The sequence below is a fragment of the Pelecanus crispus genome, chromosome 1, assembly GCF_030463565.1.
Source record: "Pelecanus crispus isolate bPelCri1 chromosome 1, bPelCri1.pri, whole genome shotgun sequence".
Taxonomy (NCBI): Eukaryota; Metazoa; Chordata; class Aves; order Pelecaniformes; family Pelecanidae; genus Pelecanus; species Pelecanus crispus.
Genome location: NC_134643.1, coordinates 200762204 through 200834292, shown reverse-complemented (window position 1 = coordinate 200834292; position 72089 = coordinate 200762204).

Genomic DNA, 72089 nt, shown 5'->3' with positions numbered 1-72089 from the left:
AGGCTTCATCAAGAAGAGTATTGAGAAGAAAACAAAAGACATCTCACTGCTATGGTACAGCCACGTCTTGAGAAGGATATGAAAGTATGTATATTTCTAGTGTTCAACTCAAGAAAAATACGATAGAAGCAACTAAAAGATCAAGAGGATAGAGCAGCTGCCTTATAAGAAGAGACCAAGAAAGCCAGGACTTACAAGAAGAGACTAAAAAGGCCAGGAAAAATTCTTTGTCTCTTTTTAGTCTTTGGAGAGGAGAAAGCTGGATAGGATATAACTAAGGTTTGTAAAGCCATGAAAACAGTGGATAAGATAATGTAGAACTGTTATTCACCAAACTGTGCAATCTTTGAATTACAGACAGGTTTTTAAACCAGTGGGAGCTTCATTTAAAACATTTAAAAGAAAGTACCTCTCTCCAGTGGGTAGTGAAGTTCTGCAATTTACAGTCATAAGAGTTTGTGGATGCAGATCATATCAGCAGGTTCAAAAAAGTTTTAGACGACTCATGCATAATAGGTCCATAAAGAAATACTAAAGGAAAAAGACAGACATGTACTTTCTAACATCACTGACACACCTGCTGGGGTTGTGGGGAGTACAAGGAGAAGGGATGGCAGAAAATGGCGGGGCTTGTATGCCCTGCTGAAACAGCATCTCCTGTTGTCAATGGAGAGACAGAACAGTGAGCTGGATGGACCCCTGGTCTGGCCCAGACAGGCACTTATTCTGTTCTTACATTTTTATCTTCACTCTGCCGTGAAAACAGCTATGTGCTGGGCATTTCATATTCTGTTGACTTCAACTACTTCATAACAAATGATCAAAAAAAGGAAAAAAGAGTCTTGCCTAACAATGATCACATGGAGTGGGAATCTGAATTCTCTTCCAATTCATGAACTAGAGCTTGAATAAAAATGTAGTTCATCAAAAAGTGAAGAAAAAAGGAAAACAGGAAAAGTATTCTGCTATATTAACATGTTTAATTCTTTATGCAAGCTTTTGTTAGTCAAGCCCACACAACTGCTGCAGTGAAAGGATACAGTTGTTTCTGACATGATATAGAGACTAAAGGTGGAAAATGACCAGGTAGGAATATGATTATCTAGTATTCAATTTGTGTGTGACATTCAGAAAGCGGCAGGAAGCGAATAAGGATAATTCCATCATTATCGCATAGTGCTCACACTTTAATGCTTTTTTAATGTATAGTAGCCTTTCTGGGCCTTTCCACAGTAATTGCTGGGTCGACTCAGAGCACCATCAATATTCTGCAACTGCTTTATACTGCATAACGCTAACGGTATTAAAGAATGATAGCAGGCAAATAATTACAACGTGAAGGAAAGGAAGAACAGGGAAGGGACAGAAGCATTTGGTAGACTGTATGGCATGACTCTTGATGAGGTGGGAAGGGTGGTGGAGATACTTTGCATAGCTGATATTCCCATCTGTAGGGTTGTCGCTGATGGGTATGAAAAGCTATTCCATCCAGTCTGTCACTGCCAGAAGACTCGATTCAGTGTGTATGTAAATATATGCCTCTCCTGAGCAAGTGAATAAGCCCACTGAAGGCCAGGTTACTATTCACTTCTTCAACAAGAAGCCAGATGGTTTTGTGGATTTCTAGATCATGGCCTTTGACAGTGATATTTCCAGAAAATGAAAAAAAATATGTGTTCTCAGGTTTCAGATACAAGCCTAAACTGTCTTGATTCAACAAGGACTACATAGCATTTCATGATATGAACAACTAGTAGTACATACTTCATTTGGATGTTTCTTTTCTGTAGGATATTGACTGCAACCTGGACACAAGGTGATACATGCAGGGAAAAAATAAAATTCTCACTCATAGCTGGGCATATTAACTGAAACTTGAAAAAGACATCATACCTAAAATGAAATGTTCCCTTCACCCAGCAGTGGGGAGGAAGAAGCAGGGAATGTCTGGACTCTTGTTTAATCCCTTTTCCTTTCAGTTAAAAAAAATTATTGCAGCTAAAACATATCTTAGGCCCTCTGCAAACAAAGCATGAACTATAAATGTAAAATATTTAAACTGGTTTTGTGGAAAGTTGATTTTTGTGCACTTATTATTTTGCTCTCAACTAAGAGTAGAATGAATTGAAAGATTATTATCACGAAAGGTGTGTCAAAGTCCTCTGAAGACTTTTTGTCTTTAAAGATTTATTTTGAGCTACCAAAGATATAAATGTTTAACTATGGACCATAGCTATATATTCCTGTATTTCACAGAATCACAGAAGTTGGCAGAGACCTCTGGAGATCATCTGGTCCTACCCTACTGCTCAGAGCAGGGTCAACTACAGCAGGTTGACCAGGACCATGGCAGTCGGCTTTTGAGTATCTCCATGGATGGAGACTCCACAACCTGTCTGGACAACCTCTTCTAGTGTTCAATCACTCCCACAGTGACTTGTTTTTCCTTATGTTTAATCTGAATTTCCTATATATCAATTTGTGCACATTGCCTCTTGTCCCCTTACTGGCACCACTGGGTAGTGTCTGGCTGCATCTTCTCAATTCCCTCCTTTCAGGCATTTACACACATTGGTGAAATCCCCTTTTACCTTCTTTTCTCCAGGCTGAACTGTGTCAGCACTCTCAGCCTCTCCTTGTATGTCAGATATTCCAGTCCCCTAATCATCTTAGTGGCCCTTCACTGATCTCCCTCCAGTAACATTCTGAAATCTTTTCTGGTCTTTTTTGAATCAAGAGTTTTGGGTTGTCTGTATGAATCTGAGGATAATATTTGTTTCCAGTTTACTTCCAGAGAAATAAAGTCTCAGTAGCATAACTTACGTTACAGACTTCTAGCCACACTGTATTGGAGAAGGAAAAATAAATTAATAACAAATATTTAGTAACCTAAAATTACTTGTTAATTAGTAACTTAAATAATTAGTAAGCTAATAACTAATTTTAATGTACAGGTGCTCATATACATATCTAAGTAGAATACTTAGATACTCGTAAGTATCCTACTTATACTACAGTAAGTAGTATATCAAACTTTTTATATATAATCAACAGAATTTGGTACATAGTGTTTTTATCTGAATCTCAAGGTGATGTGATGGGACCTATGTTTTCTCTTTTCCCATCTGTTTTAATCTACTTTATTTCTTTTTACAGTACATTAGGAAAGAAAAGTTTGAAGAGCTGAAATTCTTTCAGATTTCAGACTTGAAGCAAGGTTATGTGGCCAAAATCCTGTGTGTAGTTTTTTTTCCAGGGATGTCTATTGGTCTTATATCAGCTGTTTCCTTTCTCTACAAACTTTCTCACTTTAGTTTGATTCTGTCATTGCAGAATACCATCATTGCAAAAAGAGTTAAGCAATTTTCTCTGCAGGAGTTAGTTGGAGGAAATATTAAAGAATTATTCTGAATATATGGAAATAAAGTAATTTATGAGTCTGTCAGAAATACTGTTCTGAGGCTGCTTTCTTTTCCTAAAATTCTGCTAAACTTCAGAATTCCTGAAACTGTTGTGTATAGCGCCATACACAGCTGGAACTATATATAGGTACACCACTAACAGAAGTGATACTGTGCAGCAGAAAAGCCATAGCGATGTACTTGTTAAGAACAAAGAGTCTGCTTTTGTGCTGAATATTCTTGCTTCATGTGTTCTATGAATATACTTTAAACCACTGTGTTGTCAGGCAATTTTTAACACCCCTTTTTAGTACTTCATAGTGATTGTACTGTGTTTTTTTATTAACTTTTTTTCCTCCTCCAAGATTTTTGTGAACTATAGGATTCTAAAATTATTCCTAAAAGGAATAACTTGAAGTAAGGAGAGAACTTGACACTTTTGTAGAATAATAGGCCTTTCTGTTCCCTAAAACAAGTCATGCTCTGAGTCTGCATTTCTGCTAACAGTGGTCTCCAGTGGCAGTATGCTTGCTGGCTGTCCTCTGCTTGCAAAAGTTATGGTTACATGCAGCAGTCTCACTCTGAAAGAGAAACAGAACATCTAAGTCATGCTGCTGTTAGCAACCCACCTGATTTTATGGCAGAAAATTACTTGAGAGTTTGGTTCTCAATAGAAAATACTAGTCCCCAATATGCTCCTTAAAAAATAGCTGAGATGAATAGTTATAATAATGGTTTTAGTTAAATTGTGCTTCTTACACTGCTACAGGAGGATTACCAAGAAATCCCTGGATCTCATAGCACAATTCCTCCCTTGCCCTGAATGTGTGAGAAAGCCTTGAAAGGGTTAGTCCACATACAGCCTGCTTATGCATTTGTTCCTAGGGAGGAGTGATAAACTTTTGAGTTTTGATCTGTGTTGGATGTGGAACTCTAAACTGAACAGCCTGTGCTGGAGGGGAAAAGTGGGAGATTTTGTTTTCTCTTCCCTGCAGCGGACCTGTGCTCTTGTTGCTCAAAGATGAGTAAAATGAAACATCGGTTATAACATGACAGTCCTGGCTGATAGCGGAACCTGTTGCAGTGTTCCAGATAATGACTTGGCTTGCTATCTCAGAAAAAGGAGCGAGAAAACATTTATCAGTTTCTTATACTTTCTGTATTTGGAATATCGAGCATTTTGTGCATTTTAGAGAGGCAGTTGAACTCTGATGGGTTCTCTAAGATGTTTTTTGTGGGTAGCCCTTTATACTTAAATGAAATCTGTAAATTCAGTTGAATTTCCAACAGGTCTACAAACCAATTCACAGGGATGCACTGACAACATTGCAAAAGCTCTGGTGAGGTCTCATCTAGTATAGACTGTACAGAAATATTTCTCCACAAGAAGAACATGGAGCCACATTTGTGTTGAGCCTGGAAAAAAATTGAATTATAAGTGGAAATATAAAATAGCAATCATTTTGAGGTAAGAACTGATTAAAGTGAATTATGAGTTCCTACTGTTTTCCTAAGTCTTTTTTAGTAAAAAGTTCAAATATTTTGTGAAAGGCTGGTGCCATCGTTGTGAAAGGGGTGTATGCATGCAATGACTCCATTTGACTGGAGGATGGGAATTTAAAACCAAAACAGAATCATAGGATGTTAGAAGGAAAATTTAAAGATCTTCTAGTCCAAGCCCTGCCATGGGCAGGAATATCTTTCACTAGATCATGTTGCTCAAAGCCCTGTCCAACCTGACCTTGAATACTTCCAGGCATGGGGCATCCACAACTTCTCTGTTCCCGTGTCTCACCACCCTCATCATGAAGTATTTCTTTCTTATGTTCAATCTAAATTGACCCTCCTTCCATTTAAAACCATTACCCCTTGTCCTATCAAGATGGTGTCTGTATTATTCTCCATTGCCTCAGCTGGAGAACTGGCATTGCAGCCTAGGCTGAGCCAAGCTAGATTTGCAGGATCACAACTCAGCAGACTAGAGAGCTTTCCACCACAGTCCACACTCACCTACCTGGTCTGAACACTTAAAGATGGTCCCTGAGAGAGAGAGAGACGGACAAAGGTGTCAATAGTGAGGACAATACAGAATAAAAGCAGTTTGGGAGCTTTCTCTTTTCCATCAAACCCTCAGCAACATCTGAAGTTAAATGTCACTGCTTTTTGTTGCTAGGACATCTGGACAAAGAAGCGGGGGGAGGCACTGACTCCTCTGCAGTCTGGTAAAAAATCCCAAAGAGATGATGATTTCTAGTTCCTGGGGACACCAACCAATTATGTGGGTCAAAATTCATCTTGCATGTGGGGTTTTTTTGTTTTGTTTTGTTTTGTTTTGTTTTGTTTTGTTTTGTTTTGTTTTGTTTTGTTTTGTTTTTATAATGCACATATGGGAAAAGTGTCTTTAAGACCTTCCTGAAAGTAAATCTTAACCCATCATTAAATCAGTCAGTAGACTATTCTGATTTTTTTTTAAGACCTATTTTTTCTTACTGTGTATAATTTAGCATTATGTCAGTCTTCAATTTGTGCTAAAGGAGGGTGGAATTAAACACAGTTGTTGATAGCATGCAAGAGCAGTGAGATATACAGCAGGACTATTAAAGCAATGCTTCTGCATATGTGAGACAGCAAAGTTCCTTCTGATAAACCAGGAGACTTCCCCACCAGTGCTGAGTATCTTCCTTTGTAGGGTCTTTATGGCCAAAGACTTATGTTGGATGGGTTTCACTTCACGCAGTTTCTGACTGCTGAAATGAAGATGTCTGTGTTAGACTCCTGCAGTTAACAAAGATAGACACTTTTGTCATCTGTTGAAGATGAAGTGTGCCACAAAAGTGTCCTTTTTTCTCTGGTGCCAATCAAAACAATCCAGATGACTGGCAAAGGTGTAAAGTTGTATGATGCCTACAGTTAGCAATGTTCTTCACCAACAGGTCATTGCTTCAAAGCCTTCAGTCAGTGGTCTGGGATTTTAAAGTGAAAGCAAGCTTGTTCCACAAATTCTTTCAGAGCAAGATTAACACAAATGATTATTAAACTGGGAAGGAGGCAGCAAAAAGTGTGCTTTTTTGGAGTACATGTAGGCATCTAAATCTTATACTATAGATAAAATATCATGTTTTTCCCTTTTTGACACTTCCTCTTGGTACGTTTATATATCCCACTATTCCTTGTGCTCATCCTTAGGCATTCAACCTTTCCCATCCAGCACAAAAAGAGTTTTGATGCCAAATTCAACACTGTAAATTCCATTCCTGGAATAAAGTACCTGAAACTCCCCGATTTCCTTTGTATATCTGACCCTTGAAATCCTCATAGACAGGTTCAAGAAGGAAGAGTTCAGCCTGAAGCAGGTGCAGAGCTATTATGGTGATCAGAGGAGTAGAGAGTATATTTTGTGTGAAAATTTAATGCTCAGATAGTTTAACAAAACAAAGGTGACAGAGGGGTGACACAATTGATTTTTATAAATACACCAGAGAGAAAGTAGAGTTATTTAATCTGAAGGAAATACTCTTACAAGCACAAAAAGACATAGACTGCCTAAGGAATAAATTAGAATTGGATATTGGAAAAAAAACCTCTGTTTGCTGTCGGAGTGAAGCCCTGGAAGAGCCTTCCAGCAAGGCTAATGGGGAAGAATGGGAAGCATATAACTTCAAATGGCTCCCAACCACCCAAAGGATGGAGTCATCTGGTGTACCTGAATTACTTGTGACAACAGAGGGCTGGAGTCAGTGGCCCAGGAATATGCTCACAGTCTTGTTTTCCTCATATTCTAAACTGCAGACATTGAGTTTTAGTTCATCTCTTGATGGAGTCAACCTGTAGCTTTAGCAACTTATTTCAGGTGGGGAAGGAGGCTAGAGATACTATTTTGTTGGCACAGATAATATCAGATGTCGATGGCACTGTCGTGGTTTAGCCCCAGCCAGCAACTAAGCACCACGCAGCCGCTCGCTCACTCCCCCTACCCCGATGGGATGGGGGAGAGAATCGGAGGAGTAAGAGTGAGAAACACTCCTGGGTTGAGATAAGAACAGTTTAATAATTGAAATAAAGTAAAATAGTAATGCTAATAGTAACAGTATAATAATGATAATAATAATAATGATACACGAAGCAAGTGATGCACAATGCAATTGCTCACCACCCGCCGACCGATACCCAGACAGTTCCCGAGCAGCGATCGCTGCTCCCTGGCCACCCCCCCCCAGTTTATATACTGAGCATGACGTCATATGGTATGGAATAGCCCTTTGGTCAGTTTGGATCAACTATTCTGGCTGTGCCCCCTCCCAGTTTCTTGTGCGCCTGGCAGAGCATGGGAAGCTGAAAAAGTCCTTGACTAGCATAAGCAGTACTCAGCAACAACTAAAAAAATCAGCATGTTATCAACATTCTTCTCCTACTAAATCCAAAACACAGCACTATGCCTGCTGCTGGGAAGAAAATTAACTCTATCCCAGCCGAAACCAGGACAGCACCCTTCTGCTATTCTCCCTTAATCCCTATCTACTCTATGCCTGTACCATGACATATCCCAGCTCAGGTCACCCAGCTACAAGGCAGAGCCGCAGTTCCAGCTGCATCACTAAACTAAGGCAGAGATTGGAAAGGGTTGAAACCTATCCCAGAGCATGCCTTACCAAACAAATACATTTGATATGGCAAATACTCAGGTACTCTCTGAGCAAGGAGCAACTCTGACCCAGGAGTCAGTTTTACAAAGCAGAGCTGCTGAAGAGCAAATTAAGTGCTATGAAATGCCCTCTTTGGTTCTGGTTCAGGCAGGCTGGGGTGTGCCATCAGATCCAAGCCTGTCCTGAAGGAGCAAGAGCAGAACTTTGCTCTCCCTTCTTTTCATCCCAGCTTCCCAGAGTGAGGAAGAAAGGAGAGGCCCCTACTATAGCCCCAGAACTACCCTGATAATGAAAAATATAACTGAGTGTTCCTTACTTCTCCTTACTTTCTGTGTGGTCCAATTATGCTTTCTACCTATTATTCTGTGAATTTCTAGTACCTAATTGTAGCTAATATGCCCTTAATAGTTATTCCTGTATCAGAGATGCTCTAATCTAATCAATATGAAATACAATCTTAAGCCTTAAAGACTGCTCTTTTCTGTAGTTCCAAGATGTAAATGAAAAAAATAATAACTGCAAGGCATGTATGAGAGCATTTTGTTGTTTTTGTTGGGAGTATTTGGCATCACTGTTTCCTGACTGCTAGGGAAAATGAGATTTGCATGGTCAGAACAGTCTTCAAAGCACCGTTCCTCCATTTGAAGGCAGGACTCCTAGAGGAAGTCCCCTTCCAATTCCTGTGTTTGAACCATCCCAGGAGCCCAGAGCAATGCTTTTTAATCCTGCGTCTGCTCCCAGTTGTGTTATCTCAAGAAAGGATGAAGTGCAAACCTCTGCCTATAGTTCTGGCCCGACAGAAGCTGGCCAGTTTCACCAGTAACCTCAAGAGAGTCAAGATTTAAAATCTCCACTAGATCTGAATTCCACTCCTGTGCCCTGGACTCATTTCTAATACATAAACCACAGTAGTTCTCATAATTAGCATCCTGCAGCACTTAAACCTGGTGCTTTTCATGTGGTGATAGCCATGCACAATATGACACTGCAAATATACTAGGCAAACCAGGGCAAACTAGCTAAGCTAAATGCAAAAGTCTGTCTCCCAAAAGAACCCAGATCGATTTCAGTAGAACAAAAGCTTTTGGTTAGATTGCTCTCACACAAAAGGATTGGTGGTACATTGTTCATTTTACTGATGTTAAATGTGCCTTTTATGTTCAAGATCATAAGCAACATACATTTAACAGCCTGACATATTTAGAGGAAAACAAATTTCCTTTCTGTACACCAGATGGAAATTATAGATGTGAGAGCTGGGCACAAAGGAACAATATCTATAAATCTAGTATTTTATCAACCTATTTCAGGCTTACAATTAGAGAAGTTATCAGTTACATCACAACTCATGATACATACTTGCTGAAGTGTCCCCTTTGGGAAGATCAATATGGCTAGCTCATTGTGAAAGTAAAAGATGTACATCATTTAAATTACACTGCACTCCCAGGTGATGAGCCGGGTTATCTGGAAGCAATTGCACTGCACATGGAACTGACGTCAGACCCCAGGGAGTGCTAGCATTTACGCTGTAGATTCTCTGAATGCACTAAAAAGGAGATCACTGTGATCATTTTCATGAGGTTGATTATTCTCATGATCCATAACCAATAGTGAAGATTTTTTTCTGAAGTGGGAAAAAGTGGACTATGGATACATAAGGATTAGGATACGTCAAGCAGTCAGTAGAAAATGCCAGGCAAAGTGTATATTGGTAGCTCTTTCTCCTCCATTGCCTGTGACACCTATCTCAGGGGAGCAGAACCAATGCCTCTGTGACACCAGGTTGGATTTATCCTATCTTAGCCTACACCCGAGTTTGTCATCCTCCTGCTTTTTACAACAAGAAGAGAAAACCTGAAAATTTCAGGCACAATTCACTTGATTTCCTTTAGACATCTACCTTTAAGAAAAGTCATGCCTTAATGCCTGTTTCCCTCATCACTTTAAAAAAGCAGCTAAATAGAGAAACTCAGGTGTAGGCATCTGTGTTTCACCAGATGAATTCCACCCTGGGATTTACAGTTTCAAAATCCCTCCTAACCTCAACTTTTCTTTTTCGTGAATCAGAGTGGGAATACATCGTCATTTCATGCATGAACAGGAACAGATTTGGCACAAGGGTCCCTGGGCTTTCGCCTTCTCACTGTCTTTCAACAACGTGAGCATGATCCCATGCCACCTGAAGCAGTGTGGGCTACATAAGCCTTGTCTCATTCCTACCTTATTCAGATTTCCCCTATGTTAGAGCTTAGTGAGTAATAAACTTGCTCAAGAAATGAGACATACGACTCCTGTACCTGTTTCATTTGGAGGAGGCAACACTAAATCCAGAGTTGCTTTCTCCTGGGAGAAAAATGTAACTAATACTTTAGGAACTCTCCTTCTTCATGCTTAAGTTGGGCATAAAGCCAGGAGTATAAGAACATGTAAGTCTGTAAGCAGAAAAAATAAAGTGGAGAGCTTAAGTCCAGTCTTGGTCTTCAAGTACTCATCTGGGTAAAACCACAGATTAGAAAAGAGCTGATTATGCTAACACAATGATTTGCGTCAAGTTCATGACTATCTCCAACACGAGGTGAGGTTTTGTTTTTTTAATTCATTACCTTAGTCTGCTTTTCTCAAAATTAATCCATATCTATTAACATGGGTAAAATTAAGCAAGAAACTCTATTTCCTAAAAGATAATACCACAAAGGAAGTATTGCTGCAGGGAACGATGCTGCTAGCATTCCAGCTAACAGGGTTTGGCACTATAGAAACGTGGCATAATCAGTGCTTTCAAGAGCTATAGTTCCAATTATAATGCAAAACGTATGACAGTTCCCTTGCCTTTTAACTAGTGCTGCAGGTAGAAAAATAAAACTGCCTTGGCCAATGTGCTTTTCCTCTGTCCCTGTGTAGTTAGTACAGTCTTATTTTTCTAAATGTGCTTCAATCATCAATTTTAATTATTTTTTTTTAATAACTAAAAATGAATGAATGACAGATTGCAATATTAAAAGAAATGTAAAGTTTAATGGTGCTAGGAGGGCTAAACAAGCTCAGCCTAGGATCTGTCCTAGTCTCCAGTCTCCAGGAGTGAGCTATAGCAGATGCTGATGCACATGGACAGGGCAAGCATGTCATGATACTGATCAAATACTCTAAAGCCTGTAGCTGACAGGTTTCTTGAGCCAAAGATGTTATGTTTGCTTATGACAGAGAAGGCAATGGAAGAGTTAAGAAGAATCAGGCCTCTACTCATCTGCAATGGTGAGTTTATTTCTGAAAATCTATGTTCTAAAGAAAAAGGGAAGGGAAAAATCTAACTTGTTATGGTCTTAGAATTCTTAAGGACTTTGTAAAAACATATTGCTTCTCTTCCTTCTCCCATCCCCTGGTCCTGGCCCTGCTCTAGGATCTGGCTTCATAAACATAAGAATTCCCAAATTTACAAATCCAGCAGCCAGCACCACACAACTTTCACTCACGAGTGAGCAAATACAACTTTCACCGGGGGCAACATCCCCTTGTATTTGTGGAGTGACAGCTAGCAGTATGTCTTATGTTTGTGTGGCAAGGTTTTGGTAGCAGGGGGGCTAAACTGGTGGCTTCTGTGAGAGGCTGCTAGAAGCTTCCCCTATGTCTGATAGAGCCAATGCCAGATGGCTCCAAGATGGACCCACTGCTGGCCAAGGCTGAGCCCACCAGTGACAGTGGTAGCACCTCTGGGATAACATATTTAAGAAGGGAAAAAAAAAGAACCACCATGAGGACACAAACTGTAGCTGGAGTGAGGAGTGAGAATATGTGAGAGGAATGACTGCAGACACCAAGGTCAGTGAAGAAGGAGGGGGAGGAGGTTGCTCCAGGCACCAGAGCAGAGATTCCCCTGCAGCCTGTGGTGAAGACCATGGTGAGGCACGCTGCCCCCCTGCAGCCCAGGGAGGTCTGCAGTAGAGCAGATATCCACCTGCAGCCCATGGAGGACCCCACACCAGAACAGGTGGATGTGCCTGAAGGAAGCTATGACCCTGTGGGAAGCCCATGTCTGAGTAGGCTCCTGGCAGGACCTGTGGATCTATGGAGAGAGAGGAGCCCACGCTGGAGCAGGTTTGCTAGCAAGACTTGTGACCCCATGGGGGACCCACGCTGGAGAGTTCTGCTCCTGAAGGACTGCACCCTGTGGAAGGGACCCAGGCTGGAGCAGTTCATGAAGAACTGTAGCCCATGGGAAGGACCCACGTTGGAGAAGTTTGTGGAGGGCTGTCTTCCATGGGAGGGACCCCATGCTGGAGCAGGGGAAGAGTGTGAGGGGTCCTTCCTTTGAGGAGGAAGGAGCAGCAGAGACAATGTATGATGAACTGACCACAACCCCCATTCCCCATCTCCCTGCGCTGCTCGTGGGGAAGAGGTAGAGGAAATTGGGAGTGAAGTTGAGCCCGGGAAGAAGGGAGGGGTGGGGGGAAGGTGTTTTAAGATTTGGTTTTATTCCTCATTACCCTACACATGTTCTCACTCCTATCTCCTACTCAGTTTTGATTGGTGATAAATTAAATTCATTTTCCCCAAGTCGAGTCTGTTTTGCCCATGACGGTAATTGCTGAGAGATCTCCTTGTCCTTATCTTGACCCATGAGCTTTTTCATTATATTTTCTCTCCCCTGTCCAGTTGAGAAGAGGAGTGATAGAGTGGCTTTTGTGGGCACTTGGCATCCAGCCAGGGTCAAACCACCACACAGTAGTAAGTTGACATCTTCTATACCAACCTGAAATATGGCTGTCTGGGCCACTATAGGCAGGTGCTAAAGAGAAGAATGGTGTCCTCTGGTACGTGGGGTTACCCTTTGGAGCTCAGAGACACTGAGCTGCTCACAGGCACACACTTTATGCCCCACTTTTTCTCAAAACTTTTAATCACTGGATTTTTCAGGAATTTTTTTCATCTCCAAATAGACACCTCACCAAATCAGTCCTGTTCCTAATTACTAGGGTTTTTTATCTGTGTTGACTTCACCAGTGTCCTGGTTTCAGCTGGGATAGAGTGAATTTTCTTCCTAGTAGCTGGTATAATGCTGTGTTTTGGATTTAGTATGAGAATAACGTTGATAAGATGCTGATGTTTTAGTTGTTGCTAAATACTGCTTATGCTAGTCAAGGGCTTTTCAGCTTCCCATGCTCTGCCAGGTGCCTAAGAAGCTGTGAGGGAGCATAGCCAGGAGCTGACCCAAAGTGACCAAAGGGATATTCTGTACCATATGACATCATGCTCAGGCATTTTACTTCTCCACACTTCCCTGATCTAGCATGGGAAACTGGGAGCAGAGGAGAGAATGTGCTCCTTTCTCCTAGTATAGCCATGAGAAAGATTATAAACTGGATGTAGGTTTTCTTAAGGGTGCCAAGGACATTGCTCCTTCCGAGGGCATATTTCAACTTGTGGATCCAAAGTATGGGGTTGCCAAAACAGCTGCCAGAATTTTATTTTAGAGCTTTAACTGAAATTTTCTGCAAAACTTAGGCTGTGTGCGTAGCCAGCTTGGAGAGCTTTGGACTGGTGGTTAACAACATTTCAGTCAAATTGAAAACACAGAAAAATTACATGAAGTGTTGAAATGCATTAACAATTTGAGCCCCTCAGATCCACTCATTGCTACCTACCCATGGCACCTTTCACATTTCTCTCTCTTCTGTAGCTAGGTGGTGCATTGCTGGGTCTGAATTTACATTCTTTGTGCATGATGTTGCCAGAGGTCCTTGCTGCTGAGACAGCTATGTGCTCATTTTATTGTCACAAATGCTGTTGACTGATCCTGTTAAATCTCTGAATCTCATACGTGTGAAAGTGTCATTCAAACTAGATGTTCCCATGTGGGAATGTTCAAGGGGTTTATAATATTTATAATGTCACGGGGATTATCTTTAATTTAATTTGCAACTTTTCTGCTTATCAAGTTTTACTTGTTGTAGACACAAACACAGAAATAACATAAACCTTTTGTAAGCAATAAATAGGGACTTATAAATAGTTTCCAGTAGAGTCTGCTTATTGGACTCCACCCAGCCAGTCTAGTTATGATTTGTTTTGATTTAAAATTTTGTACAAGAAAGAAAAGGATCTTTCCTCTCTTGATGGTAGTTTTGAAATTACCCTTCTAAAAATTCATTTTTAAGCACAAACTTCTCCAGGAACTTTCTGAAGCTCCGCTGCTCTCTCCTCTGCTGGGAGGCAGCCTATTTCAAAACTGAACAAACAGACAAACACAAAATTCTTTGAAAGCAAAGACTTTGGAGCCCAGTTCAGTTCCACTAATAAAGCAAAGATACCAGCATTCCAGTTACTGATGCAAAGGACCCTAGAGTTAAATCCACCCGTTCATTATACAGATAATACTGCAGCAAAAGCTTCCAGCAGGAACCTGTCTGAAGAAATAGATACAGAACTAGGAGAAAATATGAAAATAAATACAGATATAAGAAAAATATCATGATTACCAGTAGACTATAAGGATTTCAGAAGTGATGGAAGTACTAGTTACATGCAAAAGATATTGGTTACGTACAAATGGGGAGAACAGCCAAGGCCAGAGCTGCAATACACGCATTTGGCAGCCTCCATTCCTGATACCCACCATCACCACGCTCTGGCATCCACGCATCTGTATAAGTCAGTCCTTTCCCTCATGGACTCTGCCTGTTCCATGGGAGGATGAGGTGAGGAAAGGAAAAGTGCAATCATGACATTTGCAGCTGATCCCTGGGGCAGCAGCAGGAGGAATGTGTGTTTATTTGCTCCCAGCTGATGCCCCTGCACAGAGCTCTTCTCTCCTGCCATTACTCCTTGCTGAGGCCTTGGTTACATCTATGTTATAATTTATCGGCTGGTGCTAATTAGACCGCTCTGCTAGGAGTGGCCTGAATGCTTCTGCATTTTCCCAAGATCTGGTTCTCTGCAGCAACGCTACCCTTGTAAGTAACATGAACATGAATGTGTGATGCCAGTTAGTCCCATCTCCCATTGCAACAAACGTTTTAGGGCCTTACTATGAAATAACTCATGGGCCACCGCCAGCCAGACAACATCAGTGCAAAGGCAGACAGGAGGCATGGAGACCACTGGGTCAGATATTGCCTGTTCGCACTGCAGGTAAGGGTACTCCTAAGTGTGTGTGTGTGCGCGCATGCACATTGCTGTGTCTAACTTGCAAGATATACTGACAGTTTTTTTCCCCTAGCAGACCCTATGTTTCATAATAAACCTAGTACAAGTGCTTTTGTCAATGTAAACTGTATGTGAATTTGACAAAAAGCATGCTCTAAAAAAGCAGTTCAGAGCCTATGATGTGCTTTTGACACACAGAGAGAACAAGAATTTGAGGCACGTAAATGCAGAGACATGAGCTGCCTGTCCCAGGAGCTGGAGGTGCTTAGAGGTGGAAAGGTGTAACAGCCCTTTACAAACAATGTAGGAATCCCCCACAGCAGCTGTGACCAGTTTTCATGCTTTTAAAAAAGAGCTTATAATTGCTGAAAGAGAGGAGTGGCAGTAATTTGCAGTTCAGCAGGGAATTCTTAGGTGCTGTGGTGTTTTGCAGGAGCGGTTAATGAGAAGATGAAGTAGGAAGTTACCACTGTGATGAATGTCTGTTATTAGGACAAGTAAACCAAGAAATGGAAGAGATGCTTAGAAGAGAAGCAGGGAGGCACAGGGATCTGTTCAGCTGCTTATAGGGTGTTATCACAGATTTAACTAAACAGCTAAAGCTGGTTAAATCAGAGTGTTAAATTTCAGCACAGATTTTAAAGGGTGAGACATTCCCCGAACTGCTTGGTGCTGGAGCCAGTGGCCCATTGCATCTCCGGCCAGCAGCTCCTTGCTGTCCCAAGTGATTGCTTCAGTGTGATGAGCTGCAGCAGCTCACCAGGAAGGAAGTTGGGGGTGTTTACCTACACCTTGTGAATGATGTTTGAAACCAGGGACACTCTCGACACATCTACCTCCAGCTGAAAACTCCATTTTGCTTGCAGGGCTGGTTTTTGCTCCCCTGTTGTCTTCTGACCTCCATCTTGATTAAAATTCTGCACTGAAGGTGGATATTAGCACAGAGATAACAACAGAGGAGCCTTAAGTGCTGAGAAAACAAGCCAAACAAAAAGTTTGCAACCATGCATTGCAGGACAGGTTTTCAGTTCTGAGCTCTAAAGAAGATGTAACTAGATCTCAGAATAGTGGACTGAAGGCTTTGATCATGTACCAGAAAGAAGGTGGTGAATTTATTACAAATTGAAGTATGCCTCTACTGCCTAATGAAGGGCAGCACAGAGCTGGAGGTGTTTGCAATAAGTCCACACAGTGCATTATTAGCCCAGAATTGTGCCTGAGACAATCTTTGACTCTTGGGAAGACTGATCAGCCCTGGAAAATACTACACCCTGACTACATCTGCCTCACAACTAGAAAATCAGTGTTGCACTCCACTTCCCAGTACTTCTGATTCTGGGGCTCTCTCAGGCAAAGGGAGTTCAGGTCTCCCTGGATGTGACAGAGCAGTCACAACTTGGGACAATTTGGAAGAGAAGGACTTGACCCTCTGGAAAAGCCCGGTCTTACTGAAGTAACTGCCAAGTGCTAACTGCTGCAACTGCAGAGCAGGCCATGCTTCATTATTATGCTCCAGAAGTTCAGGCACTATAAACTTCAGAAATCATTCTGAACAGCACATTAGTCTTATAGCCAGGAAAATGTTAACTTTAGATTTCTTGAAACTAAGAAAGTTTTAGTAAACTTCAGTGGAGGCAGGATTCACTTTGTGATATATAAAGGTTCTCAGATTAGAAACAGTTTTCAGGTCCTCACAATGTCATATAGGTATGCTTGTTTTCAAGTAACCCTGAAGCAGACTACACTGTTCTTGCAGCATAACAAACTGTCTTGGAGTAGGATTAAGCACACCCTGCCCCATGTTTTTCAGCTCTATAGCCCATTAAGTATGGGCTCAAAGCCATATTAGATGTGTAATGACACCGCTCACCTCTCAGTGGGTTCTTAGTTTGGGTTGTGGCATTGTCTGACTGGCATTTCTGGACACAATTTCATGTGGTTGAAGTTTAATCCTGAGCCAATTTACTGCACCCAGCCCCTTGTAATACCCATCAAGCCTGTCTGTCCATCTGCAATGACAATGTCAGGCAGACAAGAAAGACTTGTGTTGTGTCCTGGAAGGGTCCTGGCACAGCCATCTGCAGAACAGTGGGGGGTTGTGGGCAGAATTCAAAACTGGTTGAATTCAGGCTACTGGAAAAGACACTACGGATACACACTGCTGGGCGTCTAACAGCCTCAGCTTCAAACCTCTCCAAGGAAGCATTTGGTACAGGATGGACAAATGTAGTCAAAAAAAGCAAAGCTGTGGATATCTTCCAGACTACTGGACCATAGTGGATTCAGCCCAGCCTGTGATTGCATACAGTCCCCCCATATTAACAAGACCTTGGCCTGTGACAAGGTGCCAGCTTTATTTGGCAGCTGTTGATGTGTTCTGGGTACCACATCAAGTGTGCTGTGAGTCTGAAGTTGCTGTTGGGCTTGGATCTGCAGGTAACTCAGGGTGCAGCCTTACTGACTGTGGAGCAAAAGGTAGCCCAGGTGTGAAGAGGCTGATGCCTACTTTCATATATTTCTGGGTCATCAACTTTTGCTGGTTTTTTTTGGTCTGCTTTGATACACGAGACAGTTCAATCTTCTTCTAGGGAAGTAATTGGACTTTTATGAAATCTATAGGTGTAAGCAAAATCTAGATAATACATGTGCCACTTTAGAAGGATTTCAGAAATAGATGCTTCTGAGCAATTGTCATTGACCATTTCAGATCACCTTGAGTTTCTGGGACCCTAAAAAATGTACATCCCTCTTTAAAAAACAGATACAGAAGCCATTGCAGCAATGCTCTCCAAGGGAAATTTGAAAAGTGCTGTTAGTCTTCTCTTGAAACACTTTCTTTATCCATGATTTGATTTTATTAATTAGTATCCAGCTTTAAGAATCTGAAGCAGAGGCAGAGGGATTCAGTCTCTTTCAGATTGCCATCAGTAAAGTACTTCCATTCAGAGTTTCCAGATATGGAGAAATACTTATATATCATTATTGTGATTTTCTGATGATACTTCACTTTAGAAACCCAGGAGTATTTCAAACCTCATCTGTTCATCCAAAACTCTGGTAGGTTAATTTTAATTAGCTCAAATCCTTGAATGGTGTAAATCAGAATAACAGCTGTCATTCCTGGTTTTCACTTTGGTCTTATTTTTCTTTGAGGATTTGAATACATTGAAATTAAGCCCTCTGCTACAGTGCTTCAGTTACATTTTCAATGTCTTTTGAATAGTTCTTCATCCAATTATATGCAGTCTCTTATTTAACTAAACAATAGTAACATTTTTAATTGCATGTGCTATACCTATATGAAGTGCTTGAAACCTTTAACAGGTTTGAAGCTGCTGAGTGCTAAATGCGCAAAGAAGTGGCAAAATGACAGCACCATTAATGGGGCTGTCTGGATGGATAGTCTGGTCTGACAGTGAACCTATGAAACTGATCTCTTCGGAAGACTTTCGTACAAGGTTGTCCAATTCGTGGACCCCACCCAGTTAGAATAGAATAGAATAGAATAGAATAGAATAGAATAGAATAGAATAGAATAGAATAGAATAGACTATAGAATAGAATAGAATAGAATAGAATAGAATAGAATAGAATAGAATAGAATAGAATAGAATAGAATAGAATAGAATATTTTCAGTTGGAAGGGACCTAAAATGATCACCTAGTCCAACCACCTGACCACTTCAGGGCTCACCAAAAGTTAAAACATGTTAAGGGCATTGTCCAAATGTCTCTTAAACACTGACATGTATGGGGCATTGGCCTCCTCTCCAGGAAGCCTGTTCCATTGTTTGACCACCCTCTCGGTAAAGAAATGCTTCCTAATGTCCAGTCTAAACCTCCCCTGGTGCAGCTTTGAATCATTCCCACTTGTCCTGTTGCTGGTTACCACGGAGAAGAGATCAACACCTCCTTCTCCACTTCCCCTCCTCAGGAAGCTGTAGAGAGCAATGAGGTCACTCCTCAGTCTCCTTTTCTCCAAACTAGACAAACCTAGTGTCCTTAGCTGCTCCTCATAGGACATTCCTTCCAGCCCTGTCAGCAGCTTTGTTGCCCTCCTCTGGACACATTAAAGGACCTTCACATCCTTCTTAAATTGTGGGGCCCAGAACTGCACACAGTACTGAATGTGAGGCTGCACCAATGCTGAATACAGCAGGATAATCACCTCTTTTGACCTGCTGGTTATGCTGTGTTTAGAATCATAGAATCATTTAGGTTGGAAAAGACCTTTATGATCATTGAGTCAAACCATAAACCTAACACTGCCAAGTCCACCCCTAAACCATGTTCCTAAGTACCACGTCTACACGTTTGATGCACCCTAGCATGCGGTTTGCCCTCTTGGCTGCCAGGGCACACTTCTGACTCATATTGAGCCTGCTGTCAACCAGCACCTGAGATCCCTTTCTGCAGGGCTGCTCTCCAGCCACTCCTCTCCCAATTTATAGTTGCGCCCAGCATTACTCCATCCCAGGTGCAGAATCTGACATATAGTTGGTGTCAATGGGAAATGCATACTTGGCTCAATCACTCTAGAAACATAATGACTGTGTTAGACATACTAGACTGGTTTCTAGACAACTTAGGCAGGGTTTATCTCACCTTACATTTTGGAAGTCTCCAATGTAAATCAATATATCTGGGCTGGTCACCCTACACTGTCTTTTTAATCAATGACATAAGCCTTTCTGTGATAGGTGATTCATCTTAGAAATGTAGATAAGAATGAAAAGAAACATTTTCCAAAAGTGCTCATTCATCCCATTAATGACAAAGGCATAGATCAACATTTGGTGTTATAAATACCTCCTTTTGTTTGATGGAAAGCTTCAGTACTAATGGCATATTAGGTGCCTAATGGTGCTAAGCAGGTATTTTTGGATTGCTCTCCAGAATTTAAGTGCCTCGTGTTAGTGTAGTTTTAATTTCAGACACCTAAGGATTACCTGGATCTTGTCCTCTCACTTTATTTGGCTGTACAGCCACAGGAGAGAGATAACAAGCAAAACCTTTGGAGATAGTCTTGTTCCTAGTCTGTTCCACAGCAGTACCTCTGTGTGTTTAGGACAATGGCCAAGCCACAGCTGATGCCACACGTAGAAATGTACCTTAAGCCTCTTAAAAACCTTAGCCTACCTAATCAGTTCATTGCCATTCCCAAATCTGTGATGTTTCCCCTGGAGCACTTAATGTCATTCACAACCTTTTAGGGGTCAGGGATGTTAAGCATTCATTGTCACTGCCATACATTACTGGCATATCTTCTATGAGCAATCATCCAGGTTTAGTCATCTTCTTTGCCTTCCATAGCTACTATTGAGTGTGAAATGTCCCTTTCTGTAGAAACATCCATGACTTGTTTGGTCTTCTGAGTAAATCTAAAAGACCCATTGTATAAAACAGTTTAATGCACTTATATGTTGGACTGATACTATAGTACTCCTGAATGTATATACTATGCAAAAAAAATGTCTGGGGCTCAGGACTTACTGAGATGCATAAACCAGGGGGTAGCTACCCCCAGCACTCTCAGTAGTCTGTGGTGATAAAGAGGCACCTCAAAGGGGCAATTCAGATCTAACACAGGTAGAACTGCTCTTTGCAGGTACTTCTCTCTTTCTCTCTGCATTTTACAGAGCTAACAAAAAAAAAAAAAAAAAAGTGTCCCATTTGAGTTAGGAAAGAATCTAGGACTTATCCAATATTAATGGAAAGACAGTGATCAGTCTGAAGGTTCTGTGTGTCCTGGGATAAATAAATTCCTACCTCTGAAAGTTGACAACATCTTACTATAAAATAGAATAATACAAATAATACAAATAGAATTTGTTCTGAATAGAACAAATTCAGATCTGTCCTAATCTCACAGATAAATAATTGAACATTGGAATACTTTGGCTCTAAGTATATTTAAATACTAAAATCTAGGTTTAAACACAAATGTACAAATCAATGTTAACCCTGCTTCCTTCCCTGCACTCCCCCCCTCGCCCAAGCTCTAACAGCAGTTTGAAGCCTCTGGTTTGGAGAGAGAGAGAGAAAGAAAGAATTAATCCTGTGAAATGTATTCTGTGTGAAAAAATATCAGATGCAAACAGAAATTAGTTTCAATGTGTATATACCAGAGCGCTAGCATTCGGCTGGCTGAGAAATCTGCTAGTGAAATACCAACCTTTTGATAGGATTTAATTTTTTCTTTGGTTCAGCAGATTCCTTTGTCATTACTATAAGAAATATTGTAGAGTGTGCAAAGCTCTGGATAAAGTACACTAACAGCTTCAGCTGAAAGAAAACATTCATGAGTATGATACACAGGATGAAGAGAAAGGTCTTTTGCTACAATAATTATTACCCATGGCCCTCGCTTGCTTGTTTTCCAGGAGATGAACCTGATACATAGTAAGGTTTACAGCAAGAAATCTATTGACTTTGAAGTGCTGGAATGTTGCTATTGAAGAACAGAAGAAAACAAAACAAGGCAAAGCAAAGAAAGCTTACTCTATTGACACTAAAGGCAAACACAATAGAAATCACAAAACTCCAGCAGCTGTCTGTTGTTTCAGGATCTGTTTCCTGCATTATGCCCATAACGTGTTGCAGGAAATACATTTCAACATCCTCAAAGATTAAACTTTAATATCACACCCAAGAATGAAATTGTAAAGACTTTGAGCTAAAGTGGGAGAATTGAATTGTAAAAGGAAAAAATTCCTCTGTGATTACAAGCAAGCAAGCAAGCTCTAAAAGGCAGAAACTGAATTAATTTTCTCCTTGCAATTTCTATATTGCCTGTGCAAGGCTCGAGGTTTTACCTTACCCAGTACATAAAGTGAGATTAAAGGGAAGATATATATTAATGAAGAGGTTTTACCTTAATATCAATTTCCAAGCGCAGCTCAGTAGAGCAGTACAAACAGTGGTAAGCCACGGTGCAATTAGAGACATAATCATCAGACTGGCAGCTGCTAAGGTGTGAGGTACATGAGACCTTGCCTGTACCTTTCTGTGAGGTCTGGAAGAGTGATCTGGGCTCTGAGAGAAGATGGTGCACAGTCACCTAACCACAAAAATAAGCTCTTCAGTTTGGTAAAAACAAAAGAACATCAATCACAGATGTTTTTGCGGATGTCTCCAATAATGTCAGCTTTGCAATTTTTTCACACGTGAGCAGAAAATTAACTATGGTATTGATGCAAAAATTAGGTATTTGTGCTCTAGTGGCATACAATAAAAGCAAATCTCTTTCTTCCTGTCTTTCAAGATGTTCATAAACTGGTGATTTAGAGCTTCTGTTTAAAGACACGTAGCAGATCCAGTAAAGGCATGAGCATAACCTGAGGGACTTCATCTTCCTTTCCTTCCTAATTGGGTTTTGTTTGGTTTTTTTGCTCCAGTCCAAAATTAGATTGTTAAGTCTTCAAAGCAGGGACCCTGAACTCAATTATCCTCTCATCTTCTTCAGTCAAAGTCACTGGAGTTTCACTAACAGTAAACTTGCAAAAGTGGGTGAAGAATCAGACTTGCCTTACTATATGTCCCCAGAGAAATCCAAATTACACAGGCGTGTGATACAGTCACCTGAGAAAGTTCAGTGCATACTACATGGGTTGTTCCACCTTCCCCATTGTCATTTCTTTCATTATCACATGACTACAAAAATGCTGTCCCTTGCTATTCTTGCACCAGAAGAGAGAAGTGCTTCCTTAGCTCCACTAAGGTTACTTCCACTTCCTACGCTGCAATTGCAGTATGACATATTTCTTTACTATGGTCAGGTATTTCTCATTCCAAATATGTTGTCCTCCTCCCTATCCTACAGCTACAAAAGGACTTAGATCCTTAAGTTCAAAATTCAGATTTTTAAAAAACCCATGCTTAAAATCCTCCTACCAGGAGGATCAGACTGACTCATGTGTCAAACAAGGCTGACACTACATGGCTATAAATCCCAAGCAGAGGGAAGACCTCCCCAGAGGTGCACCACAAGGGACCTGACCAGCTGTGTCAGGTTGCAGCCCTCCTTTCTGCATTTCTTTCTTGTTAGTTTACAGCTGCTCCTATGTCTAAGTCCTTATGCTAATGCTTATGGTTCTTCCTCTAAAATATACTCTTCTCCATACACTATGTGGAGGACTTGCCACCTTGCTGCCGTTTCTGGATGCAGCCACAGTGGCTACTGGGGTTTGGAAAGTCCTCTCAATCCCCAAGGATGGTGTTAGGAATTAGGAAGAGTATTCTGTTGCGATGAAGACAAGAATCATGGGATAAAAAGGGCAGCAGAAACCTACGTCCAAGCCATTTTCAGGTCAGTGTGACAACAGGCGTATCAGACACAATGGAATGGCAAGAGAAGCAAGTATCAAAGGTGCTTCTGAAAATCTGAGGAAAACACAACTGTTTCACTAAGTCAAAGGGCATACAGAGGAAGGGAAGACTTATTTAGCTTGCTTTACCTTTTCTTCTTGTAAAATTTCCTTTAGTTATGTGTACATGTATAGAGGTATGAAGATATTGATACAGAAACAAACTCCTAACTAATCCCCAAATATCACTTGATCATTCTGATGAAATGGCATAGGTTACCTTTATAATTACCTTTATAGTTTCCATTTATTACCTTTATAATTTATTAGCCATTTCATACACTGAACCTTAACGTAATATGTGGTGTAATGCTTTATGAGTTCATTTATTTAAAAGGTGCTGCAGTATTTTAAATAGAAGTTGTTTTCACCTAAGTTATCTTAAAATTATAACTATTGCTGTCTAAGAACAATAACCAAGTACAAGCATTGTCAGCCTGAAACGTAGTGAATCAAAAATAGTTAAAATGAAATTTTACCTCTACCTGGCAGTCCTCCTGCCATATTTATGGAGTTTATTGTTGCAATAAAATTTGAGGGGGGGAGAGGGGAATGCATCGATTTTCTTTGTTCCACCTATTAACTCTACGCTGGGTTTTGAAAGATGTATTCAGACAGGGGAAATAATTAAACAAAAAATGTTCTTAATAACATAAAGAAAATAAGCTGAATATAATATTTTGAATCTCTTTCAGTTACAGCAAATCATAATAAAATTGGAACACTTTCAAAGAGGACTGGTTTGGCTTGTTTATTTTTATTCGACTGGAAATGTCCCTTTAACATTCTAATCTAAAAGTGAGTTATGCACATTCTCTCATGTCTTGGAAGAATGAGATTAATTTTAAAGAAGCAGTTAATGTCAAACACACTTATTCTGCCTTTCTCTTGAAAAAGTAGTAGGGCTGGCAGGTTGCTTTGTTTTTTTACTTCAGTGTTATTGTGAGTTTATGGGTAATAACTAGATCTGTAACACTCCTTCATTATAGATTTTTTTTCTTGTTATTTGCCTGTACTTTGAAAGAACAGAGAAAATACCACTTTATTCCAAGTGTATGAATCATACCTGTATGATGCTGTCTGATTGGTGGTCCAGGGAACACTTTGTTATGTTAAAGTTCCTCTGCTGAAATCTTCTACCAGAATGCCATGAGACTGTTGATTAGAACATCCTGCAGTTTGATGGGTTGACTATTCCACTTAGATAGTTGATATCAATAAACTTATTTCACCGAAGTTTTTAGACTGTGTTTCATGGTTTATTTAGCAAAACATTGGCTTTCTCTTCATCTAAAATTCTTTAAAAATGTGTTTTTTTCAAAGGCTGAAGTCCCAGGTGCTAACTAGAGATTGGTTTGGTCTACCTCTGCGAGCAGAAGACTTTATTCAAGCACTGAATACACACACCAGTCCTGAGAACTTGTGGTGGGTTGACCCTGGCCAACAGCCAAACACTGACACAACCGCTCACTCACTCCCTTCTCCTGTGGGATGCAGAGAAAATAGAAGGAAGGCGAGAAGACTCGTGGGTTGAGATGAAAGTCTAACAGGGAAAGCAAAAGCTGCCCACACAAGCAAAGCAAAGAAAGAATTTATTCACTATTTCCCATCAGCAGACAGATGTCCAGTCACTTTGAGAAAAAGCAGGGCTTCATCACATGTAACAGTTCCTCGGGAAGACAAATGCCATAACCATGAACGTCCCCCTTCCTCCTCCTTTCCCTGAGCTTTTATTGCTGAGCAGAACATCATACAGTATGAAATATCCCTTTAGTCAGTTCAGATCAGCTGTCCTGGCTGTGCCTCCTCCCAGTTTCTAGCCCACCCCCAGCTTACTCACAGGGACAGAGTGGGAAAAAGAGAAGACCTTGATGCTATTGCAGGCACTGCTCAGCAATAGCCAAACCACTCGTGTGTTAACACTTTTAATCAAAAGCCAAAGCAAAGCATCATATGGGCTCCTGTGAAGCAAATTAACTCCATCCCAGCCAGACTCAGTGGAGGGTTTCAGCTTGTAGAGTTGCTTCTTTTGCTATCTGTCACACTGTTTGAACTTGGACAAGTCACTTCTCAGTCCCTCAGTTTACTTGGGCTTAACACAGGAGGAAAAATTCTCCTTTAAGACATCAAGGATCGCTATTCAGAAAGTGTTTTCAGAGCCACGGATAAGAAGAATGATAGAAGTGTCAAATACCATAGTGTTATTTTTAACCTTTGAATTTCAATTCTGTCCTCTCTAGATGTGTTCAGGAATTTAGCTTAGATTTATGCACATTGAATTTTATGGTTTTATCAAATTTAGCCCTCCTTCACTAGTCCTTTCATTTTACATTTTCTGTGTACCTCGGGTTTGGTGAAACCATGCACTCAGCAGATTTTGGAGATATTTTAAAAGCAATTAAATATTTTATTCCCGTTAATGTTTAGGACTGATGTTGTTCGATTTGTTCATGCTAGCAGGTTAAAGTAAAGCCCTGACTACACTTTTTTTTAGGTATGCATTTGTATGAAAAATAGTAGCTCCAAAATTAAGCTTTGGAGTAACAGTGACCTACAAAAAAAAACCCCAAACCAAACCAACAGAGAGAGATCAGACCTGCTCTAGGGGTGAATAGTGCTTGTTTAAAGTTACTAACAGAGGTTCTACAGATAAAAAGAGGAAGGGATTTCATAGCAACTCATTAGATACTGCCTACTATGTGTATAGAAAGGATGAGAATGGTCTCAGATACTGTAAATTAGGCCAATGCAAAATTAAGAAAATGAACCAAGTTCAAAAGGATGAGGGAGAGTAATAACAACCGTGCTGGATTCTAGTGGGATGTGTTAATCAAAGACAAGCAAACTGCATATAGATCCCAGTTGGTTTCTTCTTATTCATACGACTAATAGGGCATTACCTGGGAATACTTCTAGGACTAAAGCAATGCTGGAGCTGAAGTTAGAGTGGCCTCAGCTTGGACACTCAGCCTGGTATCTAACAGGTGTGTGCCTAGCCCCAGCAAGGAGCCACTTGGACTCTTCATCACCACCAGTGAAGGGTTCCCTCCATTAGCAGGGTGCTGCACTGTTGAAATCACAGAATGGATGAGAGCGACCAAAGTCCTGCTCCTTTCAGACTAGGATCTCATAATTTTCTTCTTTAATACATGAGAGTGAAATAAAAAATGCACACAGCGTTTCATGAGTGAGCACTGGCCCACGGGCTGGATATGCCTCACACCTGACTGCTGGCCAGCCTTGCTGAGCGGCAGGGTTGGCCCTGGCCTCCCACCCCTCTGGACTCATGGCTTTCGCATTCGTGGGCACCTTGCAGCTCCATCCTGGCAGGTGGGCTGCTGTGCAGCGAAGCGATGCCGTAGCTGACCCTGTGAGGGCTCGGGACAGTGCAAGACACAATAAGGAGGACACTCCTGTGCAGGGTTGTCCTTATGTAAATCTGGAGCACTGCCCTGGAGGTCACTCATTATCTGAGATTTACACCCTCTGAACTAATCTGATTTAGTCCTCACCCCTCTCTGCAGGTGCTTTCTATCAAAATGACATAGCAATAACAGTTAGTAACATATACATAAAAGTCACCAAAAAAAATTAAAATGTTTAGTAGGAGATTACCCAGTAGGTTTTTTGTGTTCTTATTTATTGTTTAAAGATGAAATGTAGTCTTCACACTAGCTAATAACAGTCTGACATCAAATGTAGATTCAACTTTTCACCTGTTTCTCTTCTATGTGATGCAGCAATGACTCAGGCTGCATGTGAAGGGCAGTTTTTATAAAAACAAGTTTTTGATCATTTCCAGTCCTGATCCTTTTTAAAGGGTATGAGTTTCAGTACATTGCTATTACCCACTAATTTCATGGTCCATGGCTGAACATAAGGCTGTAATTCAATTGTGGTTTTTTTCTGATATTATAAACAGCAAGAGTAATGTTGATTTACATTCTCAGTGTTCACTGAGGACTACATATTGTTATTTATAATATAGGCAAGGGATTTTGCAGACACCTAGTCATTAAGTTATTTAAAGTCTGTCATGCTGGAAAAGAAGACTTAATCCATAGAATGTAGAAAGGAAGGGATTACAGTGCTGGAGATCTCAAAAGGAAGAGATTACCGAGGAAAAAAAATGAGCACGGTGTGTTCACTTCCTGAGGAACAATCACTTGTAGGCAAGTAACAAACATCATGCATGTACAATCAATTTTTTAACCAAAAAAATATTATGGGGCTAATCAAACACTAGCAAGCAATTGCTTTATAAGATATTTATAACAGAACACACTTTCCACATAGTAATACATGGGAATTAATTGACAAAGTAATGAGGATCAATCAAACACTAGCAAGCCATTGCATTATAAGATATTTATAACAGAATACACTTTCCACATAATAATACATGAGAATTAATTGACAAAGTAATGAGGATCTCTTGTATCTACTGATGCTTGTTCTGGCAGATATCTATTTCATGTTATGTTCAGATGAACAAGAAAGTACAGTCATAATTGCAGAAGGAAAAGCTTTTGAAAGATGTGAAATCAATAGCTGTCCTGAAATTGGTACCAGTAGAGAAATATTTTGCAGAGTGATTAAACTTACAATTCACTGGGAGCCACGCACTGTCATAGCACTTGATCTTACAAGAAGCTGAACATTTTCCCTCTGCTCCAGCAGACCACTCATGCGTGGATGACAGATAAAGTGCCACGGACAGCACTGGCACTACTCATGTGCTTACACTTAAACTGGTCCTTAAACACTTTAGGTTTTGAACAAAGATACACAGCAAGATACAAGAATGAGCCTTTAATAAAGATTGATTAACAGTCCAGAATCAAATTCTGCAGTCCTCAAGGTCAAAAAAAGTTCTGCTCTTTCACAGTCTGTGACTCATGCTGCTTAAGGCACCTGGGTTGCATATTTAAATTATGATTATCTCACAGTCTCTACACAGGCAAAACAACCTTTGGTCTGTCTATTGAAGCAGATGTATTAATTCTGCAGATCAGATTCTGGGCTTGATAAGAGATTAATCCTCTTCCTTTACTTGTTAGCCACCCTCTGTACCTCGAGCTTTTAGGTTGACACTGTGTATCACTGACAAAGGAGCAGTTTTGCTGCCATCATCAGATGCAGCAGCATCAATATGCTTTAGGTAAGGGAGGACAGGAGGAAGCTGAGGTACTCAGGCATGAGGCGTATATCTCTGTCTTATCACTAGCTTATACCTCAGAGAATCCTGCTGTGTTGGCTACTTTAAAGGCAGCAAAGGCAGGAATAAGTCAGAAAAGTTGTGATGAGGGTGGTTGATTTACTACCTGTCTATCAAGGGGTCTGATGCCTGTCGGAAAGCAGGGATGTGGGAGTCTGCTCCTGCCAATATGGGGCAGCCCCTCTGCCCTCTTCCAGACAGAAAAGTAAGGTTCTTTCACACCCTCCCTCCCTTATAAGGGAAGTTCGGGTGCACCAACTTCTTCAGGTGACTGAAAATGGACGGAGAGATTAAGATGTTCCTTCTGCTATGGAGTGTTCTCACTGCACCACTAAGGGAAGTTAATTTTATTAATGCTTGCCCACTGACTTCATGAAAACTATAGCTTGTTCAGCTAAATTAGTATCTCTTCATAACAGGGAAGGCTGGTCAATAAAGATAACGGTATTGATCTAACATCAGCAGAGAAGAAAATATTTGACTTGATGTTATACATTTTGACTAAGAAACCAGAACAACATGAAAAAAGTCACATGGTAAATGGATTAAAAACTAGTGAGCTGATAGATCTCAAAAGATAACTGTAAATGAATAATCTTTCACTGTGCTTCTCGGGATTCCTCCAGGGAGCAGGGTTTCATTCTGAGGTGTGTAACACTGTTCTCAGTGACCTGGAAGGAAACAGAACATAACATCATTGCAGAGAAGATTTGCAGATCTCAGTGTTAAGGATGGGGAAGAGTGAACAGGCTCTGCCACTGATAAAGAGAATGGTGTTAAGCAGTGCTCAGACAGGTAAAATGCAAAGCAAGAGGGATAAATATAAACTTATATCCAATAATACAAAATGCAGATTATACATACAGGTAGGGGGAGTATAACCTAGATAGCAGTCTGAAAAGAGTTTGAAGATCACACTGGACAATCTGAATATAAAAAGCTAGGCTGACACTGTCCAAAGGGCCAAAACAAACCCAGGGTACATAAACAAAGGAAATTTCCAATATGAGGACAGAAAATTATATTTTCATATGTGGCGGGAATATGCTTCCTGCTTTAGGCGTCCAGAAGTCTGTTGAAAAATTAGAGTTCAGGGAGGAGCCATGACAAATATTGAAGGGTTGGAAGCTCTGCTTTATAACTCGCTCTATTTTGTTTATCAAAGAGAAGGTTCAAGGATGGGTAAATCAGTTTATGAGAATCTATGTGGGGAAGAAAACAAGAACAAAAGACTGACTGACAGACAAGCTACGAATTTTTAACTGTTAAAGCCTGTGCTGAATTCCAAATAGCTGGAAGTGTTTAAACTTAAACTGGCTTTTTTTTGCTGAAAGGGACATTTCTGTGGTTTTTCACTCAAATGAATAATAATACAAGAAGGGACAATTTTGCCCAAGCTACATGGAAGGTCAGAATACAAGATCTGAATGGCTCCTTCTGGCCTGCTAGTCTTTTGAGTGTATATTCCACAAAATGTTTTACCTTTACAACCTCCTATTTCAGGCCCATTGTTCTGAGGTATTTTTCTTCTTCCCTCTGATCTGGGAATTTCATTATTCAAGGAAAAACAAGCTTAGTAAATTGAACTAAATTTCATCTACTGGCCTGGTAAATTTTGCTTCCAAAAGAACAGTAAGCGTAAAACGTACCAGATACTTTACAATATTCATTTTTTGTCTCCTGACTACCTTGCTCATTCACAATCCTATATGTCCAACAAAGCCATAAGGATTAAGGGTATAAGAATGATTACATTTTCCATTTGACTGGCAAACCAAAACATTGAAAAAATCCCCTCACCAAAATAAAAACAAGAAAACCAAAGGTATTAAATTTAGAGTAGAATAATTCATTCTCAGCTGTTTGACAGAGAAGAAAGGAGACAGAGGGACTACAGTAAAACAAGGCAGAGGAGGGGAGAGGAGAAGGTGTCTGGGTAGCTCATTATTGATGTCAGCAAGCCTGCTTACCTCTCACAGCTCCCACTGGACTGCCCAATGTATTCTGCTTTAGGGTGTCTGAAAGCTGTCCTGCCAAAGCTGTCCTTAACTAAGAGTATTTAGATACTCACTCAGCCTTAGTGAGAGAATAAGAGAAAGTACCTTCCCTGGAGGAGCTGTAAAATGAATGAAAGAGGCATCTGCCTCTGTAGGCACTCTTTTGAGGGACGGCCAAATGGGTGCACATGGCTAAGCAGCACAAGCCTTTTAAAGGCAGAAGTCCACCCTTGTGAGGTGAGCAGGAATCCAAACAGCCAGAATGAGTCTGGGAACACGGGAAGGATGAAATGTCAAAACATCTCACTGTCTCTCCTGAGACAGTAACCTCTGACAATATCCATACTCAGAAACAAAAGAGGATATGGACCACTGGACCACTGTGTAGCTACAAGACCAGGTGGCACCAGCTGGCCCACATCCATATTGCCTACCGTATTTCCCACTACAGCAAATTATTCTGGTTGAAACACTCCAAAACAGAGACAGGGAGTGAGCACATGAGCAGGGCATGAGTGCCTGAGTTCACGCCCTGGCCATATGTGGGTGTAATCCACATATCCCATTCTGCCAATGTCTTTGTCACAAGGCTGCATGTTGTCATTGCTTCAGCACACATTTAAATATGTCTGAGAGTAAGTCACAAAACCTTGAAACATGGTAGCTAGGATATTGTAAATGTGAAAGAAAGAAAGGACTTTCATCCACCCTCATCAGACCATGTGAATTCTGTTCTCGATGAATAGAAAGGGATCACTTCTACATTGACAACATTGCCAAGCCAGCCCACTGTGTCTTTGCTTCTATTTAGTGTCTGAAATGAAGGCATTTTGGAAGTGCATGTAAAGATATTTTAGAAGATGCAAGAATTAACTGTTTTGACATTTCTACTATTATTGCCATTTTCACTGTGACCAAAACTTAGAAAATCCCGGGTGAATTAATTTATCACATGATTGCAGCTGTTCCAACACTGCTCCCCCCACCCCCCCCTTTTTTTTTTTTTTCAAATATAAGATTCAGTGAAAAGAAAGAAAACCTGGCTGACATCTAGTCATCTCACCAGGAGTGCATCATGGTTCACCTGCAACATCCATTCAGCAAGAGCCCAGGCTTGACGGAAAGGGGCTGAAGCACACCCAGGTCTTACCCCAGTGTGGAGTCAGTACAGAGCCAGGATGTTCATTTGCATCCAAGAGCTCAGGACCTCTCTCAGACCATTCATTGATATCATGCAGCACTGGGCCACAAGATGATGGGAGTGTTCAGGGTCTGGAGCAGTCTCCCCCTTCTAGGATTTTAGAGGGCCATGCTCAAGGCCAGATCACTGATGAGAGCTGCCATGCAGCAAGAGCTGGAAAAACCTCAGAGGGGGCTCTCTCTCCTCTTGGGAGCTGCTTTGGAGCTGAAGCTCTTGTGCTTGGTCCCCACCTGAGCTGCACTTTGGCTGCTTTTCAGCTATCATTGTGCCCCATCTTGTGCCTCTCTGATCTTGACTCTGATCCTGAATCTCTGCGTTGACTTTCTGGCTTCACCTTGGACTTGCCTCATCACTGTGGATTTGATGGGTGAACACTGGTCTGTGTCTGATGTTGGTTGTTATCACAGGCCTGCTCTGGTGCAGTGGGACAGCCCTGGATGGTGACAGTACTGCCTCCGCCCGCCTTACTGTGAATCTCAGCTCCCAGCTCCCCTTCCCCTGCAGAGTGATTGGCCCTCACCTCTCCCTAGCAGGCAGTAACTTTGGCAGAGATTTTAAGCCTGTCTTTGATTTCCTACTCACTAGTTCAAATGCAGCTTATCTCAAAACGCCTGGAAGTCCCTATTTGAGTTCATTTGCCTTCATAAAATGAAAAATATCAAGTCAGCTTCCTGAAGATGGCTGTCCATATCATAATTGACATCTCATCTAGTCAGAGTTAGCACTGGTATTCTCAGAACCAAAATGCAAGTGTGGCTGAGGATATGAAATCAATGGAATTACATCTGCCTACATGGAAACAGACCCTCTGACCTCGAGTACTTAACTTCATAGATCTGACATGAGGCACAAAGGCTCAACAGTGGAAACTCATCTACTCATTGCATTATGCTTCTTACAGGGGCAAAGGGAAGACTCCAGTCTTTCTGCCTTTCAGTCTGTCACTACTTGTCACATAGGGAATTATCTCTAGAAAACAGAGGAAAGAATGAATTAATGAATAAATAAAACAGTGGAAGTATTTGACAAAATTAATGCAGACATATAGTTCATGTAATACATAGCAGGACACCTAAGGGTTTTTCAGGAATGTAGGTGTTATATTCCTGTTACATAGATGCCTTGTTTGTGTGAAGTTCCATTATATTCTGTAAACACAAATTTAAGAGAAACCTTAGGTAGGAAAATTTAAAGGTCTGGACGGCTGATTTTACTGTCTAATGTTCTTGCCTTGTTTTTAATCCTTGGAGAACTTAAAACTGTTTACTGCTAATACTCTTCTCCCAGGACAGGAAATTAACTGCCCCAGTCTTTAGTCATCTGTTGAGCAGGACAGGAGATGGCGGCTGACACTATTAGCTTAAACTATAAGGTCTTTGAAGCAGAAGGCACTCTTTTTGCTGTTTGTCAAACATCTGCTAATTTGAGGTCCTATAGCATTGTCATGTAAATTAAACGTAATATTAACAGATCTCCCTCTTTACCCATCCAGAATTAAATCTCTATCCACCTCCACAACAGGTGCAGAATGCAAAATTTTGCTAAAAATTTTCTCTTTTGATAAAGGGAATCTTTTTCAGCAAAGCTGAAGTTAATTGTAAGAAAGAACTATAGATAAATTGAAATATCATTATAGCAAAATAAGAGGAAGATAAGCATGTTTAGAAATTAATCCAGTACTTACAGTGCAGGTAAAGAGCAAAGTGAATCTAAATTTATTTTTCTTTTTAAATGTAAGGCCTTCCACACAGAAATCAAAAATCTGCCCCTTATGATAAATTTTTTGAAGCAGTGAAATGTAAGTACAAGAACGTTAGGTTAGCAAATCATGCCAGTATACCAGGATCACCACTTTTGTTAGATTACTTATGGACTGTGATTTTCCTCAGAAAACCATCCAGATAATTATGAATTTTAGAAGCTGTTCAGTTTCAGCTTAGCTGTAGTGGTCCAGTACAGCCATATATATGAGCCAAAACTTCACATACATAGCAAGGAGGAACAGAGAAAGGTTAAACTCAGAAGAACTCCGAAGTTTACAGGTTTGCCCAAGCTACTTTTGCCACTGTTGAGCTAAATCAGAGACACCAGGGATGAAGAACTTTAGGTAGTGGCGGCTCTGAGTAGCCCCTTCTGGTGCTCAGTAGGGTGTCTCCCAAGGGGGTTGGTGCAGCCACTGCACACTGTTAGGCAGATGGAGAGGACACAACATGCACGATGCACTGACCTCCTTCAGGAGGCATGGTCAGTGTCATTCTGAAACAGTCTTCAAGAAAAATGGACCTACAGAAGTGTATTAGACAGAGTTGAGTGTGATAAAAGGCACCTACAGAGTCCTACACCTGGTTCAGGTCTTGCATGGGAATAAAGAAACTTTGCCCACAGGCCAGGTGAGTTAAAGTGATCTAAACCAGGATCTTGTTGTTAGGGTAACGGGAATTTGAGAGCTACATCATTCTCCATATTGGATGCACTCTAGTATTTTATTATCAACATATATATATGTACACTTAAAATGAGGTAAAATAGCTGAAATCAGACGAAGCTGCTGAGAGCAGTGTAAGCAAAACTTATGTTAGTTACTGTGATTTGAGACTTTGTTCTGCAAAGTTGCAAAACAAGTGATTAGGTATAACCCTATATAAGAAAGTACTTATATGTACTTTTAGGTTCCATTGGTGTTAGCTGCTGTTAAGCAAGCATTTAAAACCTAATGCATGGTCAAGAGCTTTACTGAATATGAATTATGAAATTGAGGCTTTAGTTACAGTAAAAACCTTGGAAAGCCCAACTGTGAACTGGGATACATGTAGACAAATCTCCAGTGGGGGATAAATTCTTACCCTCTTTCTCATGTTAAATAGCAATTTATTCTACCCGCTCAAGAGACTCAATTTATTCTACCCATTCAAGTGGCTATCAAAAATTGGTGAAGTGGCCTAACACACCTGTACTCCAAACCAGGATTTTCCAGGAAATATTTTGTAAGACCCAAAATCTTAAGGTTTAAAAGGGAACTTTGAATATAAGAAGATAATAAATGCATGTTAGAAAGGATCTTAGATCTACAGTTGTCATTCCTTAGTTGCATGAAAAATACAGAAAGGTTTTACATTTTTAACAAAACCCGATTGTTGCAAAATTTCTTCCAAGCAAAAAACCCTCACTTTTATTCTGATAAAACAAGGCAGTTTCCATTGCCTGAATTCAAACTAAAAATAAACTTAAACACTTTTTTTTTAATCAAGCCTGCCACTAAATAAAGGGTATATTTATTAAATGTGGGTGTTAGATAATCAGAATTGTAGAATGGGTACAAGCTGTGCTTTTTCATCCTAGACATTTACACGAACTGATTTCAGTTTTCCAGCAAGTGGGGAAAGAGTTCAGTCAAAAAAAAAATTTTTTTTGGTGTAAAACTTGCACTTTAAAGCATTTTTTAATTCAAGAATTTTTGTATTTGCCATAGAGGAGGCAACACTTAAATGAAAACATCAGAAATATCAACTTAAATAAGTTGTTAATGGCTGCCTTTTTTAAAAAAAACCCTTTTGTTATGTCATAATAATGATTACTTTCAAGGGCTGTCATTTGACAGTCCCACACAGTGTAGGAGGGGTGAATGAAAGCTGCTTCTTCTGCCTTCAGGCTGAAGTACACAGCAGACTCGCACAAAAAGCAAGAGCTGAGAGGACGCTATATAGCATTATCTCAGTCATTGCCTAATGATGCTCTCAGTTGTTCTTAGATTTGCTGTTATTTTTCAGGGGTTTTTAACAAAAGTAAGCCTCTACTGCCTTCTAACCCCAGTGAGTCATGCTTCTTGCTTTTAACTATTTGCTTCATTCTAACCTGCATTTCAATAAACATGTGGCTTGAAGAATGATTATGCTGTTCAGGCAAATATTAGAAAAATCTCCTATTAGCTTGGACTTCTCCTCCCCTGCAGGCAGCCTACACATAAACCATGGACACTATTATCACAGATATTATTTAAATCTCAGTTACATTCTTGAGGCCTGACCGCCACTGCCACTGACTTATAGCAATTTACACAGATGACTCTCTGATCCCTTGCTGACAGGCTAATGGAGTCCATGAAATCCTGTGCAGTGGTTCAGTTGTAGTGAATTGCACCTGAAAATCCAGTATGTGGATAGATTCAAGTGTCAGTGTCTAGTCTTTCAGCAACAGCTTGTGCACACATTTAATTTTATGCACATAAACAAAACCATGGTTTAATCTGGAGCAAAACTAAGTGCCTTAGTTTGTTCTCCTACCATTTATACTGATAGTATTTCTGTTAACTGATCCACTCCATTACTTATTTATGCTCTTAAAACATTATCTGTTACTATTTTTAAAAGCTTCAGTTTACACTCACACAAAACACAAGTCTGATCCAGCTCCCATGAAAGTTGCTATATCTGCATTGCCGTTGCTATTGTAGGCAAGTTCTGAGATTTTACCAGTTGGATTCGCACAGGTTGAGTGTCAGCACACCTAGCTGTGTTCACACTGCAACCCTAAGAGCACCTATATACCAACGCTGTCACATCCACCCCCCAGCTTACTTACGGTCTTCTCCACTTCCCACATGAAGTACATTGCCCTCTACCAGCAGCACAGGACTTTGGCTGTTTTTTCTAACCATGAGATGCAGTGGAAGCAAAGAGTGGAAAGCATGGGGCGTAAAGGAGAAGGGTAAGTAGGGCACCTGAGTGAGAACTTTAGCCCCTCCTTCTTGCAGCTCAGCATTTTACAGATGGCAACAGTTCTCAGCCTTCTACCTGACCAGCAGCCCAGAATACCCTTATCTTGGAGCTCTGTGATACTCTGAAGCATGGGACAGGACATAATCCAGAGGGTACACTATTTCTTTGCAGGGATGCTGGCAGGATGCGTCCACCCTGAAACACCTCTAGGTTAGAACTGTGATGGGACCGTATCAGGCTGGAAACATGACATTAACTGCAATGGACTGAAAAACCTTTCTGTGCACAGGGCCACTGTCACGAGCTGCGAAGAGCTGATTCTCTTTCTACTTAACAGCGTGGTTCCTCCTGGCAATGGAGGTTGCTGTCACAGGAAGATGCAGGGTGGAAGGAGGACATTAGATTGCCCGGTCAAGAAATGGGTAGGAGGCCCTGTGGAAACAAAGTGAGATTTGTGGATAACCACTTTGGAAGAGCAAGGCTATCCATTACCAGCACTGCCATGAAGATAACCCTACCCAGTATCATCTACACTCAGCACAGGATGCAGTATGACAGACGTCATTGCTGGCTGTGAACATAATGCCTTCCCAAAATGAGAGGGAAGTCCACAGACAAGATGTGCAACTTGTTGTGCCTATGGCCTCACGTGACTATTCACATTAGAAAGAGTATCACCCATCTTTCCAGTGAATCATGGTGTTCCCACAGAAACATTAGACTTCACAGCCAAGTCTATGATAGCCACATACTGTTTATATAAAACAGTACAGCCTATGTCAAACAAGGAAACACTCTTACCTGTGAGGTGGTGCTCAAGGGACATAAAATCATTTCAACCTTTCACTCCTGCTGTGTTTTCCATGTCTGTGTTTTTCAGATGGCTGAATGGGAGCTGTTTGTGTTCCCACAACAAAACCAGCAGCATCGCTTTCAATAACACCTACATAGCTGAGGTCCACTGTGGCACTTGAACGCTTTCTACAAACCTATCAGCAAGTTAATCTGCATGCACGTGACACTGGAGGATGGAAGGCTAGTTCATGCTCCAAAGCCCATGTGAGTTCTGATCTACATATATGTTGCCAGAAGACCCCAGGGGCTAATGTAACAAGTTAAGCTTACTGTGTCTAACCTGTTTGGGTTTCTCTCTGTGCAGGCAACACACATGGGCTTCTTGTGCCCACTGTCTTGGACCTCCAAACCCACTCCCCCCTCTGCCTAGTACCTGCCTTACCTTGCTTGGTTGTGGGTTGTTTTTTGCATTAGGATGAAAAATTAGGATGACCTTTCTGCAGAGTGCAGCCCACCCTATCTTTCTACTCTGAGAGCAACCCCAATCCAGAGCCACAGAGTAGATATCAGCCACTTCAACACATAGGTTAGCTGAGTGTTTTCAGGCCTTTCCACAGGATGGTATTCCTGTGACCCTCCATCCCTGCCGGGATCTCTGCAGAACACAGATGGTGGAGTCTGCTGGGAGAGACGGGATGCCTAAAGAGATGTGGTCTTCTGTGTCCCTGGTTTTCCAGTCCCTGAACCTTTGCCTCTGCTTTGGACAGCCAAACTTGGTAAAGTCTGGAGCTGCTACCCAGACTCACAGCTGCTGTCCTGCCTTTGATGGCATCAGCGCAAAGTAACAAACACAAGGAAAAAGTAGCTCTATTCAGACATTTTTAGACTGACAGATGCTAGTTATCATCAATGACTCTAATGACTTGCAGTCATTGAGAATTGCTGTTTGAAACAGATATGTATAAATCTATAGGTGGTAATCCCTATTGTAATAAAGGATAACTAGAAAAACTTCAAATAAAGGAAACTTGGATGACCACATGACTGAAACGGATGTTAAACAAAATAGACTATGACTGTCCAAAGAGGAAAAGAGAAGACTGAGGTAGGACATAGCATTAAAAATGTTAAAGGAACATAACATGAAGCTATCAATATAAAATAATAGTCTTAAATATATAACTTTTAAATGATGCAGAAATCGTGAATAAGGAATGATTATTCACTATTTCTCACAATAGCAGCACCACTCAACAACAAATGAAACTGTCAGGTAACAGGTTGAAAACAAGACAGAGAAATTAAGCTCTTCAGTTTTACTACAATGTCTAATCTGCCTTTTGTTGACACTTCAAAATTGAGTGAGAGATGATGCATAAGAAAATCAGCCTTAACAGCTACATATTGTCACAGGAATGAGCAACTGAAGATGATGTTAAGAAAGAACATGTGAGGCATCTTTACTGCCTTTTGTAAGACATGGCATGAAAACCAGGTGAGGTATTTTTCACCATTATTTAATAGAAAGTATCTTCATCTTCAGAGAACCAGTATTTTCTCTTCTGCATGTGCTGCTAGTCATATCAGCTAAGTCATTATTCCCCAAAAAACTACATCATTAAATAATATTGATAATACCTATAAAAGGAGCTGAAAAAGTCACCCTCTGGCATAGAAACAAGCTGTGCACTGGCTGCTGTAAAGGCACATACAATAGAGAAGGAAGCCTTTTGTCCTGCTCCCAGCACAGGACATCCTGTTCAGCTTGCCGAATGCCCAGCTGACAGCGGTGGGACGGAGCCTCTGTTACAAAGGGCTCAAGCTTCACCAACTGGCAAAAGTTACAGAAAGTGAAGAGTGGGAGAGATTTAAGGCAAAAAAAGTGATGTTATCTGATAAAGCTCTGGAGAATCATTTGACAACAAAGGCTAGAGGACCTGAATTATTTTGAATTGGGATAGCACAGGATCTTTTTATACGCAGAGCAATATAACACTGTGAAGCGTCATATCCTTATTATTATTAATCCGGTATTTATGTCAGCACAAATTGGTTATACCAAAATCATCAGAAAAATGCAATATAAAAACGATACTTACATTCTTATTACTCTTCAGTATGTCATAACAGAAAAGTAATTTCAGGGAGTACATAATAAGGAAATGATAGCAAAGTATACAATAAAATAATCTCTTTTACACTTTGGGGACCATAAATAGCTCTCAAAATAAAGCTGCCAAGCTTCTGGATGTCAGTGAAAAATCTATAATAGCTCAAGCTAAGTGAAATATTCCAATTGCATTACACTGGTAGAACTTTGTAGCTTGCTGTCAGAAGTCCTTAATGGAGTAACAGCCTCATCAGCCGCCTATGAGACATGTACTACACCTTGTTAGAGGTACATATATTACCTTACATAGATTACCATGGTTAGAGCAGAGCAATGTAAAACACAGTCACTATGGGAAATAATCCCCCTCCCTTCTGCTAACTACAGAAATGAGTCTTTGAGGGAACCATGGGTAGTAAGTGATAAAGAAAACAGAGATTGCTCTACATATCCTAAAGATGGAAGGAAAAGGCTAGACTCTACTCAGAAATTAGGAATAGGATATCAGTTTCAGTATCTAGAATGAAGGTAACTACAGCATGACAACAGCAGAGTTTGTTGAGTTAAAAGCAAGAGGAGATTGAAGTGGTAAATGCTAAAAATGATCAAATGTATGCCCATAAATGTAAAGAAACTGCCATGGAATTAAAGCCCACATTCAGTTAAAAGAGGAGACAGCAGTTGAGACATTGTCACCAGGAGAGAGAAGACCAAGCTTCCTCACTTTGGTTGGTGTTGATACATTTTTCCTCCTTCACTGGCAGGTAGGATGAGTCTTGTTATTATACAGAGTTGAAGACACTGAAGGTAAAAATGTGTCCTGTTTCACAATCAATAAAGTTACTGACTTCAGTAGAACCAGGTTTTACCCAAGGTCCTCAAAATGCATGAGAAGGTCTCAAACTAGGGGCAGTTTCTTGCTTTTTTTTTAAACCCAAGATGCTGCAGTTAAATTAATTTTAAGTTTAGTAGACAAAACACTGGGCAATTTCATTTAAGTTGGATTGTAATGCAAGGTATGGAACCTCTGTAAGCATTATAACCATTGCATGTTCTCTCTCTGCCCTAGGTAAAAACACAGAACGGACCTTTTTCCTCTTGGATTGCAGAGGATAAAACTAGTTGAATACCACATCTTGCATCTGCTGTCATGAAATATTTAACATGTTGCTTGCAGAATTTTGCTTATGGGAAACAAAATAAATGCAGTATGAAATGGATCTTTTCACAGTCAGGCTATTTTTTCACCTGTAATGACTTAAAGATCCTTTAAAGGTTTTGAAAGAGAATTGAGGACTGCTTTTTGTGGTGGCTTTGGGGTTTTGGGGTCTGATTGGGTTTGAGTTTTTTTAACGTACACTAAAAGACTTATAGGAAACAAGTTACTTGATTCTAATGTCCTCATGACTACTCTCACACATAAACTCAGAGATAAAAGACTTGTATTGTGAGAAAGGAAGTGCTTGTTACTTCTAAAACTTCAGAATACTCTATTTCTCATGGAGAAGCATCAAGCTTTTGCTAGCATAAAATATTAGATAATGGACATAAGGCTTAAATACATCATTTTTCCCAGTAAACTTTAACTTGACCTTTGGTAATTAGCCACTGTTTTTTCACAACCCGGATAAATTGAGGCTGTTATCTAAAAAAGAAAGTCAGAGACCTCAGAAAATGCATCAGAGACCTTGCTTCAAAATTCAGTTTGGAAGTAAGCTAGCTAGCATGGACATTTTCTTTTCATATGGTACTTTTAACGTGCAACTCTGACAATAAAAATTTTTGATTCAGTAAAAATTAATAATAGTTTTTCTATGTGGTATTTAATGTTAGTGAATATTGCTGCTTCTTGAGTCTGATATTTTTATCTTAAGTTCCATTTTTAATAAATTGCATATTCACCTAGTAGCTGTCTTGAAGAAAACTCAAATAATATTGCAGTATTGAAGTAATCTGGAGAAAGTGTAATTCAGGTATCTTTTTACTATTACATCATTATTTTGTTCCAATTCTTAATCTCAGCTTCTCTTTTTTTGACACTTTTACGGTGATCAAGGCCACTGGCAAATCTGTGGCTGCCTTGCACTGACATTCCCGGTGGTATTCGGTAAGAAAAGCTGAGCCCTAAGACAGTACGAAGTCCATGGAAGCAGAAGCTATTTTTCCAGTCTTCAGAGGCCTTTAAAACAAGCCCCAAAGATATATAGCATTTCTTTTTCATTAAAATATTGGGATATCACTTGGACTACAAGGCTAGTACCTAGGCCAAAGCAAGCTGATGTGACTTCATTGATGCTGAAGCTGTTTCTATCAAAGATGCATCTCTATTTACACTTTCCATAATGCATGATGTCACCGGAACAAAGTAAGTATTTTAACTTCTTACATTGATCAAAGATTAGCTCATTGTTCTTCTCTTCTGTCCCATTTACTTATACATATTTACTAATTTCTCTATAAAAAAAATCCTATGTAAAAAGTAAGTGAAGAAAAGTTTAGGACAAGAAGAGGGGAAGGTTTCCTGCAGGAATTTTTTTTTCCCCCCAGGTAAAAAGAGAAGAACTTTAAATGTGGAAGTAAAATCAGACTGAGGCAGACAGAACGAGGCAAAAGACTGAGAAGGGAGTAATGTTTTACCCCTGAAAGGACAGTCAGACAATAGTGAGGAAAGAAGAAATGGTGACACATCGCCACCATCATCACATCTCCCACCATTTTTAAGTTTTACAGATTCTTCAGTGAAAAAAAAGAAGAGATAATTGAAGGCATTCTTGGACTTTACTCAAAAAGTCAGCAAAGTGCAAGTCCATTAAAATTGCAATACCTGAAACATCATGAATGTAATTCAAACTGTTCTAAGCCTGCTGCAAAACCATTTAAACACGCTTAAGCAAATTGTACTTCAAAACTGTTATTGGTGCTCCCTAGCAACAGTATTAATTGCCTAACAAACTAAACTCACTGCAAAATCTTAATAAACCAGGCTGTTACTTAAGTACAAAAGAAATTTCAGCTAAAACTCTAGAAGACTATGCCAGTCAATAATACAATAGAACACCAATTATATCATGGAAGTCGCTAATACTGGGCAGCATATAAAGAATTTTATATATATATATAAAAAGAATTGTCCATACATTCAGTAAATTAAAATACGTGCTAATGCTACAATGAATCAATTCTCTTCCATTTCAAATGTACCTCAGATGTCAGATTTCAGTGATTTATTCTGGTACATTTGATTCCCTTTGAGACTGCTTGCATTCAGCCTTTAGCTAGCAACAAAACTGCTCAAATTGGGGTCAATACCAACATCCTCCCTCACTTGCATCCTCCCCCCTGTCCCTACAGCAGTGACAAATAACATACATCTTTCAAGCTGATGAAAGAGCCAAAGATGTTACTTCAGGATTCGATCAGGTGTCCATTTTATTTAGATAATGGAGAAGATCAGAGTCTGATGTAGGAGGGATTTGCTGGAAAAGAGCTTAGAGAGATAACAAAGAAATAAGTTTCAAGATGTCTGCTGAAATGGTAAAGGTACTCTTCAAAAAATTTTAATATTATATATATTTATGCTTAAATATTTAACTCCCTAAAGCCCAATAATACAACTGGATTTTAATACTCCTCTGCTAATCCGTGTTTTTACCATAGTTTTTAATTGTGAAAGGATCTTCTTAGTTTTACCCCGTTGCCCTTTTATTCACTAAAAAGTTTTTTTGTAGCCCACTTTTCTGGACTCCTCATCCCACTGTAGTGCTCCCAGAGCTGTGGCCAGAGCTGGCTTCAGTGGCAGCCTGGCGGAATGGCTGGGAACTCTACCAGGAGTGCTGGAATAGCAGCATAAGACGCCCAGCCCTCATGGTGAGAAAAGAGGCTTCTTCCTCAGCTTCTAAAACAGAACCCACCTTTTGGTCCCATCTCCAGGCTACTGAGAAAATCTCCCATTTTTTAATGTCACTTCTAACTACCTCCTTGATTTCTTGTCCATTAATACCAGATCAGCTTGCTATTAGATCAACTCACAGCACATATATGATAGTTGTGTGTGAGGACACAACTACATTTCATTTGGATTAGCCAGAATGCACTGTACAATGTTTACCTGGGTCTATGTCAGCTGCATGAAGACAGATACCTGATCCAGCAGAAAGTATGATGGGATGTAGTTACCCCTTTAAAATTTTTATATGACTTTGAACTGGCAGAGTGAGCATGTACTAATTCAGTGCTGTGCATCATGTGAAGGCAGCATCTCAGATATGGTACTGCAAACTCTAAAACTGAATTTACACTTTAAAAAAAAATCCACAGCCTCAGTAAACCCTGAAATAGATGTAGGGAAAGAATCCAATTATTTTACACCTGCATAAAGCACAGGGTAGCACTGAGGACATCCCACATAAAGCTCATTGTAGAAAAGAGGAAGGTTGCTTTGTACACATATAGAATAGAATCATAGAATTGTTTAGGTTGGAAAAGACCTTTAAGATCATCCAGTCCAACCATTAACCTACACTACCAAGTCCACACTAAAACAATCAAGGGTAGACTAGACTAAACCGTGTCCCAAAGTGCCACATCTACCCGTTTTTTGAACACTTCCAGCGATGGTGACTCCACCACCACTTTGGGCAGCCTGTTCCAATGTTTGACTACACTTTCCATGAAGAAATTTTTCCTAATTTCCAATCTAAACCTCCTCTGGTGCAGCTTGAGTCCATTTCCTCTTGTCCTATCGCTAACTACGTGGGAGAAGAGACCAACACCCACCTCACTACAACCTCCTTTCAGGTAGTTGTAGTGAGCAACAAGGTCTCCCCTCAGCCTCCTCTTCTCCAGGCTAAACAACCCCAGTTCCCTCAGCCGCTCCTCATAAGGCCTGTGCTCCAGACCCTTCACCAGCCTTGTTGCCCTTTTCTGAACACGCTCCAGCACCTCAATGTCTTTCTTGTATTGAGGGGCCCAAAACTGGACACAGTATTCCAGGTGCGGCCCCTCACCAGCGCCGAGTACAGGGACACAATCACCTCCCTGCTCCTGCTGCCCACACTATTCCCGTTCCAAGCCAGGATGCTGTTGGCCTTCTTGGCCACCTGGGCACACTGCTGGCTCATGTTCAGCCGGCTGTCAACCAACACCCCCAGGTCCTTTTTGAGAGGCTGCTTTCCAGCCACTCTTCCCCAAGCCTGTAACGTTGCATGGGGTTGTTGTGACCCAAGTGCAGGACCCAACACTTGGCCTTGTTAAACCTCATACAGTTGGCCTCGGCCCATCAGTCCAGCCTTTCCAGGTCCCTCCGCAGGGCCATCCTACCCTCCAGCAGATCAACACTCCCACCCAGCTTGGTGTCATCTGCAAACTTGCTGAGGGTGCACTCAATCCCCTCATCCAGATCATTGATAAAGATATTAAACAAGGCTGGCCCCAAAACAGAGCCCTGGGGAACACCACTCGTGACCAGCCGCCAACTGGACTTAACTCCATTTACCACTACTCTCTGGGCTCGGCCACCCAACCAATTTTTTACCCAGCAAAGACTACACCCGTCCAAGCCATGAGCTGCCAGCTTCCCAAGGAGAATATTATGCGAGACGGTGTCAAAAGCTTTGCTAAAGTCCAGGTAAATGACATCCACAGCCTTTCCTTCATCCACCACGTGGGTCACCAGGTCATAAAAGGAGATCAGGTTGGTCCAGCAGGACCTGCCTTTCATGAACCCATGCTGGCTGGGCCTGATCCCCTGGTTGATCTGCACTTGCCTGTTGAGTTCACTCAAGATGAACCTCTCCATAATCTTTCCCGGCACCGAGGTCAGGCTGACAGGCCTGTAGTTCCCCAGGTCCTCCTTCCGGCCCTTCTTGTAGATGGGCGTCACATTGGCAAGCCCCCAGTCATCAGGGACCTCCCCTGTTAACCAGGACTGCTGATAGATGATGGAAAGTGGCTTGGCAAGCTCCTCCGCCAGCTCCCTCAGTACTCTCGGGTGGATTCCATCTGGCTTCATAGACTTGTGAGCTTCCAGGTGGCATAGCAGGTCATTAATTGCTTCCTCCCGGACTATGAGGGCTCCATTCTCGTCCCTATCACTGTCTTCTAGCTCAGGGGCCTGAGTATCCTGGGGATGGCTGGTCTGGTTGTTAAACACAGAGGCAAAGAAGGCATTAAGTACCTCAGCCTTTTCCTTGTCCTTGGTGACAATGTTCCCCCCCACATCCAGCAAAGGATGGAGATCCTCCTTGTCTCTCCTTTTATTGCTGATGTACTTATAAAAGCATTTTTTATTATCTTTAACAACATTGGCCAGATTGACTTTTTGCTGGGCTTTTATGCCTTGAGGATCTTTCCTTTGCTGTTGTGCAATGCTCATTGATATTGTGTAGACATCCATGAAAGTTCTTGTACCATAACCACACATAATTGAGACAACCCATTTGGAGACATGTCCACATGAGGTCCAGGTGTGACGTTAAGCATATAAGCACCAGTTTGCAGGACCGGGACCTCTATCATGCACTGGCAAGTAATGAGGACATCATGAAGAGTGAGAGAAACAGGCTGTGGAAAAGATGCAAGTTATAAAGATTCAATATTGTGAATTTAGCAAAAACATATGTAAGTGGTTTTATAAGTGTTAACAAGTTGTCATTGGCATTTATTGTAACAGAAGGAGCTTGGTGAACAGGACACAGTCATCCCAACATGGGGAGTATGGGGTATTTCTGCCTCCTGTGGCTGGGAATAGAGACATACAGACTACCAGGCTGTGTTAATGGAGGTGCAGGGGTGGATACATCCCTTTTCATGTCCAATAGAACATTTATTCCTGGTCATTGTGATTTGGAAGTGATTGCAAAATTCATATTAACAGCATTCTTATTTGAGGCTCCTGAAAATCTATGTATTTACTTGCAAAGTTTATAGTGAATTGGCTTTAAAGTTAATTCAGAAAAAAATTATTATTTCTACAGAAAAGAAATGTGGCAAAGGCTGGGGTTTCATCAGATATTTTCCTTCACATCCATGGTTTGATCTGTTTGGCTATTCATTTAGAATTCCCAGACCTTTTTATTGTTTGTGTAATCCTGTATGGGAACTGCTATCTACAGGTTTTGAATTTATTACCTTAGGCTGCACAAAAGGGCCATAAGATAACCTCCCCCACTACCATTCTGTTATGGCTCATAGTGACTTTAAACATTCCAATAATGGAAAAGATCAGAGCTTGGATGAGCCAGCTGCTAGCTTTTTAAAAGAGTATATACTAGTACTGCAACAATCCAGAGCCAGGAATGGAACAGGAAAAGAGAATAGCTGGCGGGGAATGGAGAGGGGGGAAAGCAGGAGAGAAGGCAGGCAGAAATTTCTTTTAACATAGTGTTACACTTTGGAAAATCAACCAAAGTCTAAAATGAAAAAAAGGAAAATTCAAAGCAACTCTAAAATGTGAAGCTGTTTCAAGGCAAACAGTGCCTTGGAAGGCATTCCAACACGACTCGTGCTGGCAGTGACTAAGGCAGGAGTAGCTGTAAGCTTCCCTGCAGCTACATTTGTCCTGTATCATATGCTTCAAGGTCAGCTCTGAGTGTCACAAAGTGCACATGTCTCCTTCAAACAGTACACCCTGTTTTATAACTTACTGCACACATTTTTTATTTATCTCTCTGCAAATGGGAGAGATTGCTATGGCAGAAGAAAATTGTTCAGCAGCAGTGAAGGTCAGGAGCTGAACAGATTTGTTTAACAAACCATCTCAGTACCATCTTTTTAATCCTCAGAGAGGAGCAGAGCAGAAGTGCTGTTAAACTTCAGTCTACTTCATTATTAATTTGCCTTTTTTCCTCCCTATTAACTCATATCCTATAATACCTTCCACCTCTAAGCAATGGCCCCAGGCAAAGCCAGGGTCTGGCCTTAAGTGAGAAACATGTACTTGTCTTACAGGCACTCTCCAACATGATGAGGCCATGGAGCCTCCAGCTGAAGGAAATAACCGCACATTCCCCATCACCTTCACTCCTGCTGCCCAAACAAACCCTGTGGGGAAATGCAGGATGTAAGGATGTACCCACAGTATTAAGTCCATTTTCCTTTTCAAACTTGGCAACTACCCACTGTGTTTACATGAACACGCGTATGCAGATGGATGCCCACCATCTTCTCCCCAACTCTGGAGAGAAGTAGCATGGCTTTAGCACAGTGCAGTCTCATCTGCAGATTGGGTGCAAGTGCAACTGGTTGTGCAATGCACAGCACCTGCTGATACCTAACCTGAGCAAAGCCTGTGTGTAACTGTTGGGATATAACCAGGACTAGAGAAAAAACATCTGGGCAATAGGATTGCAGGTGTTAAATTTATTCTTTAATCCACAGAGTAGATCTATGTTCATAATAACCCACAAAGGATTGCACATACACAATGCATACATATAGACAACCTGAGAAATCAGTAAAATGCCTCAATTAAATCATAGAATAAAACTGAGAAGAAAGCTGGAGAAGCGCTGTTATAAATAGCTAGTAGTAAAATAACATACTGATTAGGTCTGTCTAATGCAACTGCCAGTACATGTGAACTGAGAATATCTGAAGCTTTACACTAAAACACTTCATTCTGATGATTGTGGTAATGGAGGCCTGGCAGAAAATAAGACAGCAGAAGTCTCAGTTTCCACGGGTTTTATTGGTGCTGTCATTCGGTGAGGGGCTTGGTTTGCAGGCACAAAGGGCTCCTGAGAAGGGCAAACCAAGCAGATGCTGGGAGTAGGATTTCTGCTGTACCGATTTCTGGTGCTTTTCTGGTGAAGTCTTCCTAAGCAGCATGGCTTTTCCTCACTGCAGCTGGCTGCCCTACCTACCTGCAAGCTCTGACTCAAGCCTTCAGTCCTGAACATGGTTCCCCAGGTAATTTTTCTTAGCTTCCCTGGTTTTCAGCCTCTTTTGATAGGTCTACCCTTTGTGAAAAATCCCATGCACCATCAGAAAAAAAAAAAAACCAAGATGCCTTTAACAAAATTTTTTTTAGCAGATTTCTGCAGAGCAGGAATCCTCATTACAACTAGGGCCACAGACCTTGGGAGGTGAAAAGCAAAACTCTTATCCTCAAGGCATCCATCAGGACACACAAAAGTATTAGAACACCTACCCTGTGAGCATATTACTTTCTCATTCATCCTTCCCTGTTTCTTTTCTTACCCATCCTGAGGGAACTGGACCCCAACATTTCCTTGCAGCTCAGAGACAGGTAGGCACATCAGGGTGGGAACCTGGTGTGTCTCTTACCACACTGAACTAGGCACTTATGTGATGTGTGTCATGTGGTACTCACTGTCCAAAAACTCCTCCTCGGCTCATGCACCTGCTTTTTCCTTGTGAGTGCTGGTGGCTCACTCATTAAGAAAACCTGCAAAGACAAATACACCACACATGAAAAAGAGGGTGCTGTCACTGCCACCCAACCATGATATACAATACCCTAAACCACTCACTTCAGTGATGGGTAGATGTCAGACTCAGGAACTCTGAGAATCATGTCCTCTGCCTGCTGGGAAAAAGCCAGAGCCACCACCAGAGAGCATCTCCTCCGCCCTCACGTTAGCACTGGCTCACAAGCTATCTTGCAGCATGCCTGCAGAAAATCTTTCCAAAGTTAACATAAAATAGTTACCTTTACAGAACAAGCTATTTCCACTTTTTCCCCAGGCATGTTGTAAAATCTATGCAACAAAGTTCATGTTACAGGGTAGAAAGGATTCAGAAGTTGAGATCACATATTTTTGTTCAGGAAGCCTGAGATGAACTCTTACAACCACCCTCTTTGCTTACAGTAATGGATTCACTTCAGAGCATGAGTATTATTGTTATTTTTTTCAATGTTTCTACTGAATTACTGCTTTTGATTTAGTTCTCTGATTTCTAACTAGTCATCGCACCTGATGGTGACTTCAAATATTTTCAAGAAGTTGAATTTCACCTTATTATCTTTATTAAGCAAACTTCTGATTACTAAATTGGCAGCAGCCATGTAGGACTGGTGAAAAAGTAAGAAGTAGAAATCTTTCTGAAACTAGTTCCAGTGTTAAACGTCTTTCCTGGGGACAGTTGGACGCTGTTTTTTATGCCTTGTTAGAAAAGATGCAGTGGCCTTTTGACACAAAAAAAAGTCTCATTAAAACTCAGACATCAGTGAACTCTCTTGATCAGCATTGATTTCTACTTCATTGTGTTGTGCTTAATTGAGGAAAAAGAAGCAGTACTGGAGTAAACTAGCCAAGGGTTATTCATTTAAGTACAATAATATCTGCTCAATCAAGAGACCTCACAGAACAGCTTTTTGTTCTGATCAAGATATATACCTCAAAGGTTTCAAACCAATTCCCACTCAAATCAATGGGCGCTTTCTCCACCAACTTCAATGGTTGTTGATTAAGCCTGGAGAGAGGATGCTCTTTCCTATATGAAAGTGTTCCCAGATCATTCTGGGTTTTTTTGAGGAAAGTTATTAGTTCAAATAGGAGAAGGAGGAGCCTGAGAGAAGACATGGCCTGAGAGATTTCTGAGGTAGGAAATCTCTGCAAAGAGGCAGAGGTCAGGAGTTATTTCTAAGAGTTTCTGCATAAGACCCATTTATTAAGTCAGTATACATAGCTGTGAATTACAGGTGTACACATAAGCATACTCAGAATAACCAGAAGGTCAGTTCTTATTTGTGTTTGAGAATGCATTAAAATAAATAAATAATGTGTGCTAATAAGAGCAGAGCTCTGAAGTATTACAAAAGTGCTTTTTTTTTTTCTTTCCCCCACAAGTGCTGGTGAGGTGAGGTACCACCACAGAACTATCACACTAAATTTCTCCAAAAGTCTTGTTAACTCCTGTAAGAATGCTTGAAAAATAGTTAATTTTAAGGAATATTTGAAGAGCTTTGGAGGGGACAGTAAAACAATTTATCTCAACAGAACTACATTGATAGAGGCATTATTAGAAAAGAAAGGAAGTACCAATAGCTCTTTGGTGTCACAGAGACTGCATGTGTAACACATTTACAGGTGTCACAATAAATTGGGATTGCTTTCACAGTTAAGTAGCACTGTGGCCTTTTAAAACTATTGTTTTGCTGCATTAATTTCCCTATAAAATTTCTTAGTCAAATGGATGAACCAGAATTCAAATAAAGATTTATTTCAAAAAATTAACAAATACCTAACCCACAAGCATTTAAAAGTAGTGTGAAAGCTAACCACGGTAACAGTCACACACCTAGAAACAAGATCAATCCATACTTTGACAATTATGATTGTAAGTAATGTAAGATTAAAGATGGGTCTAACTTTCAAAATTACTTTAACTTAAAAAATTTAACAGAGCTGAGTCTTTATACTTATTTGGTTTAATTCATTAACTTCTGATGACTTAAGGATCTGGTCTGTAGATCCACCCCCTTCAACAAGATGCAAGTCTTTCAATGTTTCATAATTTCTTCTTTTTTTTTTTTTTAAAGGAGTGTTTAAATTCTAAAGTGATTAGAGGCAAAACTTTAACATTTAAGAACCAAACTAACTAGATTAAAATCTATATGAATTTACAGGAAGGCCAGAGGAGATAGGAGATGGAATTTGCAAATATAGCTGGTTTAAATTACTGGACAACCACATTCTTTGGGAAGTAACTTGGGCATATTGCACACCCCATTCAAAAGCTGTATTCAAAGAGCAAAATTTGGACATACAACCAACAATTGTCCATAGCCAAGAAAATTTTAACTGTCACTGCACTGCCAACAAGGGCAAAAAGGGAGCAGTAGAGAGGGGAGCTAGCAAACTTTTTAGCTGTCATTAAATGTGAGTTCTTATTGCCTTTTACATGGCCAGGTAGGCACCCTACTCCTAATTTTACAGCATTTGACAACTTGTGGAGTGGCATGTTAGTGCTGCTGAGGTTGAAAACTGGAGGTTACCTTGTAAATGAGCTTAGCAGGAAAGAGGAGAAAAACCATAGTGAAAGCCATCCTTAAGAACTCAAGAGTGAAAGTTCTTGAAATCTTTAGTCTATCATATTTGAGTCCATTTATATTGCAAATAGACTGGAGGTAGAATTCCTGTGTCTGCACTGATCCGAGCAGGGCAGGTGTATTTCACAGAATCATGGAATCATTTAGGTTGGAAAAGACCTTTAAGATCATCCAGTCCAACCATTAACCTAACACTACCAAGTCCACCATTAAACCAATTAAGGGTAGAGTAATAATTAATTTCATGTTTCCTGGCTTGGTGGCTGGATTATTTTTTAATGAAAGTAAAACTAGGAATCATTAAGGTTGGAAAGGACCTCTAAGATCATCAGTCCAACTGTCAACCCAACACCACCACGCCTACTAAACCATGTCCCAGAGTGCCACGTGTACATGTTTTTTGAACGCCTCTAGGGATGGTGACTCCACCACGTCCCTGGGCAGCCTGTTCCAATGCTTGACTACCCTTTCCATGAAGAAATTTTTCCTAATTTCCAGTCTAAACCTTCCCTGGCGCAGCTGGAGCCCATTTCCTCTCGTCCTATCACTAACTACATGGGAGAAGAGACCAACACCCACCTCACTACAACCTCCTTTCAGGTAGTTGTAGAGAGCAATAAGGTCTCCCCTCAGCCTCCTCTTCTCCAGGCTAAACAACCCCAGTTCCCTCAGCTGCTCCTCATAAGACCTGTGCTCCAGACCCTTCACCAGCCTTGTTGCCCTGTCTCTGAACATGCTCCAGCACCTCAATGTCTTTCTTGTATTGAGGGGCCCAAAACTGGACACAGTATTCCAGGTGCAGCCTCACCAGTGCTGAGTACAGGGGGACAATCACTTAAGTATGCCAGTCATGGCAAATAGCTGTTTTGGTTTCTCAAAGGGATGTGGAAAGGAAATTATCATCAGCAACATTTAGTAGGCCGAGTTATGAGCTATTAACTGGTATGAAATTTGACCCAATTTGATGCCTTAAGTCTGTGTCCTAACTCTAAATTTGCCATGCTGGATTCCTTCCACTTATATTCTGAAAAAGCCAGAAGCCTGTATTTCTACTACAAAGTCATTGTATGCCTGAACATGTGAGCTAGGTTGCAACCTACCAATGTGGAGCTCGAAGCTGATGGTAGTGTGACCGGGATGGCATGTGATAGTCATGACCTTTAATAATGTCAGCTGAAATTTTCCTAGAACTCAGAGCTTCTGCAAAAACATCCTAGCCACTGCACTACACTCCCTCTGTCACTTGATTTCTCTGCCTCTGAATGATATAATGTTCCCTGCACTTTGACACGAAAGAGGTTAAGTAGAAGATGTCATGATGTAGACTTTTGCTTGGTTGTTTGGAGACATTCTTCAGAGGAAAGAAGTTTGGGGTTGGATTTGTCAGCATAAAACATAATTGAACTGATGTTTCACATTTGGTGGGAAGTTTCTAGTACTACTAGGGTACTAGAAAACTCATAAAATTACAAGAAATGAACTATTACTATATTTTTGTCAGGATGCTGTACAGGCTGCCAGTACATCCACCAGTACCCCTATGCTACGTGCCTCTGACAAGCTTCTAGATCCCAACAGGGGTTACAAGAAATGAGGAATCTAACTATTAGGACCAAGTAGATATGTACCTATGTGAAGGAAGGACACCTTAGGCAGTTTTCAGATTTGAAATGAAGAATTACTGGCATTTAAAGACCTTCTGTGTAAAGCAGTTAGTGAGTGGGAGCATTTCAGGTTGCAATTTTGGACTTTGGAACTACAGTCCACCTAAATCCTATTCTGGATCTGGCCTGTAATTGCTAAATGCCACATCCTTTGCATATGTTCTTTCTTTAGCTGATCTTTCTTAATTCAGACCATATCCAGTTTTTGAGTGAGTATCAAATGGCACAATGTTAATGTATCCCACCATTGTGCATGCTCATGCTTTTTGATGGAGAATTAATTTGAACACTGAGTATCTTAAAGAATGCCAAGGAAGTCTTGCATAATGCCAGCTTCAAAAGAATTATTGGGCTATGGTGAGAAGAAACATTCTTGTCATTTCACAGTTTTGATTGCCTTGGCTAAGCCCTGTTCGCTTTTAACCATTTCTTAGAAAATGTAAATCTTTTACTTGTCTGACAAAATAAGCAGAAATTACTAGTAACCTTTAGTTAAATATAGCACATCTGCATTCCTACAATTTTCATACTCAGTCTTACTAATATTTTCCACCCAACATTTCTATCAGAATGAATTCTAAAGTTGAAAGCATCATTCCTGTTATTGCATGTATTATTAGAGTGCCTATGGGCATATCAGCCCATCATTTTCAGGGTGCACAGTGCTGCACAAAGGGAAAATAAGAATACAATCTCTGTTTCAAAGAGACTGCTATTTAGGTAAAGCAGAAAAAAACCATATCCTACAGTGGATTAATACAGACAAGTCAACACAAAACCAGTTAGTAAATTTTTTCTTGTTTCTGTACATCCAGAGTTGTTCCCTAGTCTTTTGTCTGTCCTTTTGAGTGCACCCCATAAAGTGTTAAGCCTCAGTATCCTTACCTGCCTGCAATGACGATTTTCAGTCCTCCATTCTTACCCCAGAACTAGAAAAAAAATCCAAATAATGACCACATATTATCATCATGCAATTGGCAAATTGAGATGAATAGTGTTCTTGAAGCTTTTTTTTCAAAATTTTAAAATTCTAAATATAAAACAAAATGAGATGATCCAAGCATCAGTGAAAATTAAAGGAACAAACAACATGCTCTCACATCTAGACCCAAATAGTTTGCTTCATGATAGGCTGAGCTGGAGATGCTTGAGTTAAAAGGGGAAAATAGATGCAACTGACCTTCTCTGAGCAAGAATAACTTCATCTCTGTTAGCTTCCTAAAATATTTCGTATCTCCTCAGGGGTCCGAGACAGCAACAGTTCCTCAATGTTCCATGTTGATTGTATAACGCCTGTGTGTAAACTCATCTCCTGTATAATGCATCACCATCAAACAATCAGATGTTTACCAGACTTCAGGGATGTTTATATTGCCTGTTCAGCTCAGTGGCTGGTGTAGTGAGCCTTCTGATTATCAGGTGGTTTGGATATTCAGGTACACATTTAAGGCACAAGGCAGCAGGAGCTGGATTCTTGCAAAAGCAGTGCTGTTTGTCTGCCACCTCCCCAGGGAACTGACATCTGTGCTGTGGAGTCACTTATTCTCTGCTCCAGTCCAAATCAAATGGATGAATTTAAACCACCTGTGCCTATAAATAATTATGCCTTAAGCTCACCTGCTTGACTTTGCATTAGAAGAAATGAAGATCAGTGGTCTCAATGTGGAGATGGCAGAAATACCTTTCAGCTGGTGGAAATTGTGTGCTGAAACTGTTCACTGCCTGTGATATTTCCGCCCATCACCAGAGCATCCTAATATGCTGTGTTTATTTGCTACAACCATATTCAGCAACTTCATACGCACCAGGCAATATACCTTAATAAGCAGGTTTTGGTAAAGTTTTAGAGACAAGGGTAAATACCCATCCAAGTTTAGTCAGCAAGAATTGTACTTTGGCTTCATGATCCTCAACTCCTACTCCCTCTCATTAACTCATGGAGAATTGGTGCAACAGATAATGTACAGCCAATCCTTCATTGTACTTCCGGGTTTAGGCAGAAAAAATGGATCATGCTGCTCACAAAAAGTCTCCTTGTCCAGCTAGATGCAATACTGAATGCAGAGCAAAATCCTTCCTTATAAGAGATGAAAGAGAAAGGATCAGAGAAAGTGAGCCTGACAGTACCCTCAGGGAAGGAAGAAAAGAGGAAACCCATCATGGAAGAACCAAAATGGAAATACAGCTGATGAGTGGAAAGAAGTCTTCATTCTTACATTTTTAAGGACCTAAATGTTTTTTTCCCTTCCCTAAGATCAATCTCTAAGGTTATTCTCCCATGTCAGTCTAACAGCTCCTGATGTTCAGACTGAAAATCATTCCAGACTCAAGTGTGCATAGTGGGTTTACGTGATAATTGAGTCCTCTCTGACATATATCATATATATCACATGCATCATTCATCTTGATTTTGCCAACAATTTATTTACTGTTCTTACCCCCTTCTTATTTGAACAGGACGTCACTGTTTTATTTGCCATCTGTGAGCTCCATATGGTCACAGCTAATGAAAGCAAGTAGTCTAAAAAAGATGACACCATTAAATAACCTTTGTTTGATTAAATACAAAGTCTACTTCTTCTAGACTATCCTTGCCTTCACTAAATGTCAAGATAGATAGTCTTCTTGCATTATCTGAAGACCGCAGGGCCTGGGATAGCTGAAAAAAAATGCTGGCTGTCAAACTACAACTCCAGTTAAATTTGCTAAAAACTCTCCAAAGTTAAAGTCCTTCTGTATCTTTTATGCTCAGATAAGACACATTCATATTAGCAGCTTTCCCTGAATCCCCAGCTCCATCAGAAACAAAAAGGAAGCTGATGGGCCATCACATTTTTTGACTTCTTGCCTTAGACATTGAACCCCTCAATCCATAGAGTTTATCTCTGATTCTGTCATCTCATTTATGAACCCACTCATCTTGGTGCGATGAGCAGCATGGGAAGCCGTTGGTGTGCTCTCAGGCACCACAGACACCACTGTGTTTCCGAGCACTTTAGGGGAATGAGCAACAACAAAGCCAGCTGCATCTCCCTCTCACTTGTCTGTCTCATCAAGATCCTTTGCATTTAGTAGACAATAGAATATTCTTAGGCCTATATCTGTAGCAACAAGGCCTTTCAGACCCATGCACTCTGCCTTCCCCAGAGGAAGTTTTAGCAACCAGAATAGCATCTGCAAGGTGTCTTGGTGGAGCTCTTCAAGGAAGCTGCTTTTTCCGAAAACTCTTGAGAGAAGAGGCCAGGATTTGTTCCTGATGTATTTTTACACTTTAGGGATATAATTAAGGCTGGCTTACACCTGTGAAATGCCATTAGAGCTCTGGCAGCCAGAGTCAGGACCTTTTAAGCCAGTGGGTTTCCAAATTTGATTTTTATAAATGAAGTTGAAATGGATGCCAGCATTATGTGGCTACAGAACTGCTACTGTACACATGATTTTTTTTTTAAATTATTTTTTTAATGATTTGTTAAAATTCCTAGGGTGTTGGATGAAGTTTTAAATATTGTTTTAAAATACATTAACTGAAAATAAATAATGTACTGCTTTTACAGTGCAACTAAAAAGGCTATGTAATTAGAATGAGGGTAATATACAATATTTAATTGTGGCCCTGGTGTTCTTTATAATGAAGTTTGAGTAATTAGTGGGATGATGACTGAGTACTTATTACTTAGTGTGAGGTTTGTGTTCTATTACACAAAACATCAATCACTCTTTCCCCATGACAGCTGTTATGGCAAAGTCTCTCTTTTTCTCTTTTCCTGTGACTTTGTGCACATTTGTAGAGTTCCCCCAATTTTTATTAAGCTTTTCACTATCTGCCTTGATTGTTTTGACAAGTGAGGCCAAACTCCATTGTGATCTATACAATGTAGCATGAATGACTACTAAAAAGGAGATTTATTTTTCCTTTAGATAAAACTCCTTTTATTGAAGGGCATGCTGCAAAAATGGCAGGTTTAACAGATTTCTCAGCATAGCTCTGCATCTATGAAGTTTTCATACTATGCCTATTTATTACAGAATTTAAAAGGCCTTTTTGTGTCATCTCGGAAGCTTTTTTACAAACCTCTGTTGATGGATTCTTCCCATACTTTCCCCTGCTCTTCAAGAATTGAGGCCATGGGAAAACATCATCTGAGATTGCCTGGCCTGATCCTTTCAATGGTTTTGAAATGTAAAAATTGAGTTTTAGTTTGGTTTTTAATTAGGAGCCAACACTGAAGAAATGCTTTTTTGATCACATTTTTGTTAGCAAAGAGTCTGTTCCCCTCAACACCGCCTGAAGTTTCTCCTGTATCCCTGATCAGTCTGAACTTTATCACAATGAGGGCAGGTTACTCATAAATGGATGGGTTACTTGACTTTCTGACAGTATGGCCCTTCTTTTTGTGGCTGGGGAAAAGGTAAAGAAGTTTTTTCATTTTCTTCTTGCTATATATGTCTCTATTAAAGACACGTTAGGGAACAAGCCAGAGCTGTTTTAGTGACTGTGGAATAACTGGCATTCTAACAGTAATGGAAAGGTATTCAAATGCTCTTCAAAGGTTGAGTACTACTCAACATTTCCTGACTACATCCAAGACAGCTGTTCTTTGTTCAACATCTGATATCATCCAGGCCTTGAGGACGGACATATTGTTTAGGGTGAACATGAAAAATGACACCATCTTTCTTAGTAAAACTATCATGTAAGATCACAACATCTCATTGCTAGCCAGATACTCCAGGGCATCCAATGGATACTGCTGTCAATTTTCTGTCAGGGTGTTTAATGGCCAGTCTGAGATGAACAGGCATCCCCTTACACCACACACTAGTAAAGGATGAACTGTGTGTATGCGTGTGGTAGGTTGACCCTGGCTAGAAGCTAAGTACCCACCAAAGTCATTCTATCACTCTCCTTCTCAACTGGACAGGGGAGAGAAAATATAACGAAAAGCTCATGGGTCAAGATAAGGACAGGGAAATCACTCAGCAATTGTGATCAGGGGCAAAACAGACTCAGCTTGGGGTAATCAGTTTAATTCTTAACAGTCAAATCAGAGTAGGAAAATGAGAAATAAAACCAAATCTTAAAACACCTTCCCCCCCACCCTTCCCTTCTTCCCAAGTTCAACTTCACTCCCAATTTTCTCTACCTCCTCCCCATGAGTGGCGCAGGGGGATGGGGAATGGGGGTTGCTGTCAGTTCATCACGTGTCATCTCTGCTACTCCTTCCTCCTCAAAGGGAGGACCCCTCACACTCTTCCCCTGCTCCAGTGTGGGGTCCCTCCCATGGAAGACAGCCCTCCACAAACTTCTCTAACGTGGGTCCTTCCCATGGGCTACAGTTCTTCATGAACTGCTCCAGCCTGGGTCCCTTCTATGGGATGCAGTCCTTCAGGAGCAGACTGCTCCAGCGTGGGTCCCCCATGGGGTCACAAGTCCTGCCACCAAACCTGCTCCAGCGTGGGCTCCTCTCTCCACGGGGCCACAGGTCCTGCCAGCAGTCTGCTCCCACTGTGGGCTTCCCACAGGGTCATAGTTTCCTTCAGGCACATCCACCTGTTCTGGTGTGGGGTCCTCCCCGGGCTGCAGGTGGATATCTGCTCCACTGTGGACCTCCCTGGGCTGCAGGGGCACAGCCTGCCTCACCATGGTCTGCACCACGGGCTGCAGGGGAATCTCTGTTCCAGCACCTGCAGCACCTCCTACTGCTCCTTCTTCACTGACCTTGGTGTCTATATATTCATACTCACACATATATTCAATACACACACATTCACATATTCTCACTCCTCTCTCCAGCTGGAATTTTGTGCCGGGTTGGTTTTTTTCCCCCCTTCTTAAATATGTTATCCCAGAGGTGCTACCACCATCACTGATGGGCTCAGCCTTGGCCAGTGGCAGGTCCATCTTGGAGCCAGATGGCATTGGCTCTATCAGATATAGGGGAAGCTTCTAGCAGCTTCTCACAGAAGCCACGCCTGTATTCCCCCTGCTACCAAAACCTTGCCACGAAAACCCGATACAATGTGGTATAACAAAAAGAATCTTTATCAGCTGCAACAAGCAATGGCCTGCTGTGATACTTTGTAAGATGCAAAGACACAGGTTCAGCTTTAGTGACTGGATGTTATATTATAAGTAGAGGTAAAAAAAGATCTAGGTAGTTGCTATCTGTACTGAACTGACCATAGCAGGGAACCTAGTGACTGTGCTAACCATAACCAACAGCATAAAGGTCATTTTAAGATGCACAGACCTAACAGTCTAACATTATGGCAACATCTTTCTAACACCAAGAACAACAAGGATAAAAGCACATTTTCTGTGGATACAAACAGACTAAACACAGGAAATTGTTGTGCCCTTTATCTTTTTCTTCCCTTCTGCTGAAGAAGCAGAAAAAGGCTGATTAACATAAGAACCGTTGTGGATGTTAGATAACACACTTGGTCTGAACTCTGCAACCTTTGGTTTTTTTAATAATTTCTCTTTTCTTCTTTTTGTTTGCAAGTTTTTATTCCACATTCAAGGATCAGTGAAAGACAATCTTCTTGTACACAAGAAGGCATTTTCATGAGGCAAATGAGACATGTAAATATTACCAGTTTGAACCATAGGCTCAGTCCTGAAAAGGTGCTGGTCTGCAGTTGCTAGCTTGATTGAGCTGGGCAAATGAGTAAGGAACCTTCCCTGACAAGCCCTGTTGATTGTGCTCAGATTGACTCATACAGTCAATTTCATTGACTTCAAGCTAACTTTGCAAGGTGCTGAGTGCCCTTAGTTCTTATTGATTTAAAATACGTTTAAAGCATATGGAATACAGGAAACTAATGAGATATAAGATGATGGCAGATTAGACCCAGGAAGAACATTGGAGGTGAAATGAAAAAGAAAAGATTAAAAAATGGAAAAGGGAATAAGGCGTAGGGCAAGTTTAGTTTCACCTAACTGGTCACCTAAAAGCTAGACGTGAAACGTGTTAATTGTCCAGATTTTCTCTGTAGTCATGAAGAGAAAGTGACACCTCCACAGAGCTATTAATTTCACAGATCTTGGAAAATTATTTTAGGAAGGAATGAATCACCCTTCAGGGCATCTGTGTCTCTCCATTGAGTTTAAAGGGAGTCTGGGGAGTACTAAGGAAACTTTATCTGGGAGATAAATGTATTCATTTGAAAAAAAACAAATCACCTATGGAGCAGAGCAGAGTATACCACTATCCTGAAGATAAATCAATTATAAATTGGTCAGATTTGTTGATTTCTTTTAGGTGCTTTATTGAACTCTAAGGTATAAAAGAACTGAAAGGGTTTTTCATAGGGTAACACTAATAATTTTTGTCTCTAGCTCCACTCATGTTTAATCAAATGAATCTAAGTGTTTTAAAGTACCTGAATGCCCATATACAGAAAATAAACCAGCTGTTATGTCCTAGAAGCATCTCACATACAGTCATAAGCATTTACATTATCACCATTTAATCCATGGTAGGTGTATCCCATAAGACTGGTGAGTCCTTCATTGTGGGCTATAACCATATGTTGTGGTTTAGCCCCAGCCAGCAACTAAACACCACACAGCCGCTCACTCACTCCCCCTACCCTGATGAGATGGGGGAGAGAATTGGAGGAGTAAGAGTGAGAAACACTCCTGGGTTGAGATAAGAACAGTTTAATAATTGAAATACAGTAAAATAGTAATGATAATAATAACAATATAATAATAATAGTACTAATAATATACAAAGCAAGTGATGCACAATGCAGTTGCTCACCACCCGCCGACCAATACCCAGACAGTTCCCAAGCAGTGATCACTGCCCCCCAGCCAACTCCCTGCAGCTTCTGTACTGAGCATGACATCGTATGGTATGGACTATCCTTTTGGTCAGTTTGGATCAATCATCCTGGCTGTGCCCCCTTCCCAATTTCTTGTGCACCTGACAGAGCATGGGAAGCCAAAAAGTCCTTGACTAGCATAAGCATTACTTAGCAACAACTAAAACATCAGTGTGTTATCAACATTATTCTCATACTAAATCCAAAACACAGCACTATGCCCACTACTAGGAAGAAAATTCACTCTATCCCAGCCAAAACCAGGACACCATAGAGGAGCTGAAGCATCTGAACCAGGATTCTGATCAGATGTAATCTTACTTTACAATCTTTAAACCTCCACCCATTTGTAGACATATTTTCAATTTGATTTCTATTAGCCTCCTCCGCAGGCAGTACTATGCAGAATTATTCCCATCTGAAACATCAGGTGCATCATTCATTACCAATAGATACCTATAAACAGATGCTATCAAGCTCTCTGACCACTTGCTAGTTAGGTACTCCAATGACTAAATTTCAAGCATCTGGACGCCAGCCTGGCACCAAAGACTCAGAGGTAGAAGTTTAAGAAGAGGTGTCAAAAAAAAATTCGGTAAGGAGCCACCTTCAACTAACCACTAGGAAAGAGCATGAGCTGGGGAGTAATAGAGAGTGTGGTTGGACAGGGTAGTGGTTGAGGAGGCCAGAGAGAGGACACAGGGGAAAGCAAAATGTACCCCCTGAGACTTGTGATCATAAGATCACACTGGGAGGAGCTTGTCTGCCTTGTCCCAACCACTTGCACTTCAGCTCGCTGGTCCTCACAGTGAGGGGTTGACAATGAGGACAGCATGCCTGCCTTTGGGACTTCCTCTGACAGATGCTCTTTAGTGATTGCATAGCTAACATTGTTCCCTTCTTTTAAGGTATGTTCAAGTGCCACCTAAGCGTCTTGACCAATGGTTTGCTTCCAGCATCTGCTGAACATTTGATTGGCATGGGGTGGGAGCCTGTTTCTGCTCTCTTGTCAGCTTGAGGAGTTTAAACCTCTGTCTCTCCTCCCCTCTGCCCTAAGAAGACACTTAAAGGTTAGACTGAGTGCAGGAATCCTCCTTCCCTCCTGTTAAAGTTACAACATTGTCTGGAGGAAAAATAAATCAAGATTTCCATAGTTGGAAACAGAGAGAACAAATACAGTCAGATGAGAAAGGACAGTTACCTGCCTGGGAACTACAGGCCTATTTTGGCAGAGAAAAAGAAATCCTACTTGTAATGTCTTGAAACAGTCTGTACCCATCCCTGGGTGAACACCCTGATTACTAGCTGTGGAATCAAGAGTTTTCTTCTGCATTTTCTTTCTGAGCCTTGAATTTCTGAAATGAGCTCTTAGCAGCCCAGTAATCCCTAACTAACTCCGGGAGAAGGGCTAAAATATATATGAATATTTTATCAGACACAGCCTCTTTTGCAACCCAGAAATCTCATCTGTGAGTGGTTCATGAAACTGATGTTTGTTCCAGATGTGCAGCAGTGTGCTGCTCCTTGTCTCCAGGAACAGTACAGCCCTCCAGCAACAACAGCGCGTGTGCTCAGTGGGGAGTGCTGGACCTGTGTAACAGCTGAAAATGTTGGAGTGTGCTCTGGGATGTGCTCATGGTGTACAACACATTAGATCCAATGTTTTTTGGAGGCGTTAGGTTTACAGCTCATGCATCACAGATATTCTGGGCATGTACAATAAGTATGAGGCTGCCTGGAATAATTTAGCTTATTAAGCACTTCCTAAATGTCACACATGCACTGCATTGATCCTTGATACGCAGACGTTGCTCCATGTCAGAATACACAGTGAGAGGTCATTTTGGTTTCCCATCCCACGGTACCAAAATCTCTGCATGAAGTAAATAGGCATCTAGCAGAGACCTGACTGTGCCAGGAGCAAGCCCTACCCCATAAAGTGTTGCACTATGTGGTCTGCTATGTGGCAGCTAACTCCTCTTCTAGATTTGGTCACAACTGTCTGCTCGCGTTCGCTAAATAGTGATATTCTCTACCTTGTGTTTGTATTAATAGCTGTGCAGCATGAATGTAAAATATTACTCTGATTTGATGACCTTTTGCATTAATTTTAGTCTGATATACACAGGTGATGAAGGCTCAGGCCACTGGTCATTAAGCCTCACTCTGTTTCTAGTTGCCCCTGAATAACAGCATTCACTTAACTAGATTGGTTTGTGATAGTCGGGATTAGTTTCCCAGGAAATAGAACTTTTCTATTGCACATGAAGTCCAGGTATAATACCATGAGGCTGTGATCAGAGTAAGTGCCATGACTAACAATGGTAAGAGTGGGAAAAGCAAAATTCCTCAGAAAGACAACTGAAAAGCAGTTCTTATTACTCCTAGTCACTTAAAGATATTATATCACCCTCCAACATTACATTTTTTTTGTTTTAGAGAAGTTCATAACTTCAGAAGAAATCTTATTACATTTCCCTCTTATAGGTTCACCAGCATCAAGGATGCTGATGCTTTCTCTGTCCTGACACATTCTCCATCTCCCTTTGTTACAAATGCCAGTAAGATGAATTTAGCAATCTTTCCTGTACTTGCACAGAAGACAGCAACTTGAGGACAAGAGGGAATGAGTGGTGACTCTGCAGTCATGATATCTACTTACTTCCCTAAGCCACATTTAACCAAGCTGATTCCTCATATTTACCATATTAGCTTGTTAACTTTGAACAGGCCTCCAAAACCTGCTTATCAGTCTGGCCTCTTACCTCATTTCAGACCCTCTTCAAAACTCACTGAAATATTAAAGTATACTCTTAAAAATAACAGAGCTTAAAGAGGCCAAAATGCAAAAGTGCTGTACCATATCATTCACATCCACATGGACATCTTGGTTATCCTACAGCATCTAAAATGTCATGAGACATGTACATTTGGTTATCATGATTGCTCACCACATGTCCAAGTTAGTTGTCTGAGATAGTTACCCTTCATAACAAGTAGAGGTAAATAGGCACCCCCAACAGGCCAGGCATTTGATCTACTTATCTAAGGGAAAATGAGCCTCTCTCAGTGGACACCTGCTTCTCTCCACTGATTGGAAAGGGAGCCTGAGGTAGACAGGTCAGGCCTTCTGTATAACTTCGAGGTTCCTATCTGAGGACAAGTGAATCCCATCTCAAATCTTAGGTCAGTCCCATTCATATTTGAGTTAAAACCTTCTTCATGAGTAATGCAAGAGAAATAACAACATCTGGGTTACCTGACTGTCAGAACTGGACAATGCACCTTATCCTGCAAGTTGTAGGCAGATCCTGCTCTTACATGCACTGGTTAAAACAGAAATATTATAGAAATATTCAGTGAGAACAGAATAAGTCTCCAAAAATATTTACATTCCTGACTAATACAACCTGCGCAGTGTAATACAGAGCTAATTGCAGAACAGTCCAGCTGTTTCATGGCTTCTTACTGAATGGGAATGAAATTAAACAGTTTGCAATAACTTACTAAAGAATGAAATTGTTTCAAAAAGCCCTTTGGGGACTGAAAACAGATCCTTTTCTTCGTTTAATGTATGGAGGGTATGAGCATTTTGGTAGCCACCTTGCTGAGCTCATCAGGGGAAAATCCAAGCCCAGGTTGTGCTCTGAGTCAGAGAAGGGGCTTTCCATCCCAAGACAACCACAGATCAGGCAAAGCTCATTTGAGACAGTGCTGGTATCTCTGACTTACTCCTTCTTGAGCTTTAAAAATCATCCACTTTGCTATAATCAATTAGTTCCATTTCATTCACCGTGTTATAAGCACAGAGAAAATATTAATGGGAGTGTGTAGTTAAGATCAGGTCGTTTTTGTGTAAAATGCAAGGTGCTTGTCACAGTGGGATTATATCTTTATAAATGGCTCGTGTTCCTAAAGCAGGCACTGAAAGGATTGGTATAGTTTTGAAATTAAAACCAGTGAAGCTAATAGAAACCCACCCAGAAGAAAAGATATACTGTTGGTTTGAATCAAAGTAGCAAGAATCACCTCTAAGAAGGAAATCCTTATGCTATAAAACTAATCAGGTAGAGGTTTGGGTTTTCACTTCTGTGTTGAACTGAGAACATTACAACATGAAGGTCTGTGCAAAGCTAATTTAAAAAGTTCAGGAACTGATGGACAGTTTGGAGAAAGTTCAGCTATACATAGACTAGAAAGGAAGGTCAATAGGTTTTGACCTGCTCTATGCCTTCTTGGCCATATTTTCCCTCATTATAAGAAAAGTCATGTAATATTTCCCCAGCCTTTTGAATCAGGGTGTGATCTAAAGCTTAATAAATTAATTTGAGAAACTCACACTCATTTCGGTTTATTGGAGTCAATCTTTACCTGGATTTTCCTGAGGCACCCTTCCCCAAGTCTTACTTCCGAAGATATCACCTTTCTGGCCCAAGGTTCAAAAAGAAACCAGCACATTCAAAATTTCACCAAGCACTGACCAATTTGCTCTCAGAAATGAAAACACACTTTTTCTCCTGGCAAGGAATCCAGACATATGAAGATTCAGTTCAGCTCCTTCTGAGATTTAAGATGTATACAGATGAATGCAGATAGTAATGTTACAGCAGTGTCACAAGTAACCTCTTATCAGCTGAGCTGTGGTAACTGTTAGCATGCATAGTCCTAGGCAATTACAATGGTGAAATAAAACTTTTTATCTTAAAATTCCCTGAGAGTGTGGAAGATGATCACCCTGCATTTCAAGACGTGACATGTAAGATGTTAGAGATGTGTTAGATTCAGTTCAGAAGGGTACATCCTCTTATGCTCCTGAGTATACTGAGTACCTGACCACAGCTGGAAATCTGGGCCAGGCACTTTCACTGCCACATCTTTTATTTCTTCGGTTCATTAGTTTGTATAAAACTACCAGGCAATACTAATTAGACTGCTAAAAAAAAGAAAGAGAAAGAGTAAAGAAAGATTAGAAGGGTGCGCTGCATCTTGTAACACCATGATCAGTTAACTGTGAAATTACTGCTTATCACCACTATACATTTTCTATTACCCTATGGACATTTTCAAACTCAGTATGTTGCTGGCGGAAAAATAAACTTTTTAAAGCTGCAGGTTAAAGTCAAGGTTAAGCAAATATGTATGTATGTATTTCAAAGTAAAATCAAATAAACCAGAAGATTTTAGTTATATTTTTATGGCTTAGGAAAAAGTATTTAAATTCGAGGTAATTATTTTCTTAAGATGAACATTTGAATAAACAGAAATTTGCATTAGGAAATCCAGGCATTCTGAACTCTGTCCTACATGTATGTATTAAGAAGCTCTAAGAAGAGTGTCTTATCATCCCTAACAAACAATTCCCCCTGCACCGTGTGCAGCTTGGCCAGACTCCAAATCCTGTCCCAGAGAGTATATTTTCTGGTGGATATAAAAGGATTATATTTCTCCTTTAAGGATACATCCTGCACATGATTAATTACCACAGGGATATGATATTGATCTAGTCAGAAAACTGTATTTTAGAACCAAGATTAGGAATTGCTTATTCACAAAAAATCCAGTAATTCATTAAAACAAAGATCCAGGGGTAGTTAATGTATTTATTGCAATAACATCAATCATGATAAAACTGTGATGTTTGATAACAACACAGATGACATACATACTTACACAGAAACAGTTTGTTGACTTTTTTATGGCACAACTGAGCCAACATTTTACTACTGCCAAATGTCTTAAGAACAAGAAGCAAACTAATGTTATTCTACAGTAAACATCTTCAAGAAATGAGATAGCTAAATTTCAAACCCACATATCTATTCACTTTTTAAAAGTCATTCTTCTTTAATAGCAGACATTGTAATAGCTCATTTAGTTTCTATAGCTGTACTCTTAATTTTTGAAATATTTGTACAGTTATGCAAGATATATGAACTATAAAGATGTCATGATGCTTTGTTATAGGAATTAGCATATGAATAATGAAAAAGATCATACAGCATCTCAAAGTTTTCACATAAAACATCTTCAAATTACCTCAGAATGGTTTGCATAACACCAAATCTATTAACCTATATATTAGAGCCTAAATCTTGTAATAGAAGGTAGCAGTCTACAGGAGAGAGGAAAGAAATGCAGTAATAGCACATCTAACCAAAGAATACGAATTCAAGAATGGAATATTGTCCATTGTCTATTACTGGTATTCATTTTTGATCTGATTTAGCTCCTACTGAAGTTGATGAAAAGATTTCCAGTGACTCAGTGGAAATGGGATCAGTAACTGTATCCTTGTGTAAATGCGCAAATTAAAACAGACTTATTGGCATAAACCAAAAGCCAACAGAATATATGCCAGTGACCACAGTCCCAGCCAAAACGCTTAGAGCCTCCCATTAACAGCCGTATCAGTTAATAATATATTTATTAGGCTATCCAGAGCATCAAAGTTTAATAGAGTTCTCTGCAAAACAGCCATAGAATCATAGAATCATAGAATCATCTAGGTTGGAAAAGACCTTTAAGATCATCCAGTCCAACCATTAACCTACACTACCAAGCCCACTCTAGACTAATCAAGGGTAGACCAGACTAAACCATATCCCGAAGTGCCACATCTACCCGTTTTTTAAACGCCTCCAGGGATGGCGACTCCACCACCTCTCTGGGCAGCCTGTTCCAATGCCTGACCACCCTTTCCGTAAAGAAATTCTTCCTAATCTCCAGTCTAAAACTCCCCTGGCGCAGCTTAAGCCCATTTCCTCTTGTCCTATCGCTAGCTACTTGGGAGAAGAGACCAACACCCACCTCACTACAACCTCCTTTCAGGTAGTTGTAGAGAGCGATAAGGTCTCCCCTCAGCCTCCTCTTCTCCAGGCTAAACAACCCCAGTTCCCTCAGCCGCTCCTCATAAGACTTGTTCTCCAGACCCTTCACCAGCTTCGTTGCCCGCCTCTGAACACGCTCCAGCACCTCAATGTCTTTCTTGTAGTGAGGGGCCCAAAACTGGACACAGTATTCCAGGTGCGGCCTCACCAGCGCCGAGTACAGGGGGACAATCACCTCCCTGCTCCTGCTGGCCACAGCATTCCTGATACAAGCCAGGATGCTGTTGGCCTTCTTGGCCACCTGGGCACACTGCTGGCTCAAGTTCAGCCGGCTATCTACTAACACCCCCAGATCCTTTTCGGCCAGGCAGCTTTCCAGCCACTCCTCCCCAAGCCTGTAGCGTTGCATGGGGTTGTTGTGACCGAAGTGCAGGACCCGGCACTTGGCCTTGTTGAACCTCATACAGTTGGCCACGGCCCATCGATCCAGCCTGTCCAGGTCCCTCTGCAGGGCCATCCTACCCTCCAGCAGATCGACACTCCCACCCAATTTGGTGTTGTCTGCAAACTTACTGAGGGTGCACTCGATCCCCTCATCCAGATCATTGATAAAGATATTGAACAAGACTGGCCCTAAAACAGAGCCCTGGGGAACACCGCTCGTGACCGGCCGCCAACTGGACTTAACACCATTTATCACTACTCTCTGGGCTCGGCCACCCAACCAGTTCTTTACCCAGCGAAGAGTATGCCTGTCTAAGCCGTGAGCTGCCAGCTTCCCGAGGAGGATATTATGCGAGACGGTGTCAAAAGCTTTGCTAAAGTCGAGGTAGATGACATCCACAGCCTTTCCATCATCTACCAGGCGGGTCACCAGGTCATAGAAGGAGATCAGGTTGGTCAAGCAGGACCTGCCTTTTGTGAACCCATGCTGGCTGGGCCTGATCCCCTGGTTGACCTGTACTTGCCTGTGGAGTTCGCTCAAGATGAACCTCTCCATAATCTTCCCCGGCACCGAGGTCAGGCTGACAGGCCTGTAGTTCCCCGGGTCCTCCTTCCGGCCCTTCTTGTAGATGGGCGTCACATTGGCAAGCCCCCAGTCATCAGGGACCTCCCCTGTTAACCAGGACTGTTGATAGATGATGGAAAGTGGCTTGGCAAGCTCCTCCGCCAGCTCCCTCAGTACTCTCGGGTGGATCCCATCCGGCCCCATAGACTTGTGAGCGTCCAGGTGGCATAGCAGGTCATTAACTGCTTCCTCCTGGACTATGAGGGCTCCATTCTGGTCCCTATCCCTATCCTCTTGCTCAAGGGCCTGAGTACCCTGGGGATGACCGGTCTGGCTGTTGAACACAGAGGCAAAGAAGGCGTTAAGTACTTCAGCCTTTTCCTTGTCCATGATATGGACACTCTCATATGCACACTGTTTAATTACATCTTCTAACAGTACAGCATTCAATATGATGTAAACTAATCAGTGTTGTATCACATAAGCAACAACTTTAAAATAATTAACATGGACACACAAACTTAGTATCCATTGATCACATGGCACTTTGAATCATGATGTGTTCTTGTAGGTTATGGAGTCTAACTAAATTACCTTGGTTTAATCTATATGTATACATTCGTGTTTCAGTTAGATCTTTTCATAGGGAAATATATCACCTCTTGCAACAGAACTGGGCAATGGCATCCAGGTTCAGCAGCGCTGGACACTTTTGGGACAGGAGATCCTAACATGGACATCCAGCAACCTCGACAGAGATGGGGGCTCTTGCCACTAAACTCCACCCGGGCAAGAGTCTTTCCCCACAACATTAAAAGATTATTTACTTTTCATAAAAGGAACTGTAGTATGTAAGATGCCCAAGCAGATATCAGAGGCATGTAAGCTTCTAACCAAATACCAGAGCTTGGTATTTTTAGTCAGGATTTAAAAGCTTGCTCTGCTAAGTCCCCTGACTGCCTCAGCAGGGTGACACAGACACATGAGACAGCACGCACGAATCACTGCTGTTATCTGGTATAGCTCATGGGTATGAATAGGGAGTGTTATAGGGTTTTACCTTGTCTTTTACTGATGAGATTTTTTTTTTTCCTGGGCTCATGATTAAGTGTGGAATATGTGAACTTCAGTCACAGACAAGACACACCAGGGATGAAGGAATGTTTCAAAGGGCCATGTGCTTTTTAAATGGAAATTTTAAATGGGAAAGAATATTATTCTGAGAAAGGCAAATAATGAGAGGTACTTTATGCTGTGCAATGTAAAGGGTATGAGATGACATAATCACTGTTAAAAGTGACCCCATTTTTATTTCTTCTAACATTTGTGCATGTTCACTCAACTGAAAGGGCAGACAGAACAAGAGCACTGCAAGCCAGTGCCTAGTGCCAGTTACAGAGCTACGGCTCCACTGAAGTCTTGCCAGCATGTATGAAGGGCTTAGGTTTTTGAATAGGATCATGTGGTTTTATTGACTTTAGCCTTTGCAGACCAGCAGTGAAATAGTTTTGGATCAACAACTGGAAGAAGAATTTAGCCATCTTACAGCAAATCACTGTCCTTTTGTATTGGTGTCAAATAAAGAATAGCGAAGGGTGCTAGGTACAAATCTAAGAGCTTAGTTAACACATCCCTTATTGAACTGTTTTCTTAATAAACTATCAAGTGTATTTACTACGAAACATCAGGTTGGTCTTAGAAAAAACATTAACATAAATTTATGAGAGGTTGGGGAAAAATAGCATTGCTAAATCTCTTCAAATCATTAGTATATCCCTTCTGGTTTTAATGTACTCACAAGATAACTGTGATTTATTTAGTAATTTATACTTTTTGTAGATTCTAGAATAGCTTCTGAGGTGAAATATGTACTTTTTGCAAACAGTTCACCCTATGTGTTTGCAGCATCTATCTTTCTGTGGTGGAGTGCATGTTATTGCCCTTATATCTTATTTCAATTATTTAAGTGTTGTAGGAAACAATATTTAAAACAGTATATAGAAAAAAAAATATTTCCAAAATGGCTTAAGAAACATCTTTGATGTAAATTTTTCTGTATTATTTTGTGCAGTCGTTGTGCTTCCATTTTCTGCATAAGTGCTCATTACTCCAGAAAAACACTCTCTGCCCTGCCCAAATCTCAGAAATAGTCAGTAGGCCAAAGTTAAAATTTTAAAAGATAAAGCAAAGAGTCTAAACTGGACAGGATAACTGGTCTCAGACAGAAAATGTGACACTGAAACTAGCACTAGTAAAAAACTGGAGAAAATTACTTTTGAGCATATAGCTTGAAAACTTAAACATAGTGGATAAACCCATATTGACTTTTGAATTTAATTATATCCAATACCTATAGGTAAATCCTGAGTTTCTTACTTAGACAAATTCCTACTGCAATGACTGGGCCAGAACAAGGACATAATCACAGTGGAACTGATTTCTTCCTCTTTTGTGAAAAAATAATGTATCTATGTGAAGGAATTAATTTTCAGTTCATGGAGTTCTTTCCCAATTTTTCATCAGGACACAAGTCTTAGAATGTTTGCCCCCTCTTTCCTCCTCCCTGCCATCCCTTTCCACTAAAAACCTCTAGGAAAATGTCAGGATAATGTAAATGTAAACCAGTATTTCTTATGATGTCTCCAAAACAAAAATTCAATGAAAAAGAAATCTTTTGGGGTTGGATCTTATAGGCCTTCAGTAGCACCGAGACTATATTGGGCAAGTCAAGTTCAGGCAGCCCAATCTAGGCCGCATCTCTACTAGTAAACATAACAGGCCAAGGCCTGTTCCCTGGATCTGACATCAAGTGATGTGATGTAAGCTTTAAAAGCAAGAGAATATTTTCATACCCTGTTTTGAGAGACAGGAAATTGAGCAGCTGATGAATAGAAATGCATTAGGCTGACTCATGGTTTTCCTTTCTTAACATAGCTATTCAGTTAGCATGTATCATAGAATCATAAAATCATAGAATCATAGTATCATAAAATCATAGAATTATAGAATGGTTTGGGTTGGAAGGGACCTTTAAAGATCATCTAGTTCCACCCCCTCTGCAATGAGCAGGGAAATCTTCAACTTGATCAGGCTGCTCAGACCCCCGTCCAACCTGACCTTGAATGTTTCCAGGGATGGGGCATCTAACACCTCT